This window comes from Cupressus sempervirens, chromosome 10, assembly GCF_028749045.1.
Source record: "Cupressus sempervirens isolate cs-2001-9-10 chromosome 10, ASM2874904v1, whole genome shotgun sequence".
Lineage (NCBI taxonomy): Eukaryota > Viridiplantae > Streptophyta > Pinopsida > Cupressales > Cupressaceae > Cupressus > Cupressus sempervirens.
The window spans coordinates 15,332,649-15,404,737 of NC_143127.1; the positions used below are offsets into that span (position 1 = coordinate 15,332,649).

At 36.3% G+C, this 72,089-nt stretch overlaps 1 protein-coding gene across 2 annotated transcripts; it reads left to right on the forward strand.

The window, feature by feature from the left end:
* Nucleotides 1-9,041: 9,041 nt before the first annotated feature.
* On the forward strand, nucleotides 9,042-29,501 carry AOR (Oxidoreductase, zinc-binding dehydrogenase family protein). 2 transcript variants are annotated; one of them, XM_089804848.1, is made up of 4 exons: nucleotides 9,042-9,492; nucleotides 10,584-10,907; nucleotides 11,138-11,297; nucleotides 29,004-29,501. In XM_089804848.1, exons 1-4 carry the CDS (start codon nucleotides 9,166-9,168, stop codon nucleotides 29,267-29,269), a joined length of 1,077 nt encoding a protein of 358 aa, XP_089660974.1. In that variant the 5' UTR covers nucleotides 9,042-9,165; the 3' UTR covers nucleotides 29,270-29,501. The 2 variants fall into 2 exon arrangements, with proteins under 2 accessions (XP_089660974.1, XP_089660973.1); XM_089804847.1 differs by having other exon boundaries at nucleotides 9,048-9,492; nucleotides 10,584-10,911; nucleotides 11,142-11,297.
* Nucleotides 29,502-72,089: the final 42,588 nt, after the last annotated feature.

Sequence of the window (72,089 nt, forward strand, 5' to 3'; positions counted from 1 at the left end):
TATAACACTTGCTTCCAAATACCTTAAAATATTTTACATTAGGTGATTATCCATACCATAGTTCAAAAGGTGTTGAATGAGTACCTTTCTTGACTAGTACATGGTTCAAAGTATAGATATATATACTTATAGCTTCTCTCCAATATTTTAAAGCAACATTCTTCTCCATCATGGGTGTCTTAGCATAGTCCATTATAGATATGTTTCTCCTTTTAGCAATTCCATTTTGTGGAGGGGTTTTAAGAGCATATGTTTGTCTTTTGATTCCTTTGCCATTACAAAACATCTCAAACTCATTTGATGTAAATTCTCTTCCTTTGTCAAATTTCAAACATTTCAAACTTTTACCTATTTCTTTCTCAACTCTTGCTAAGTATCACTTAAACATTTGGAAAGCATCAGATTTCTATTTTAGAAACATAATTATCATCATTCTAAAAAAATCATCAACAAGTAGCATAATGTACTTATCTCCTTTATAGCTTTGCACTTGAATTGGTCCGCACAAGTTAGTATGAAAAATCTCTAATATTCCTTTAGAGGTATGAATCTTACTTTTAAAACTTGACTTTGTCATTTTGCCTAACTAACATTGTTTGCAAATTATATTGTCAAGCTTTTTCAACTTAGGCAAACCTTTAACTCTTCTTATGTTACTGACACTAACCAAGTTATCAAAATTAACATAACATGACCTCTTATTCCATAACCACACATCATCAAATTCTACAACTAAACAAGTAGCATCCTCTATATCAAGGTAGAATAGATTACCCCTAGCTTGATCACCTTTTCTAATCAGTTTTCCATCTGTATCATATATCTTAGCAGTTTTATTTTCAAACTCAACCTTACAAACCCAAATTATTTAGTTGTGACACACTCAACAAGTTATAGTTAAGTCCTTCAACATAGTAAGCATTGTCACATAAAATCTTTACTATGAGCTTGATAGAACCTTTTCCTTTTATCAAACATGGTGCATCATTACCAAACCTTACACTGTTTCCATCATAATAATTCAAGGTAATGAACTTACTTTTATCTTCAATCATGTGATGTGAACACCCACTATTAATGATCCATCTGTCATTCTTGTTCACACAAGATGCTAGTGCAATTACCTCATCTTCATCATATTCATCTGTCATCGCAACATAAACCACTTCATCATCATGATCTTCAAATCCATCTTTCATTTTCTCTTTAGAAATGTACCAAGACTTTTTGCCTTTGTCTTTGCATTTTTATTGTCTTTATCTCTTCTACTTTTGTACTTGTCACCACCTTTGTAATTCTTCTTCTTAGGACATCTAGCAGCAATATGACCAACCTCATTGCAATCGAAACACATGATAAGTAGCTTACCTTTAAACTTGTCTTTACCTCTATGAAATCTCCTTACTAGTAATGCTTCAAGTTGATCTACATCTTCCTCATCTATATCACTATTACTAGACACATTATAACAAACGGATTTTCATAACAAAATAAAGGCAAACTAGAAAGAGTTTTCCTCAACCAATTATTGAACAAATATATACTAAATTCCTTTTCATGGGATATTAACTACTTTTAACTACCAACAACTAACTAAAATAACAAAGCTCAACTAAAATAACTATCTCAATGATCAACTAAAACAATGTTCAACTATAATAACTATAATAACAATTAACTAAAATAACTATAACAATGATCAACTGTAATAACTAAAATAATGATTAACTGAAACAACTATAACAATATTCAACTGTAATTATTTAAATAAAAATTTACTATATTTTCATACATATAAATAAAGTAAATGCTTGACATAAAAAAGTACATTCAAGAAATATCCAGTGAGTCTTTAGTTGGTTGTACAAGCCTCACCTTTCGTTAAAAGGAGAAGCATTGACTTAGGCTTAACCTTCCAACCTCAGACCATATTTATCCCCACACAATCTATTGAATAGAAAGGCCCTCCTTAACCTAGGAGGCTTGGGATACTTTTAGTCTAGCCACCTAAGCATTCTGATGTTTAGAATGTTTGCACAGTTATGGACAGACATGTTTGAATAACTAGGTCTACTAATATCAAGTGATCATAGATGGAAAACATGCCTTTAAATGACCTTGGCTAAGGTTTTCTGATGGGTTCAATGACCTAATCACTACTACTCGACTTGACGATAGGGAAACAATAATATGGATGAGCATGAGCTATTAAACGAGATTAATTTAGATTTATTTTATCATGTCTGAATTTTATTTCTATGTTATTGCAAATTTCATCTTACCTCTTCACATTTTCAATGGCTATATAGCTGATGAGTCCTAGGTGCTCGAATCTTAGAGCAATCAGCTTTGTCTATTGATTCTCAACTTATTCATGAATATTAAATGTTTTCAGTTTATCACAATCTATTATTTGAAGAATGTGTAAATAAATCATGATTTCATAAATTGGCTATTTGGCTTTTATTTGCCATAAATAACTCTAATCTTAGAGAAGGTCTAACCTATGATATTAAGTAATATGATTTGCATCATGATGCAAATTTTATCTTACTGCTATATACATCGAAATGATGTAACAACTGATAAAAAAATCATATTGCAATGTTTGGATTTTGGATAACCACATAACTTGGTATAATTTGGAAAAAGAATGGAGTCTTGTTGGATGCTCAACAACCCACCTCACTCTTTATAGAGAAGATCTTGAATGCTAATTCCCAATATGAATATTGCTCACAATTTCAGCAGAACATTAGTATAACAAGGAAATCATGGAAGGGAAACAATGTAATGGTTACTAAATGGTAACTGTAAAGATATCAGGTGCTATGAAAAATATGGTCAAGTAATATGAAAGAAGTCAAGTGATGGAAAAATCATGTCTTCCGTCTCTCTCAACTTCATAATATAAAGAGATTATATGTCTCTTTGGCTTTCAAGAAGCCATAACATAAAAGAAGAGACTTGGCTCTTGGATGCCAAATAAATATGCCAAGTGTTCAATCGGTTTCTAGTAAGAAAAATGAATTAAAATGGAAAAAAGGTTGAAGGTTATAAATCAAGAATAATTATAGATTATATCTATCTACTTGCATGTAGATATACTTATGAGGTGGCATCATATTATTATAAAAAAAAAATATTATGGTGTCACTTTATTCTTATATCTATGTGTATGTACATGGGTATATATAATGATGTGGTGGAAAGATCAATCAAAAACCTTTTGAGGTACGTATTATTTTTAATTAAATTAATTTATATTTTAAAAATGTTTATTTAGTAGCTCATGCGGGTCCATCAATTATATCTTGAAGTTTAAGTTGTTAAGTCCTTACCAAGGCAATTTAAGGTCATACCTATCAACCTGATAATTGGACTAAGCTAGTATCACATTCTATTCATCTCGTTTAGCAATGCTTCCCCCCTTCACCTTTTCCTACAATATTTCCACTATAATAACAAGTTCCATAATAATTTTATAATTACATTTAATATAGATAAATAATTTAATTATTAATCATAATTCCAAAATCAAGCAACTGCTAAACATCACATGACAAATAATGGATAACGACTATTTTTATTAAACAACTAACATAATGAATACAACAAATATATTTAACTACCTTCTTCACATGATTATGAAAGAAAATCCATTTAATCTAACAGCTAGAAATAAATTTAAAATTAGGTCAAAATTTGGGATGTAATACACATATTTTAACTTTTTCTTCTTCTCATTGAGTTTATTCAATGACAACTTAGCTTTGAAAGTTGATTCAATATTTTTAGGTTTGTAATTATCAAAATTAGACAGCTCAAAAGGAGTGAGCCTACCAACCAAACCTTCAAGATTTAAATCATTCCCCGGTATACTAATGTAGAGGAATTTTCGATGGTCCTTCAAAACTCATATTCTTCCTATCATGTTCTATTGGCATTTCACTAGAGGCTCACATTTTATCATCTATACCCTTTTGATATACTTTCCCATCCACTAAATCCATTAAACAAAACTCTTAAACAAATAGCCAAGAATATACCTCCTTGTTGTCTCTTGGATAGACCCATACTCAGAGGGGTATAACTTTTGAACGAGATTAGAACACCTCGATCACTTCAATGAAGAATGGTGCAATTAGCCTATCACCAACATAATTGAATCTTATAAAGATTCAATGGTTAGTTTGGAAGAAAGAGCCCCCGCACTGAGACTAAATTCTATCACAGTTTTAAAATAAGTGAAACGTAAATCTATCTACTTTAATGTCCATTATCATCAAGATCTAATTCATCCTCATTCACAAATAACAACTCATAAATATTGACTAATTGATTTCCTCCTCTTTGCATTATTGGATTCTCCATTTGTTACTTGTAGCAACATACTTCTCTCATCGAGATGATTTACAAAGCCACCACCTTTGCTTCTCCATAGTATTAAATACAACCATCTCCCAAATTTGGGATTGTTATGGCAATCAATACATAATTGAACTAGAGTTTCGAAGGTTTTCATTTACAATAACAAAGAAACTTGATAACACTAGCACATTTAATATTCTTTAGATGATAGAGTAAAATCCAATTCGATGCATTATAATGGACTGTAAAAATCAATTAGCAAAAGAGAGAATCATAACCATTAATAGTATAACTAAAAACAATAATAAAGGAGAGAAACTTGAGAACTTAAACACAATCTTATTTAACTTCAAAAGACCATAATTACAAATGCATAACACATGCTAGAGAGTTGATTCTCTTCTATATTCTTTTTGTGCTCTCTCTGTGTGTTCTCCCTCATAATCTCTCTACTCTCCCTCTCTATCCACTCAGTTACATTTTTCTCTTTATTTCAAGAGATGCGAAGGTAGTTATAAAACTAACCTAGTTGCCTGCAAACACTTAATGCTCTTTGATGTTTTTAACATTACAATACAATTTTGGGGATTTTAACCCTTTCTTGACATATGTTTTTAACACATTACAATACAATTTTATGAAAATTCCTCATCATGCTAATGGGTCAAGATGCTCCCGCATCATACTCCCAAGCTTAAAAATTTTCCATGTCCCATGGAAATGTTGATTGGTGCATGCTTCGGCTACTCACTCTGATGTTACAACTGACTTCGCCACTATCCACCTTGCTTCATGTTGCATCACTCCATCACCGTATTGCCATCTTACCCACCCAAGATCTTGGAAGATGCTGACCACCCTTCACTTAGTGGTTTCTCTCTTGCACCTTCTACCTAGCCCTATCTTGGTGGAGATAATACCAAGACCTCTACTCATGAGATCTTCACACAAACATCTTTGTTCTACTGTAGCTTCAGTGGATCACTTGTGCAACCAGTTATCAATCCTACCCACCCAATCACTTGACTTTTCACTGGCTCTGATACCACTTTAATGCGGAGGAATTTGTGATGGGCCTTCAAAACTCACATTCTTCCTATCATGCTCTATTGGCATTCACTAGAGGCTCACATTTTATCATCTATACCCTTTTGATATACTTTCCCATCCACTAAATCCATTAAACAAAACTCTTAAACAAATAGCCAAGAATATTCCTCCTCCTTGTCTTTTGGATAGACCCGTACTTAAAGGGGTATACTTTTGAACAAGATCAAAACACTTGGATCACTCTGGTGAAGATGGGCGCAAGTAGCTTATCACCAACATACTTGAATCTTAGAAAGATCCAACAGTTAGTTCAGAAGATAGAGCCCCCACACTGAGACTGAATTCTATCATAGTTTTTAAACAAATGAAATGTAAATTTGTCTACTTTAATGTCTGTTATCATCAAGATCTAATTCATCCTCATTCATAAATATTGACTCATTCTTTTACATAACTAATTTCCTCCTCTTTGCATTATTGGATTCTCTATTTGTTACTTGCAGTGGCATACTTCTCTCATTGATATGATTTACAAAGCCACCACCTTTGCTTCTCCATAGTATTAAATACGACCATCTCCCAAATTTGAGACTATTATGGCAATCAATACATAATTGAACCAAAGTGTTGAAGGTTTTCATTTACAATAACAAGAAACCCGATAACACTAGCACATTTAATATTCCTTAGATGATAGAGCACAGTCTGATTCGATGTATTATAATGGATTGTAAAAAACAATTAGCAAAAGAGAGAATCGTAACCATTAATAATATAACCGAAAACAATAATGAGGGAGAGAAACCTGAGAACTTAAACACAATCTTATTTAACTTCAAAAGACCTTAATTACAAATGCATGACACATGCATGGCTCTCTGGCTGAAGGCCACAGAGCCGATTCTCTTCTCTATTATTTTTGTGTTCTCTCTGTGCATTCTCCCTCGTAATCTCTCTACTCTCCCTCTCTATCCATTCAATTACATTTTTCTCTTTATTTCAAGAGATGGTAAGGTAGTTATAAAACTAACCTAGTTGCCCGCAAACACTTAATGCTCTTTGATGTTTTTAACAAATTACAATACAATTATGCAAATTTTGACCCTTTCTCGACATATGTTTTTAACACATTACAATACAATTTTATAAAAACTCCTCATCATGCTAATGGGTCAAGATGCTCCTGCATCATATACATCTTAATTCTTGTATTGCAAAAACTCTAATAGTATAGATGGGCAACAATGAACTCTCAAAACTTTGTTTAGTATAGTATTATCATCTATTTTACTAGTAGCTCCTCTTATTGCATTACCATCTTTTATTTTAGAACAATATTGAGCAATATTCTCATTTTCTTGCATTCTCATATCATCAAACTTCCTCTAAGACTTTCAGGTTTGGCTCCAAGAACATTTTTGTCACCTCCATAGATAGTGTGTAGAGCATCCCACATTTTTTTTGCACTATCACAACCCTTGATATCATCAAACTCAGCATAGCTTAGGGTAGAGGCAATCTCCAACACTGTTTGATTGTGTTCTTTCTTCTTTTTTAGATCTTCAGTAGTTAGGGCTCCAGTAGAATTAGTATGCTCAACAAAAATGGTAGATTGTGCATGATTTTCAAGTCCTCCTAGGTGTAGCTTCATCAAACTTTGCCATGCAAGAAAGTTATCTCTATTAAGCTTGGGTACTTCTCTTTTCGACATCTTGATCTTTGTGTTTTTAGTACCCTCTAGTCCTCTTAAGTAGATGGCTCTGATACCAATTGTTGGAACTCTTTAGAATAACTGAGGAGACGGGGTGGGGCAGTGAATCAGTTATCCAAGGTCTAGATGTACAATTAAAACTTTTCACAACCCATATCCATAAAATATTTTTATCATGCATGCATCCAATAGATTATGCAATCACTTAAACTTGTAGGTTACTGTCAAATCAATTTGCAAAAATATAAACATGAAACATAACAGATTCAATAACACATTTGACACAATGATTTAACATGGAAACCCAATTTGGAAAAAACCACCAGTAATATGCTACCCATTCTCACTCTTTTGAAGTGATGCCCTATGAAAGGCCAACCCTATTAAATGTTACAATACACACTGTTAAATGTGACTCGGTTAAAAGATTTCAATCAACCTATTAGGAGTGAGTCTTGTTAGAGGACTTTAGATCATTCACTCAGAATGTCACCCAATTAAAGGATTTACGAATGACTATTAAATCAACCTTAATGCAAAGGATTTACTCTAGATCGATACAATGATTAGAGAGTAACAATAAGGCTTGATTTGATAACAATTTACAACTTCATTTGCAGATTACAAATTTTTGTTTCAGTCCTCCATTCTGCTTGGCTTTCACACTCTTCAGCTCCGATAGTTTGTTCAGCCTTCAAGCATGCACACCCTTAAGCCTTCTTGCTTTGTTTTTCAATGCAATCTCTTCTCTTAGGTTGTTGAATGAAGCAAATACCCTAGACTCCTTGCCTTCCTTAGGTTCTTGCACATCAACTCTTGCTTCTGACCAACGATCTCTATAAATAGAGAATTAAGATATTTTGTCATTCCAACCTCTATCATCCATTTTAGGGTTAGATTGGATTAGATAGGATTCAATGAATCTACCCCTCATTTCATTTCATTCCCTTCTAGAAACTTCTCCTTCAATCCTCTTTGAATTCACCTCAAAACGGTTCATCTTGAATTATGTGCCACTAGCTCATCAATCTTATCTTCCTCATACTTCACACAATCCAAAAAAATTAACTTGTCAGCTCAAATTCATCGAATTCTTGATCTTTCTCATAATGTTGACACTCAGTATTAATTAGCTTCTAATGCTCAACATATACTACATTGCTTGGCATCCACTGTCAAAACACTCGGTACAAACTAAATTTTACTGGTGCTCAGCATCAACCAAATTTCACTCGGCTTACACTAAAATTGACTTTGCTCAACTCCAACTCATTTTCTGTTTGGCTTGCACTAACTTTGCTCGGTACCTACTATCCACTTGGTCAAACTTGGTAGTCAAACTTCGCTTAACTTGTTCTTCTGAACTTAGTCAATGTGACCAACCTTTGCAACCTTATGTAGATTATCAATGCACTATAACATCACTGTCTTAATTGATCCTTGTACTATTTTTCATATCATAACTCAACTTTTCATCTAAGTGCTATTGTTAACTCTTTTGATAAAATATTCTTCATTAATCAAATAAATGATAGTACTTAAATCATTTAAGCAATTGTCTTACTAGCATGTAGCAGATTTGACATCAATGACAAAACAACGAGTGAAATACATTTATCATTTATCATACTTGTATCAATATGTTTTCAACATTTGATAATTTATTTTTTAAATCAAACTTTATGACTTTGGAAAATATCGTACGTTTGTTTGGCATAAATTATCGAGGCAAATGGGAACATTTAAGGCAGGACTAATAAAAGACTCTGAAAAAAACTATATTATAGATATTAAATAGTCGCAGTGTTATCGGTTGGGAAATAGAGTCTAACCTTTTTTAGTAAATTCGAGAAGTGTCCTCTGATTTTTTTCTGTTTTGGCCCTTTTGATTTTGTGTGGATGAAAGCCTAAAGTTGTGGAGACTAAGGTAAATACAACGTTGACACGTGGTAAGTATACAACATAGAACTGCCTCATCTGGTGCATTAAATGGATAGGGAGGCAGAGAGATCACATATGAATGTTATCAGAGTATGGAGGCAGCTGCCATTGCCATTGCAGGTATTCCTCCCCTTCTCCCAACCAGGCTCTCAAAAGGAAGATTAGCATTCGGAAATGTAAAGAGCAAGGGTAAACAAAAGAGTAGAATTTTAGTGTATGCAACTGCCAGTGGAGGAATGCAGAAGGCGTGGCTATACAAGGAATATGGAGGCGTAGATGTGTTGAAGTTTGAAGAAGAGGTGAGTGTGCCTGAGCCCACCTCAGATCAAATTCTCATCAAAGTTGGCGCTGCAGCACTCAATCCTGTTGATTTCAAGCGAAGGCAGGGCAAATTCAAGGCCACTGACTCTCCTCTTCCTGTATGTATGCGCATTCCCAATTCTTACCATCATCTAACAATTTCAGCATTCTGCCAGACTAATACATGCTCACTTTACTATGAAGCTCTTACAAACTTCTGTAAGAGGTTTTGCTTTGTGATGTCTTTCTAAATCGGAAATCCAGAAAGAAATAAAAGAAAGTGAACCCAATTGTAGCTAATTAAGTTGTATGCATATTTTTCAGCTCGATTAAGGAGGAGTTTACAATGAGTCGGTCAGAGAAAGCTGCCCAACAGTAAAAAACAAACAATATTTAAGTTGTTCATCTTTTAGTGCCTTGCATTTTTGGAAGAAGCTTCCCCAAAAAACCATCATCGGTTAACTAAAGAAGTGGAGATTTTTGTTTCAAAATTAGTGACCCATCTTGTTTTCTCCCCTGTTTCAAGTCTTAAAACTGATTTTTCACTATGCAGGGAACTGTTAACACAAATATGCATTTTTGGAAACTAGTAGTATTGCTCATTGACTTACGGGGTATCTTACAGAATAAACGTGAGTCAATGAAACCCACATTGCAGCCAAACAAATCTAAGCATATTATGAAGAAGGGTCCTGTATATTTAAGAAAATCTCACTCTGGGTTTTTCACCCTGAAAGTTGTACAATGTAGGATATTTTGAAGTCATTATTGTAGCAACCAGTTTCTATGATTAATCATTTCATCTTGAGTCTTGACCTTTTAATTTACATGTTGTAGATAACAGTATAATCATTAATCACTAAGACCCACATAGACCAGAGCAAATATAAAAAATGTGAAGTGTGAAGAAAAAGAACAAGTGGTGTTACAAAGTCCATCTCTTTGATCTTATGACCCTATTGTTATCTATAACCAGTTTGAATCATGATGGCAATTCCTGGTAATGAAAGTACTTAGAGTTGTTTGCAATAGAAAATTTGGAGACGTGTGCATGGTGTAGCTAATTTTTTGCCTCCCACATCTAAGTATACACAAGTCTTTTAGTTATATCTCTCAAGCAGGTTACTGGTTATTGGAAACATTGTTGGATCTTGTTTGTTGTTCTTCTATTGCAAGAGTTGTCTGAATGTGCCCTTTTGCATATATGCAGACAGTGCCAGGGTACGATGTTGCTGGGACTGTGGTAAAGGTAGGAAGTAGCGTGCAAGGGTTTAAGGAAGGTGACCAAGTATATGGAAACATTAATGAAAAGGCATTGGAATTCCCAAAGCAATATGGTTCACTTGCGGAGTACACAGCTGTTGAAGAGAAGCTTGTTGCTTTAAAACCAAAAAATTTAGATTTTGCTCAGGCAGCTAGTCTTCCTCTGGCCATTGAGACTGCTCATGAAGGCCTTGAAAGAGCAGGTTTTGGTCCTGGAAAGTCCATTCTTGTGTTGGGAGGTGCAGGTGGTGTGGGTAGCCTTGCCATACAGGCAAGTAATTGTTCTTGTGTTTAGATGATAACATTGTTGAGGCAAAAAGCGAAAAATAGATCAGAATATGTAAATAAGATTTCAGAAGCAAAAGAAATCACATTATTCAAAGTGATATCTTCTGAACTGAAATACATGAAACAGAGTTTTGAGAAATAGCATGTCATGTCACACTTGAGATAAACATCATTTCTAAAACTAGTAGATGCATATCTGTTCTTGTGAAGCAGTTAGCAAGGCAAGTCTTTGGAGCATCATTCATTGCAGCAACTTCAAGCACTGGGAAACTGGAATTTTTGAAGAGTTTGGGAGTTGATGCCGCAATCGACTACACTAAACAAAACTTTGAAGAATTGCCTGAGAAGTATGATGTTGTCTACGATGCAGTTGGTAAGTAAAATTAGAAGAAACAAACCAGAAACTCCTTATATTTCAAATGAACTTACTTAAAGAAGTTACAGTGGCTTCATTAAAAGATATATAGTCTAACAATAGCTTATATATTTGATTGTTTTTTCTTTTGGCAATTATATTCTATTAAGATCAATTTGCTTATGCTTTCCTAAAATGAAATATAACTGTCCTATATTGTCTGGATAAACTTTAATTTGCGATGATGGTAGGATTCAATATGTAGCTAAGAAACATCTATAAGCTTCTATAGCTGATCGTGTTTGCTATGCCATTGAGGACCATTTCAGCCTCCTTGCAAAGGGACATTAAACCATGATAAGGACTTCTGCTTGAGCCATTCCTAGAGACTCAACCTGTAAACACTAATAAGTTTCTATCCCTGAGAAAGCTGAATTTTGTTTATTGAGTTATGGAACTGTAGCAAAGTGGGTTAAACGGCTTGTTAAATTTCATTAGGTCGCATATCACAGAACAATTGCTGAGACTGAAGATTAACTGGTATTATTCTCTTGTTTGGATCCATTGGCATCTACTGTACTAAGGAGGGTAATCTGTATTAGAGCTCTAATCCACAATGTATCACACACTCATCCTGATAATTAATCACATCGTGTGATTCTGAATGCCAATGGTTTGAAAAATTCATGCACAGGTCTTATTCATAAGCTTTATTATATTTACAGTCATTAAGTTGAAATAAAGTCTATTTCAACTGAAGACTGGAAGTATAGTTTATTTCAACTGAAGAACTGGAAATAAAGTTTATTTGAACTTATGGACTGTGTAAAACTTAATATCTTCTGTCAAAACAGTCTTTTCTACAAGGTAGCCTAGCAACAACAAGAAAGAGTACAATTTTTTATGGCAACATACTCAATTGTTCCAGAAGCACACCATCACGAAAAATAAGTTCTCTTAAGGTACTTCTATGGAATTGCCAAATTATTGAAACTTTGAATTGTCAAATATTATTTGATTTTAACCATATTATGCATGAAATGAATGGTTAGTAAGATATAAAAAAAGATAAGATTATTGACAGTTAAAAAAGAACTCTAGTTTAACTGCTATTTGTTTTTTAAGATAGAATAATTAGGGTTTTCTATAAGGGACCTTACCCAAGATAGAAATAGGACAATACACATGAAACATAACAGCTCACCTAATAGCTATTATTGCGCTATGGATCATACAAGATTTGAAATTTTAAATATGATAAAGCCCAAAAATGAAAGCCACTATCACCCTATGAATAGTGCCACCATCAAAAGCTAATATGCCCCTCTTGTCAATGGGCCCTTGGTCTACTGGTGAAGTTGAATGGCTCACAAAGAGCTCACCAAGGATCAAGTCTTGCTGAGTGCAAAGCTCCGACATCATAAGGGATGAGGCTGGGATGGTGCCCCGGGTGATTTTGATGGCGTGGATTCCCCTCAGTCCTTGGCTCTAAGTCGAAGAGGTTTTAGGCACAAGTGGGACCGTATCGGGTTCCTAAAAAGTCTATGTGGTGGCCTTCGCTAGTTGGTAGCTCGTAGGCTTCGTGCCTCGTTAGGCTGCCTCACAGATTTGAACCCTCCATCAAAAAAAAAAATGCCCCTCATAATGAACAAATTCATTCACTTCAAGAAGCATGTAGAGCCAGTTACAAGCCCAAAATAAGGATTTACCAACATTAGAGGAACCTGAAATACTGAATCGCCATAAGCCAGAGATCACTTGAATACTGCCATAAGCCTATATTTCCATATGACATCCCATATCAAAACCCTAACTCTAGGAGCCAAGACACAAAATAGGAGAAATAGACAACACTATTCCAAGACCTCAAAATTAGGACATCAATGCCACTCAAAACAACAAGATTAAAGAAAGCAGGGCCTATTAAAACCTTTAGTTCACTACACAACAACTTATGCTAGATGAAGAAGTGTCTACCCTATCGACAAATTCCAAAATTGTAGATTCTCTAGGGCACTCAAATGTATCCTAAGGAGAATGTTCATCCACCTCTACAATTCACCTAAGTTGCCGATTCGGGTTCGAGGATAGATTTGGGTTCATGGATTTGGGCAAAAAAAAAAAATTTCCCATTTGGGTTCGTGGGTGGGTTCATGAGTGTGTATATATAAAAAAAAATTCGCATAACTGTAAAACTAACTTACTAAGTCAATTCATAGTATGAATATATCAATATTACTTGATTATTGATCAATGCCAAATGTCATAGATAAACATTAAATACTCACTCAGTAATCTTAATTTATGTTAATGTTGTAAATAAAATCATACATTGAATTACTAAAATGCAAAATGGAATTTCAAAGCATAGACTACTTCATCAGATTGATAGATAATAATTTAGTTTAATAAAGTTTGAAACATGGTGATAAATTAGTCAATGACAAATGTTTAATAGTTTATCGATAATCATAGACTCATAGTATCAAATATGCAAATGCCCTTCAAGGGCCAAATGGGTCATCAAAATATGAGGGATCAATGGCTTCATCCTCATCTATATCATTTTCCTCATCATTGAAACCGAAACCGGTTCCACTAGCCCCAAATGCAACCATATCCTCCTCGTCCTCCTCAATATCTAGCAAGGCAATTCTAGATATATCCTGGACGGTCATATCCAAGTCAAAAGTCTTGGGTGGTACATCCCACAACTCCTCTGGCCCCTTCTTATTTCCTGGATCCTTGCATGACAGGAGGTGCCAATTGTTGTGAATAAATACCAAGTCCTCTACTTTCTTCGAACCCAACCGATTATGCTTCACTGAGTGGATAAAGGAGTATGTACTCCAATTCCACTCAATTGCAAAAGAGCTCGCAACCTAGAGAGACAACCAACGCAATTTTAAAAAATGATAAATTGTAATCTTACAATGCAATAGGAATTTAAGAGTGCTAATTCGACAAGCTAAGTGGCCATAAGAAAAGGAAAAAAAACTTAAACGTACTTGTGACAAATCTTAATGGCAAGAGGTTGGAGGTACATGTAACTTTTCCCGTGTAAGTACCACCATCCAATGGCATCCATTTTGCTTTGGTCATTGATTGCGTCAAGGTCTACATTTTTACTTGAGACAAAATCTACAAACTCTCTCCTAACATTCGATGCCACATCAGGATCACTAAAGAGCCTGCTAAATGCCCTCTTATACCCAGTAGCAACCTCAGGATCTTTGTATGGTGCCACTCTACCAGGAATAAAAATATTTCACCGCTATAATACCTGAGAGAAAGTGCATATGCTAGGAGGTGTAAAGGTGTAGTCATCTTGTTCCAGTGATGTAGAACAATTTTCTTCACCTTATTGTACAAGGTATCCTTTGGATCCTGCTCTCTCCTTTGAATGACCTAAGATGTCACATGATGTACATGTAAGTTCTATTGATGTAGTGCTATTAACTTAATTAAAATAAAAAAGAAATATCTCTCAATAAACAAGGATAAAGTATTGTATACAAATTTAAACTTACTGATTTCATTCTTTGTAGCATGGAGCCCATGGCATCATATATGTCCCCCAAACAAGGCTTATCAGTGTTGGCATAATGAAGCATAGATATGATGGGCTCAGTGAGTTCTAATACATAGTCCACCCTATTCCAAAAATCATCACTCAAGATCATATCCTTTACAATTTTTGCCCTTTCTGTATCGGCTTGCTTCCATCCACCCCATTTGGTGCTAATAACCATTTGACACAATGCTTCTTTCACCCTCACAAGTCATCTAAGGACGATTGTGTGTGAAGCAAACCTTGTTTCAGCAACCTATTACCATGTTAATTCAAATTGTAAGTTAATATAACAACACATTTCAAATACCAAATATGTAAAGTATGACACAAAATGATAAATGAAGCTAAATAAAGTTTAAAATTTACCTTCAATAATTCCAAGTGGGAGAAAGTTCTGAAAATTGCTTGTGACATATGGTGGTTTGTCACAAACATTTGGATCTCCTCACCCTCCTCATACACTTTTTTCACCCATTCAATTTGGGTGCCAATTGCTTTCATCACCAAGTTCAAGGAGTGGGTGGTACATGGTGTCCAAAGTATATGCTCATATCGCACTTCTACCAAAGCACCTATAGCCTTACAAACTTTAGCATTGTCTGTTATTACTTGAACAACATTGTCAACTCCCACGGACTCTATGGATTCAATGAGAAGTTGGGCAATAAAATTTGCATCCTTTACTTGCCTTTCACAATCAACTGCCCTAAAAAACATTGCCCCCTTGGAGCAAACAACAATCACATTTATTAATAGACGGTTTTTGCAATCTTTTCATCCATTAGAGACAATGCTCAACCCTATTTGGATCCAAGAATCTCTTATTGGTTTGAGGAGGTTTTCTACATTCTTTCTCTCATTATGCAATATGGTGGTTTTCAATTTTTCATATCCAGGGGCTCGGTAACCACGAGGTGCTTCATTTATTGCTTGCACCATCTCTCTATAATAAAGTGATCTCACTAAATTGAATGAAACACCATTCGTAATGAGGCAACGCCCCACCTTTACGTTAGCAATTTCTCTCTTTTCATTTTGAAATGCCTTATCTAATGGACCTCTCTTGTGGGATGGGGGTGTTTCTATTTCATCTTCCTCCGTAGATGGGGTAGGTAGGAAGGGATGTGGTCTAGTGGTTGTTTGAGAGGGTGGTGTTGGTGGTTTTTGCTTTGATGTATCTTTTTTCCCCTTTGACACCAACCTATCAGCCTCTTGTTGTTCTTTTAACATGCCTGCTATTTGAGAAGCCGACAACCCCTTTTTACCTCCCTTTGGGGGCCTTTCATACATGCTAATCCCTTGATCTATTGGGCCTATCAAATGATGTTTAACCTAGTAATATGAGCTTCTATATTCGCTCCAACAAAAATTGCATCTCCATGTATCGCAAAAACAATCTCTACAACCTTTCTTCAAACTTGCAAAATGGCCATACCAAAATGAGAGAGAAAAATAAGAAAGAAAATGAGAGATTAGATGAATGAAAAGTACCTAATATGCCTTCCTTTAGGGTTTGAAGAAAAAAAATATTATAAACTCATTTTTAAATTTTTTTGGACCACTTTATGGCCCCACATGCGGCGGGTCTGGGTAGGTTCCCTGTTTGGGACTGTGGGTTTGCCTACGCGGACTCAGGTGAACCCATAGTCCCAAACAAGACCCTGCGCAGACCCGGGCAGACCCATAGTCCCAAATAGGGACCTTGCCCAGACCCGTAGTGGATCCGAGCTCGAATCCGAACCCGGACCCGAGCTCTAGGGTCCAAACCCGATAACTCAACAATTCACCAATCACTACAAACTATAAGGACGGTGTTGTTACTGGATGCTTTTAGCTTGCCATTACATTAGGTAACACAAAGGCCAATTAGGACCTTTGTCAAGTCACTGAAATAGGCGTGCACGATACATACCTTCTTCAGTCACTGACCTTATCAGGCACAAGCTCTATATTTTCTCCTCCTTTCGATCTTGATGTAGGCTTTAATTTAACATTCTCTTTGCCATGCACCAAACTTGTTGTTACCATTAGCATTCCTTCCAACTAGGCAAGGAGACCCATATGAAATAGCCTTGCTCGCATTGCTATATTAGGAACCCCAAGAGCCAATTTTTCCAAGAAATATTAATGTACCGTCTCCTTGGAATATGGAGGACCATTGCTAGCATTAGCATTCCTTCAAACTAGGCAAGGAGACCCATTTGAAACAACCATATTCACATTGCTGTATTAGGAACCCCAATAGTCAATTTTCCCAAGAAAGTTTTGTTGGAAGCATGAATGCTGATGATATTCCTATGGGGGAGTATTGTAGAAACATGATTAGATCATTATCATGATGATATGTTACATTCATGATTGTGTTTATCATTGATGTCAACATAATGGTTTTCTGTTGTATCTGACAGAAGAACATCAGAAAGATCAAGTTGGTACGGATAGATCGTTGAGTACTTTCAGTAGCGAGGTTAAAGGGAGATTATTCTATGTGTCTAGTATACATAGCTAACCTTAGAAGCATATGGCATTAAGTCTGGAAGAAGTTATGCAAGTTTTGATGAAGACTATTCTGAGATAAAGTTTACAGAGGCATGTCCTGGTAAACTTGTTATATCTTTTAGCAAAGTTATTATTTTGAGAAGTTGAAGTTACAAATGTGAAGAAGACATGTTGGTGATAACATGGACAAGCTCACTTGTCATAATGTTACGTGTACGGAAAGTTATTCAAGTTGCAAGGCGAAAGATTAATGTTATTGCTAAGTGTAACATGTTCTTAATGTGGTTCTACAATGATTAATTGAGGTGGTGTAATAGTGGACTCCGGGAATTGTTTTATGGATTCGATATAAAGGAAGGACATTTTCCTTTATCATGTAAGAAGTATGTATGAAGTGTGAATGAATGAATCTGAATGATTAAAGAGCAAAATGCGAAGATAAGCAGAGTTGAGCGAAAGTGAAGGAAACTTCATTGCCGAGGTTTTATTGTCTGATCTGAAGTTTGATACTTGGATTCGAGGTTCGTGACCTGGTTTACAAGCTCTTATAGTGATTGGTCAAATTGACAGGACAAAGGAAAGAAGTTACAGTGCAATACACACAATTATTCTACAAGGAATAATCGAGAGATTAGTTGGACAGTGAGTTTAGTGATCTTGCCCTAGAAGTTGTTTGAATAGTGGGTCCTTCTATCTTCTACAACTCCTAACAAGGTTGGAAAAACTCCTAATAGGGTTGGAATCTCCTAACAGGGATTCAAAGTCTCCTAACTAGGACTCATATGTACTAAATGTTGTAATAGAGTCCTAACAGGGTACATCCTCTAACAAGGAACATTTATATTAGTACATCATCTTGTGGGCATCATTCCCACCGGGGTTTTTTCTCTAATCAAGGGTTTCCCTAGTTAACATATCTGATGTAATTGTCTATGTGCATCTTGTTATGGTTACTGTTTACTTTGGTTGAATGGATAAGATTGTTTAAGGTTGATAAATGTTTTAATTATTGGATAAATATTTAAAGTTGATAATGTTTTAATAATTGTTTAAGCATGAATGTCGATGATGTTCCTATGGGGGAGTATTGTAGAAACATGATTAGATCATTATCATGATGATATGTTACATTTATGACTGTGTTTGTCATTGATGTCAGCATAGCAGTTTTATGTGGTATCTGACAAAAGAACAACGGAAAGATCAAGTTGGTATGGACAGATTGTTGAATACTTTCAGTAGCGAGGTTAAAGGGAGATTATACTATGTGTCTAGTATATGTAGCTAACCTCGGAAGCATATGACATTAAGTCTGGAAGAAGTTATGCAAGTTTTGGTGAAGACTGTTCTGAGATAAAGTTTATAGAGGCATGTTCTAGTAAACTTGTTATATTTCTTAAAAGAGTTATTATTCTGAGAAGCTGAAGATATAGATGTGAAGAGGACATGTTGGTGATGACGTAGACAAGCTCGCTCATCATAATGTTACATGTACGAAAAGTTATTCAAGTTGCAGGGCGAAAGATTAATGTTATCACTAAGTGTAACATATTCTTAATGTGGTCCTATAATAATTAATTGAGAAGGTGTAACAGCCGACTCAGGGAATTGTTTTATGGATTCAATATAAAGGAAAGGCATTTTCCTTTATCATGTAAGAAGTGTGTATGAAGTGTGAATGAATGAATGCGAATCATTGAAGAGCAGAATGAGAAGATAAGCAGAGCTAAGCAAAAGTGAAGGAAACTTCATTGCTGAGGTTTTATTGTGTGATCCGAAGTTTGATACTTGGATCCAAGGTTCGTGGCCTGGTCTACAAGGTCTGACAGTGATTGGTCCGATTGACAGGACAGAGGAAAGAAGTTATAGTACAGTACACAATTATTCTACAAGGAATAGTTGAGAGATCAATTAGACAATGAGCTCAGTGGTCTTGCCCTAGAAACTATTTGGATAGTGGGTCCTTCTATCTTCTACAACTCCTAACAGGGTTGGAATCTTCTAACAGGGATTCAAAGTCTCCTAACAGGGACTCATATGTACTAAATGTTGTAATTGGCTCCTAACAGGGTCCATCCTCTAACAAGAAATATTTATATTAGTACATCATCTTGTGGGCATCATTCCCATCGAAGTTTTCCCTCTGATCAAGGGTTTCCCTAGTTAACATATCTAGTGTAATTGTCTATGTGCATCTTGTTATGGTCACTATTTATTTTGGTTGAATGGATAAAATTTTTTAAGGTTGATAAATGTTTTAATTATTGGATAATTGATTCACCTCTCCCCCTCTCTCAATTATCTTGGTGGACTATTGTTTCTAACAAGTTTAACATATCATCTCCTTGGAATTGGAGGACCTTCACCACAAGACCATTCATCCCCAAGTATAGGCTTTACAAACTCTAATACCACATTTAACTTGCAAGGAAAATTAGAGCACTCATGCCCAGAGATATGCCCAAAGACACAACAAGGGATCTCACAAAACAACTCGCAAACAAATTACATTAATTATTTGAAGCTTACAACATATAGAAACTTGAATCACAGTCTATGAAACATGAAGACTTGTTTTGCCTCTGAAAAGAATTGTGCTTCAATTGAAATCGCGCACACACACACACACACACACATATGAGGAGAAAAGTGAATGTGTGTGTGCGTGTTGTTAGAATGTTTAGAATAACTGGGGGGGGGTGAATCAGTTATTCAAGGTCCATTGGTACCAATTGAACAATCAAACACCTAAACACTTTTTTGTTCTGCTTATTTATCTTGTTGCTCGGTCCCTATTGTAATCTCAATAACAATATTAACTAGTAGTTTACTATCCTAATATAACAAACTTGCTAAACATAAACATTTGAAATATAAAACACCGTAAAAACATTCAACACAAGTTTGACACTAGGATTTAACATGGAAACCCAAATTGGGAAAAACCACAAGCAACATGTCACCACTTTTTCACTCTTCTAAAGTGAGCCTTATTAGGAGTCAACCCTGTTAAAGGTTATAATACACATTGTTACATGTGGCATGGTTAGAGGATTTAATCATCTTGTTAAGAGTGACCTTGTCGGAGGACTTTAGAACATTCCATTAGAATGTCACCCTGTTAAAGGATTTACATAGACTGTTAATTCCTTAATGATTGTTAGGTTAACCTTTGATTAAAAGGATTTCAATACAAACCATTTACAATGATTAGAAAGAAAATAGTAGGGTTTGATATGCATGATTACAACTCACTTTTCGATTTCAGCTCTCTGTTCAGTTCATGTGATGATTCCCTAATAAGCCTTCCTTGTCACCTATGTCCTTGATTTGCTTGGCAACCCTTCAAGAAATCACTCTTCTCTTCACAACAAACTTAAGCCTTCTACTTAGATTTTCTTATCAACCTCAGTAGCTTTTTCCATCTCATTGGAAATCTTTCAAACACACACATCTTCTTTGCTTTCTTCTCTTCTTCGCATCTCTTTCTCACATTGAAAATTTGCCTTTGTGCTTCCTTAAATAGATAATTCTAGTCCTTTGTCATTTCTCCCAATCACTGTAGATCTTAGGGTTTGCAATCTGATACAACAAATTCATTGTATATGTTCATCTCTTCTTCTTTTCTAGAAACTTCTCATAGAATCTGTTCATTAGGTATCTTACCTAATCCTCTCCTTGAATTAAACGATCCAACATGTCAACCCTTATCTTCAACACACTTTCCATATCTCAAGAAATCAAATGAGTCAGCTGGAATTCATGATTTCTCATTCGCATTCAAAATACTAACACTCGATCATCACTTGATCACTCGCTTGACACTTACATTGTTTACTCAGTCGATATTGATCCTTGGCCAACACCAAGTTTCACTCGGCTTGTATTGGTGCTCGGCTTGCTCTATTCTGTCGCTCGGTCGACACTAGCATCCCTCGGCATAAACTTCAAGTTCCTTAATCTTCTGCTGCATTCCTTGGTCAAGCTTATGCAATCTGCCAGTCTCTTCTCATGTCTTCATAATGTAAACAATCAAATTATCTTGTCAAAGTCTAGCTAATTAAATGTCCATTGTAGCTTTCTTGTCATAACTCAACCTTTCCTCTAGGTGCTTTTGTTCTGAGAAACTTCTCAAATCCTCTTGATCAATCAAATAGATATAACATTTAGATCAGATAGCAACATGTCTCATTAGTAGATTTGATATCAATGACAACACAACAATTGTTTCAATTGTAGTTTCCAACAATATGTATATGAGTGTGTACACACACACATATGCATGAGGAGAAAAGTGATTAGTCACAAGGAGGAAAGTGAATAGTCATTTCAAATTTGAATTGAAAAGTTGGAAGGAAATTCAACACCCACAAACAATTCAAATTTAATTTAAAAATTTATTTTTTATTTTAATGTATTTTCTATGCTGGACAGCTCCTGACAGCTCCAAAAAACATCCTAGTTGCTCCAGATTGCTCCTAACAACTCCAAATCTAGCTCTAGAAACTTTGTAGATTGCATCTAGATCACTAATTTTGACTTTTGACAACTCCTAACAGCTCCCAAAACCTCTTGAATACTCTTGATGGCTCTTGATTGCTCATGATGACTAAATCCAAATGAAACCAAAACTGTAACTAGCCTAATGACTTTTTATAGCTCCTAATTACTCCTGATGGCTCTTTATTGTTCCTGATGATTGAATCCAATCAAAACCAAAATTGTAATCAACTCAAATTCATTTTTTATGATGGGGTTGCACACACACCCAAATGCTCCTACATCAAACACCCCAAGTAGAGAATGATTCATGAGAATGAACTCATGATCATTTGGGAAAAATGGAATTGGAATTCTATACTCAGCTAGCTCATTTGCCTTCAACCATGATGCCTCCTTATGTGTTCTATCCTTCCATTGAACTAAACACTCCATCGATTCCTTTCCTTGTGTTTCCTTCGCAACTCTAGAATCAACAATAGCATCCATGTTCTCATCTTTATTTTCAGGCAATTGATCATTCTGTTTTGGTTAATGATCTCCTTTTGTTGGTAGATGTGTTGTTGTACCAGTCTTTCCCTCATAATGGTTATACAAATCATTGACATTGAATATAGGTGAGATATTATCAATATCCTCCCAAAGGTTAACATCATAGACATTAGCTGAAAACATCCTCAAGATCCAACATGGACCTATCTTCTTCCATTTTAGTTTATTATAGGCTCCCCATTGAAACCTTTCTTTTCTCAGATGAACCCAAACTAGCTCACCAATGTGAGATTCTTGCTTTCTTCTATGAATATCAGCATAGTTTTTGTACTTGACAACACTCTTCTCCAATTTCTCCTTCACTTTTTTTCTGCAAATCTCTGATATATTTTGATATATGGCTATTTGCAGCAGCGACACTCCTCTACAAGTTCCCAGAGACAAAACAGAGCTTCTACCCATCTGCAGGCATATCCTTTTGTGACTGATTTCTTTCTGCCTAGAAAGGACTCCTAGTCTTTTTATTGGCCTTCTCTCTGTTGCTATGTTTTTCTTGTTTTATTGTATGCTTTAGTTTTCGGACACCGTTGGGTGCTACTGCTGTTGCCAGCCTCGTTGTTGTAATCCTCCAGTCCCATAGACCTTTTGGTGGTCTTTTGTTGGACATTAATATCATTATCTTATCAGCTAAAACACTATTCCTCACTATATCTGCACTATCACTGAGTTCATTTGTGCCCTTTGGGCTATCCATAGACAATATTGAATAGACTCTTTCTTGCTCTTTTATTGATTGAATAATTATAGGCAAATTCAGCCTGTGGCAATGTTAAATCTCACTGATTTGGTTTGCCATGAACCAAATACCACAACAAATCACTCAAACCTTTGTTTACAACTTTAGTTTGGCCATCCATTTGTGGATGGTATGTTTAACTGAAACCCAATTGTGTGCCTAACTTCTTCCACAATGTCTGTCAGAAATGACCTACAAACTTCATATCCCGACCTAGAAACAATTCTTTTAGGCAAACCATGCAGCCGAACTACCTCTATGAAAAACAAATTTGCAATATGGGAAGCATCACTAGTCTTCTGACATGGAATAAAATGAGCCATTATAGAAACTTTGTTGACTACAAAGTTGAATCATTACCTCTTTGTGTTCGAGGCAACTCCAAAACAAAATCCATAATAATTTTTTCACATGGCTTCTAAAGTATAGGAAGTGGCTGATACAACTTAATGTCTCTACTTCTTGAGTGCTTGTACAATTGCATAAAATTCTTAATCATCTACAAAATATTTTAGTTTTGCTTCATTCAACTTCTTGCTGAAATATGCTATTGGTCTGTCCTCTTGACTGAGAACTCCTATTGCTATTCTACTCACATCATAGTCAACTTGGAATACTTTTTCAAAGTCTAGTAGTGTGAACACTGGTTATTCTGTCACTTTATTCTTCAACTACTGTCCACTTGAATTCTTACCTTACTTCCTTCACTGTTTCCATTATGTGAGCACATATCCCACTGAAATTTCTTATGAATTTTCTATAGAAGCTTTCCAACCCTTGAAAACTCCAGGCTTCAAACATACTTTTTGCTGATAACCAATAAACAATGGCCTTCACTTTTTTGGGGTCCATTTTCAGCCCTTCTTCTGAAACTACAAATCCCAAATAAACTAATTCCTTTCTCACCAAAGTAGAGTTTTTTAGAATCACAATTAGTTTTTCCTCTTCCAATTTTTGCAATACCATCCTAATATGCTCCGACTATTCTTCCTTAGTTTGATGAAATTTAAAATATTATCAAGATATAGAATAACAAACTTACTAAGATAAGGCTTTAAGAAATGATTCATCAATCGTACGAATGTGCTAGGTCCATTTGTCAATCCAAATGTTATGACCAACCATTCATACACTCTATCTTTTGTCTTGAATGATGTTTTCCATTCATCTCCTTGTGAAATACCTTGCCCTACTCAAATAATGCATTAAATCATCCATTCTGGGTATTAGAGATTTGTATTTAATGGTGATCTTATCAATTGCTCTGCAATCGGTGCATATCCTCCATTCACCTCCTTTCTTTAGTGCCAATACTGCTTGTACAACACATGGATTGACATTTTCACTAATCATCCCTTTGTCCTGTAACCCTTTGACTTGTCTATTATCTCTTCATTTTTCTGAGGTGTCATTCTATGTGGTGTCTTATTTGGCAAACTCGAGTCTGTAATTAAATGCATAAAATGATTGATTTCTCTTTCTGGTGGAACTTCATCTGGTAACTCTTTCATCATTATCATCTAGCAATTCTTTTAATCTTTATCTTTGCATATTCATCAATCAACTCTTGGATTTCTATGGACAAGTTTTCCTCTTTGCTTGCTGCCCGTTGTGCGCAGGTGGAAAACAAAAGCAAAACAAGTTCCCTCTTTCTTCAAGTCTTTCAAGAATCTTTTTGCAACAACTAAATAAACTCTTGAACTTCTTCAACATCATCTTCTTTACCCTTCATGGGACTAAATATAGATTGTTGTCCATCCTTCTTGATGGTATATATATTATGTTTTCTAGCATGAACAACCTGCCTGTAAGATGTGTCATGCATCTATTAAAATTTAATCACATACTATTTCATCCTTATAGTTACCAACTTTGGAAATTGACAACATTTTTCTCTTACCAGCAATTGACACTCGTTTTGAACTCATTGAACTTTGTATGGGTTCGGGTGTTTTAAGCGTTTTGGCTTTGATTTTCCTTACCATCTTTTCAGTCACAATGTTGTTTATCCTACCACTATCTACAATCACTTTAGAACATTTTCCACCGGACTTACATCTGGTTCAAAACAAATTTCTCCTTTGAACTGCTTCAACTTCTACCATTTTTAGTTTTACCAAAATCTGTACCATCATTAAAATTCTCCATCCTATGGATTGTTTCCTTTTTTTGAAGTTTCTTCAACTTCCTCTTCCACTTAAGCCACATGAACTCTGGCCTCTTTTCTTTCTCTTCCAGTAGCATGTAGCAGTGAAGTCTCGTTCTCTTCCACTTCCAAAATTTCCACATTCTCTGAAGGACTCTCCTCTTCTTGAAATTTCCTCCACCTCCCATTTCTTGAGTGTATGAACTCACTTGAGAGGTAACCACTTCATCTTGTTTGGCATTATTTCCTCTTCCTTCACTATTCCAACTCTACAATGTGTATTTTTGCCTCTTCCTCTATTATTCTTCTCTTGTTTTCTTTTCAACTTCTCTTCAACTTTGAAAGCATATTGATAGCCTCTTCAATATTATATAACCTTAATAAACTATTTTTATCTTGTATTGACATACATAGACCATTCAAATACCTTCAAACTTGCTCTACATCATCTTCAGTGTTGTTTGCTTGTATGCTTAATCGATAGAATTGTTCTTTGTACTCTTGACATTGTCTCTTTGTCTCAAATTCTGCAACTTTCGCAACAAACTTATATGGTAGTCTTCTGGAAGAAATTTTGCCTTCAACTTTGTTACTATTCTATCCACTGATTTTATTTTATCTTTGTCTCTTCATTGTCTATTAGTTTGCAAATAATCCCACCAAAGGGATGCATGACCCTTTCAATCTCATATGTGCATACTTCAACATTTTACCTTCTCCTATACATTCAAATTCAAAATATTTCTCCATTTCAGGGACCCAATCCAATAATTCATCTAGATTCAGATTACCATTATATTTTGGAGGCTTAAACTAGGATCTAGTGTTTACTCTGGTTATGGATTGAATAAACCTTTTCTCTTCTTGGTCACATCCACGTTGAGTTTCTTATTCCAGCACCTCAACCTATTGATCTTCCTCATCACTTAGAACCTATTGATCTTCCTCATCACTTACATCTTTAACATGAATACCTCTATACTGTGATGTTTCAAGGCTTCCAACTTGGCTGTTATTCCTCTCAACATCTCCATCATGACAGTGTATGCACCTATTCCTACCACATCCTCCTTGTGTCATTTCATGAAGTTCTCTGCAGTTGCAAGTCTTCTCTTTTTCTCTTCCTACCCACAGTAGAATCTCCTTCAGAACTTCTTTGTTTCTGACACCTTCAATTCTCTTCAAACCTGCTCTGATACCACTTGGAGTAGTCGTGCTTGAGGATATGCCCAAACACACAGAAATAAATCTCACATAACAACTGACAAATAAATTGCAAAAATTATTTGAATTTTACTGCACACAGAAACTTGAATTACAACCTATGATACATGAGGAAATATTTTCCCTCCAAAAAGAACTCTCTCTCTCTCTCTCTCTCTCTCTCTCTCTCTCTCTCTATATATATATATATATATATGGACCCACACACACATGAGATTAGCTGTGCTGGATAGCTCCAAATAACCTTCTGATTGCTCCAGATTGCTCTTGAAAAATCAAAAAAATCTTGTTCTAAAAATCTTCCAGATTGCATCTGGATTGCTGCTCCTGATATCTCCTAACAACTGTTGAAACCTCATGGTTGCTCCTGATAACTGAGTCCATACAAAACCAAAACTGTAACTAGCCCGATGACTCCTGACAGCTTGTGATACTTTCTAATTATTCCTAATGGCTCTTAATTGTTATTGCTGATTGAATCCAAACAAAACCAGAACTGTTATTAACTATAAAATTAATTTTTTTATGATGAGGATTGCAGATACACCTAGATACTTTTGCCTAAAAAATGAAGTGCAAGCATTGATAAATAAACTACTCCTTTTGAGTGAGAATCTGCCATTTTTCACTTTTGACCTACATGCTGTGCTGAAGGACCTTGAGAAAATTCATGATATAAAGCATCCCAAACAAGCAATGAAGAAAAATCTGCAAAGCAAATCAAAACCAAAAATTTCTAACTAGCAAAATTATAATCCCTTTGCATGGCACCTCACAGATCTTAATAAATGTAATCCGTACTTTACATTCAAAGCTGTCACAACAATTCACTCTTATTTCTCACACATTCACAGAAGTCACTTGTTGAACCCCACCACCTTAGAAAAAATCCAGTATATCATTTGAGATAACCTAAGGTGGCATATATTTTAAATGGTCCTTCAATTCCACCCTTGCTTTTCACAAATGACTAAAATTCCTATAATTGAAGCTTGATCCACATCATAGTTGGCCAAAAGATCTGTACATGGTTCATTTTCACTTGCAAAGCTGACAACAGAGCTCCTGGAACTTGGCTTCAAACACCTTACCTCTCTTACATAATGATTCAATTTCCAATTTCAATTCTCTTTCTTTCTAATGCATTTATCATCACCCTTGAAATACCCTCCATAATCAATTTTTTCATTTTATGGGGCAGCTGACAAACCTGCCACTAAAGCTTCCCATTCATTTTCATTATCCATCTTGATCCGTGAAATCAGATCCTCCATGCATGAGCTTTCCTTCATCTCTTAGAGTGAAGCCTCCTTCGGCATGGATTGAAGGATTATCAGTCATCATCAAAATTCAAATTAGTATGTTGTTTAGGGAGAAATCCACTTTTTGCATTCCTCTTGATTATTCAGTTGTCTTCTTCACCCTCTTATTCCTGTTTGATTTTCTGACCCTTGAATGGTAAGTTCAAGGGCTACTTGATAAGAATGTAGCCATCTTTATATTTTCTGAGAATGCAGTTGATCGACTGATAATACACACAATATTTTCCTATATTACTTAAAATTCGTTTTTGATAAATACTTTTGTTTCTTTGAGTATTTTTTTTTCTTCATAAACGATTAAAAATACATCTTTATTTGAGTGTTGCTTCTAGATCCCAAGAAAATAATACTTCCAGATATATCTGTGCGTATAATATGCATTTGCATAATTTATTGTTGTGGACATTCTTTTCCTGCGATCTTCACTTACTCTACTTACTATTTCTTGTGACCTATGTTTTGCAGTTGTGGATTAAAATAATTTTCATTTGGCTCTCATTTTGAATTTTAATTTATGCTGGAAAACCAAAGTTGAAGATGTAGATCCAAAGAGCAATTTATGATCAATCTCATGGTTTGAGAAAAAAACATTTTGACCGAACTATTGGAAGTTAAGTTGGAAAGCATTTAATACTTTCCCTCAGCTATATAGTATGTTGCCTCATGCTGAAACTGTCACATGGCTTTCTGAGTCACTAATTACTGCTGGACTCAATGATATAGATTGTTCTTGACATCCTACAACTTGGAAGTATCAAATGTTCCCATAGCTGCTTCTCTTCTCAACACAAGTATTAGTTATTTGTAATGATCAATTGCTATTAGTAAGTTGTCTGATGCCCACCTGATATTGTTCTTCATTCTTTCAATGTTTAAAACTTAATTTTTGCCTTCCTATCATTATATATATTATTGAATTTTTTATCCAAAAGACATTTTAAGGCCCATAGCCCATACCAATCCGAACACTTTTGGAACCTTCTTTATAAAACAGTCAGATATCATTTTGTTTTCCAGGCAGAAATTACCCATTTGTAAATAGGTGGAGTAGTCACTAGAATAAATATTTCTATTTGCCAAATTTCCTTAAATTTCTTAGATAAATTTGATAAAGAAAATTATTTCCCTCTTAATGGAAGTACTTATATATACTGTTTGGAAATAAATGCAGGACAATGTGACAAGGCAGTTAAGGTTGTAAAGGAAGGAGGCAGCGTTGTTGTTTTGACTGGCGCCGTAGTACCACCAGGTTTCAGATTCGTAGTGACTTCCAATGGTTCAGTACTTTCCAAAATGAATCCATATCTAGAAAGTGGAAAGGTGAAGCCTGTTATTGACCCAAAAGGCCCCTTTCCCTTCTCTCAAGTTGTGGAAGCTTTCTCCCACCTTGAAACATGTAGAGCAACTGGAAAAGTAGTAGTTTCTCCCATTCCTTGAGACAATGGGAACACTGGGTTTCCTTTCTAAATTTTGGTTTCTCATTGGACATTTTTCATTTATTGAAGTAGAAATTCTTCTGCAATTATGTAAAGAATTAATCTAATCATTCATAGCTGGATGAAAGCTGAATAATATAGGTATGCTTGAATTATAGTACTGCCATATTCATCTAAAATCTGAATTCTCCTAGTGTATCTATGGAAGGGAATATGATTGTCAGTTTTTCCCAGCATTTGTACACCAATTTGTTCATCTAAAATTAAAAAATAAGTTTTTTTTTTAAGAAAGGTGTATATCACTATGTATAAAGTAGCTTTACACATATTCACACAATGTGTGAAAAAAGTCATGCCCCTAAAGTTCATATTGGAGTGGGACAATAGCATAGAATATTAAAGCATATAACAAACAAACATCATTAAAACATAAAACATATAAACATCAATTGCTAGGCTAGAAGAGAAAGGCGGTAGGAGTAGGTTTCCAATCATTCGCTTTGCCCATACAATAGTGGGGTTTGAGGTGACAACAGGAAGTTCCTAACCATTAATATCATTATTTAATATTAACATTTTTATCGATTTTCTTCAGTAGCAACATGTACAAGAATAGCAAGAGTTAGTTGATGAAACTTGTTGGCATTAGGCCAGCTTGCATTTCCAATGCCAAGAGGTGAGGAAGAAGAAGAGGCAGTGTCTAGCACACTGCAATCAGCTTTACTAAACCCAATATCATCTTGTAGGAGGGGAATCCCGAGAGTGAGACAATGTCCTCAAAGATGCCATTGATACAAATACTGGAGCTAGGATTTGGAGGAACCTCGCAACAGCACAAAGGGTATTGACCTAGTGATCCACTAACATATTTAGGTGAGAAACCTTAGTTGTAATTTTATTTGTTTGTACTTGAATTTGTAATAATAAATTAGAACAAAATCATAGCTTAGTGTAGAGGAAAAGCTTGCAACCAACAGTACAAATAGAGAAAATAGCAGTATTTGTCTTCCTAGATGTTAAAAAAATCTCCAACCTAAAAGTACGTCAAATCGTACCATACTTGAAAGAAATGCAAGGCCAATCCCTCAATAACATCATATTCCAAGTAAAAGGCTCTGGTTTAAAAGCTTCAAAAAAAATCAGTAGTCAGGTCCAAACATGTTGAGCCTTAGGACAATACTAGAACAGATGTTTCAAAGACTCTCAATTGCCACATAACTAAAATTGAGTGATTGGAATAACTCGGAATTTGGAACCAATGGGAAACATTGAATAACATTGCAAGAGAAACATAGGGGCCTACTTTGGCTTAGGTACAACAAGCTAGATTACGTGAAACTTGCGTTGCCAGACTAATACCAAATATTACAAATCCTATTGTTGACCAAGAGGTGAGGAAGAAAAAGAGGCATTGTCTAGCATGCTTCAATCAGCTTTACCAAACCCAATATTGTCTTGTAGGAGGGGAATCCCGAGAGTGAGACAATGTCCTCAAAGATGCCATTGATACAAATACTGGAGCTAGGATTTGGAGGGACCTGGCAATAGCACAAAAGGTATTGACCTAGTGATCCACTAACATATTTAGGTGAGAAACCTTAGTTGTAATTTTATTTGTTTGCACTTGAATTTGTAATAACAAATTAGAACAAAATCATAGCTTAGTGTAGAGGAAAAGCTTGCAACCAACCGTACAACTAGAGAAAATAGCAGTATTTGTCTTCCTAGATGCTAAAAAAATCTCCAACCTAAAAGTACGTCAAATCTTACCATACTTGAAAGAAATGCAAGGCCAATCCCTCAATAATATCATATTCCAAGAAAAAGGCTCTAGTTTAAAAGCCTAAAAAAAAATCAGTAGTCAGGTCCAAACATGTTGAGCTTTAGGACAATACTAGAACAGATGTTCAAAGACTCTCAATTGCCACATAACTAAAATTGAGTGATTGGATTAACTTGGAAGTTGGAACCAATGGGAAACATTGAATAACATTGCAAGAGAAACACAAGGGCCTACTTTGGCTTAGGTACAACAAGCTAGATTATGTGAAACTTGCGTTGCCAGACTAATACCAAATATTACAAATCCTATTGTTGACTTAAGGTAGGGACCATGGATAAATTTGGAGGAAGCCATGAATATGCTTTGCAAGGCTTATAACTCAGTACTTCCATCAAGATTTGCAAGATCTAACACCAATTTTGTGAACCAAATTAGTTGAGCTGACTGTCATTATTATATCGAAAGTTTAGTGATCTTGGTTGGAGAGGCAAAATTCAGTTTTAGAATAAAAGATAGTTGGTAATTTTCTTTTGATGAATAATTGATGAAGGGTGCTCCCTTTAATACCATAAACCATAACAGAAACAAAGAAACAACAGCAAATGCGAGAACAAAATATGGACTTCTTAAATGCGGAATTACAGAATTCACAAGCACAATATGCTAACCCACATGGGCGTCTTCATTACAATAATCTAAAGACTAAGTTGTGAACTACCACCCAGAGTTGTTCTAGACAATGTTCGGGCCTTTCTTAAAGAGGCAATTTTGTGCCACCCAGGAAGGTTCTAGACATTGAAACTTAATACCTAGAGCCAATGGACCTTAACAATACATATAGAATTAGCTAAATACATCTTTGAAAATTATTTTAGATATTTTGGGTAGCCTAATTTTGAAAGGCCATAACTCATGAACCGTTGCTCCAATTGGCTATTATAACCACTTTTCGAAAATGTCAGCTCTTAATTTACAAGCTTAAAATTGCACAAGCGCCCTTCCATTAAGTTTTTGGACCTCATCTAAACACTCTAAGGGCTCCAGCGGTGAGCTTGAAGATTTTTCTGTAAAAATTTTTCCCGAAAATTTGCAATAACTTCTTCAATACTTAAGCTAGAGCAATGAGATTTGTATGGTAGGCTTATAACTCTAAAATGAACCTTCTTGTAAAAAATGAGAACATTCTGAGCTCATATGACCAACTTACTAAAAATAGCAAGTTCTCATAAAGAGTAACCACCCTATCTACTAGTCCTAGAAAATATAAAAGACTAAAAATAAAATATTTTTGGGTGATGTAAGATTGCTCTTACACCCAGGATGCTCCTACATCAATAGTCTTTTCTCTATTAATTAAATATTAAAGCTATATATTCACAAAAAAGGGTCTGGGGATACAAAATCACTCCACGAGAGTTCAAACGACAGAGCTAGAAACATTAACAACTATTCATCAAAAAACATTAAAACAACCCTCAAGTAGCTAAAGCAATGCCAATTGAGGGAGGTTGAAACTGTCGATCATGAAATCCCCATGCTTCAGCAGGGCTGGAGGGTGGTTCAAGAGGAGTCCACCTGTCATCAGCAGCAACAACATCTTGTTCTTTTTCTTCTACCTCCACCTTGGGAGGCGAAATTGCAAGGTCCAGGCGAGGGAATAACCATTTGGGGTCAGTAACAGGCATAGACCAACCAAGAACAATAGGAGCAGTAGGTGGAGCATCTGGGGACCACCTCAAGCTATGTCGTGGAGAGGTAGAGCAACGATGATGAAAATTCCAATCACTGGGAGAGTGGTGAGGGGCCTAGGAATGTGGTGTTTAAGAGTGGCAAGCTGAGGAGCTACAACCCTCAATGACAACCATGGGGTGGAGTTTGATCTGCCAAAGTGAAATCTAACGATACCCGACAATCATACACGAAGCAATGTCCCAATGATTGAGAAGTTCATATAGGTGGGCCACCTCCGGAGCCAATTTGTTGACTTGTACTTGAATCTGTAGCATTACAGTATTACATATGCAAACCTTAGTATACATAGCAACATTTATATCCAAAAAATTGCATGTAAAAAGCACAACATTTCTATCTTTCCCAAGAGTGAAAATAATCTCCAACTTGAAAGCATGCCAAATCTGGGAGAATTTAAAAGGGATTTTGGTAGTCCCCAAGTAAAACCATATGCCAAGAAATCAGTTTTAGCCTAAAAGGCCTGAAAAATCATGTATCTAGCGCCAGTACTATTGAGCTCTGTGACAAAACAAAAAGATATGCAAGAAAGCCTCAAGTTGCCCACAAAACAGACACTGTGGGTCAAGAATACCCAAATGCTTGAGCCAAGGACCTAGAGACAAACCCTAGAAGAGGACACACCATGCAAAGTGTGCAATCTTTGGCTTAGTAATGCCTTTCCAGATAGTGTTAAACTTGTATCTAGTATTCTGTTGATGGGACTAGAGGTGCCAGCACTGGTAGAGAGACTCATCCATAGGCAAATGCGGCAACAACCACAAATATCCCATTTTCAGCTTGTAATTGACAAGAGGAGTACACGGATACCACTTGTAGTCCTTCCGCCAAGGTTTGACTGGTTGAATGCCTAGCGTGTGAAGCAAGTGAGGAGGTAGAGCAAAGACTAGAAGATCAAAATTTTGTCGATCTGAGCAAGTTAAGCAATAACAAGTTTGCATAGCTTCCCATGATCTTATATTCATGGAGATGCTAGAAAATAGATCTTAGGGTGTCCTAATGCCATGTTTGAAAAAATGCAATGCACTAGCATGTTGAATCTTGGCAAGTGGCACACCCTAAATAGAAAATTGTGTTGATTCATGGAAAGCCCATCTTTCAAACCATTACCAACCCATCAAAGCCATGGCTTGACAGCCTTCCATGCTCTCCAAATGCTTGTAACAACAAAAAGCCTTGGATTTGCACTGGTTTTGAGGTGATGAGAAGGGTTTGAAACCCGATCCCCTTCCATGTTGGCATGTTAACTAGAAAACCAGAGGAGATACAATACTTGCTGAGAATCTTATAGGCCTAATCCCTAAAAAGAGCTCTAATAACCCACTTAGCACACAAGGCAATACTTTGCTTTTGAGTGGAAACAAGGCCAAGGCCACTAGATTCCTTAGGTAAGCAACAATGTTCCCAAGCGACTCTGTAGAAGCCATGATGCTCGAAATCCAAAGTGCAGAGGAAATCTCTAAGAAGCTTCTCCAATTTGGAATAAGAAGCTTTGGATGGAACCTAGTAGGAGGGATAATACGCATGGGTAGCAACCAAAACCTTGGAGCAAATTTGAAATTTACCAGCCAAAGAGAAAGGCTTGGTAATCTATTAATCCAACTTTTTGGAGATTTTGTCAAGCATGACATTCCAAAGGCCCACTACAAAAGCTTGAAAAGAAAAAGGGATACCCAAAAATCAAAAGATTTCACCATGTTGGCTCCATTTCCACTAGATTGAGCAAGCCAAGGTGGGGTAGGAAGGAAGGATTTTATATAGCAAAGCATCTTGTGTCATTGGGTGGCTGACTCAGAAGTCAAACAAAAAATATCCATACATTGGAACACACTGGAGACATTATCCTCGTCCTCAATGAGAGTGAGGAAGGAATCATCAGCAAAGTGGCCATTGACAAGTTGAGTGGAGGACTTAGGAAGAAAAATGCCTCGAACACAACCAAAGGAGATGGCATGGGCCAGAAGGTATCCAAATCCTTTAGTAGCTAGGATGTACAAAGGAGCTAGAGGACAGCCCTAGCGAATGGATTTGAAAAGGCCAAAGGCCTCAGATTGTTTGCCATTAATGACGATGCAAGAAGAAGCATTACCAAAAAGCATCTCCATAGACTAAAGAAAGACAAGTCCAAATGCTAAAGCTTTTAGCATAGCAAGAATGAAGGGTCATTCAATGTGATCATAAGCTTTGGCAAAATCAATTTTCAAAAAAAGAGCTTGTTGCTTAGAGCTACGGGCCCATTCCATGCCTTCCTAGATAACAATGATGTTTTCCAGGATGTAGTGAGATTTGATAAAGCCTATCTGCTCCAGATGAACAACCAAGGGTAAGAGATGTCAGATTTTAAGTGCCAGGGCTTTAGCTATGATCTTATAGGAGACATTCAACAGAGTGATAGACCTCCAATTGCAAATATCATCAGGACCGCCAACTTTAGGTATGAATTTGATATTGCCTTTGTTGATAATGTTACCTAAAGATTTAGATTGAAATGCTTCTAGGTATACCTTGTGAAGATTAGGCCAAATGGAATCCCAAAAGGTCATGTAAAATTCATAGAGGAAACCATCACACCCAAAAGCTTTGTCATTCGCCATGGAAAAGACAACATCCTCGAGGTCACTAAGAGTTAGCAATTGCCACATAAATCATGTTGCTCAACCACAAGGTGGTTAGAACAATACATTCCTTCAAAGCTTGTTCCCGCTCCAGCGAGTGATCCTGAGTAGTAAAAACCTTTCTTAATGACAAATAAAGGCTTAATGAATGTCAAGAAGGTTAGAAAGAATTTGTTGCCCTTCCTTAATTTTTTTAATCCCAACCGAAGTACACCAAGCTTTGAGAGCTTGAAAGAATTCCTACAAGGCTTGGTTGTCGATCTCAAGCCAGTGGAGATGGGCTTTGGTCTGGGGCCCTGGTGGCATAATTGTCAACAACCTGTTTCTGATGACGGAGATTGGCAAGCCAAAGTTGCAGGTCTGAATCAAATGGATTCAAAGCTAGAGCCTCCGAAGGTACACAAAAAGCTTTGGTGGTGGTGTCATGGGACCACTTGCAGTACAGGGCAAGTTGCCTACCATAGATCCAAAGAAATATTGTCGTACAGGTGATAGCATGATTCCACCATAGAATCCACACAAAATGGTGTGGGACTGAGGCACTAAATTCCAAACATGCAATATGTGAGCCATAGTGGGTTCATGAATTAGCAATGACCTATTGAGAAAAGAATGAGTTTTAGGACTCCTCTGAGTTGTTTGCTAGGTGATAGCAAAGAGAATGGGGAAATGATCTAACAAAGTCACATCCAATAGAGGAATGACAAGTAGTTCCCTTTCTTCAAAAAAAGAGATGAAAGATTGTGCAAATATCATCGTCGATCAAGCCATTTAAAAATCTTGTCAGATCCATCTCTAAAAGTAGATCAAGTATGCAAATTCCCACCAGAATGATGATGATGGGCAATGGGATAAAAAAGGCCTAATTTATTGCACATATAGTACCAAGCTTCTCTCTCTCCAATTGTCCATTGACACTACATAATACCTTCTTTATCAGAAGCCAGCTCAACCATATTGAAGTCCCCACAAAAAACCCAAGTGGCAGGTGGCAAAAAATCCACCATCCAATGCTACAACTAGGATTGCTCAATAGCATAATTGGGAGAATAAACATTATCTATTCAAAAAGAATGATTATAGAAGGACAAAAAAATCCACACAATCCTATGCATGGGGTCAGAATCATGAGTAATAATAGAAGATGATAAATAGGGTGAAAGGAGAGCAACTACACCACCTCGACCAACTTCATGTTGGGAAGAAAAACACTATGTTGTTTGGCCAAATTACAAGGCAAGCAACGTTGAGAAAAAATCCTAAAAGCTTAACTTCATATAGACAAAGGATGTCCAAGATACCAAGTTGTCATCTAGTATCTCTTGCATAATATTTGCGAGGGAGGTTTGTGAGACCCCACACATTCCATGAGATAAAATTCATGGAAACAGTTCTTGCATATCATCCTCATCCCCAGGAGAGGAGAAATTGTTATGAAAAAATGAAATGGAGGTGAATGTAGGAGAAGAATCACCACCTAAGATGATTCTCCTCTTCTCCAAACCACCATCTAGGTGTTCTCCAAGGCCATCTAGGCTACAAGAGCATTGCAAGGGCTAAGACTCAAGTGGAACAACCATGGAGGTTGCCTGATGACTACAGACCCACACGGGCCAAGAAGCACTCATAGACGAAGCCATCACCTAGTGAACAAGGTTTGAAACAAGTGTTAAGACCACCAATGTGATTGGTGCAGCGACAAAAGAAACAAGTTCAATCTCTAGCAAAGGCTGGGTAGAGGAGGACACTTGTTGCTTAGACGACAAGGAAGTCTTACCCTTGCACACTACGATTGTCCACTCATCGTTGTTGACATTTTCAAAAGGCTTGGCCTGGGTCTCTTTGACAAGAGCTAACTTGCGAGGCACAACCAAAGGGCAGTACTTGATCTCATGCTCAATTGATTGACATCGATAACAGGTGTTCAACAGGCTCAAATAAAGCACATTGTGAGTGAAGATATGTGCTCTAACCTGAATGTTGATGAGAATTATTTTAAGTCCTAAATTACACCATTATGTTAACCTTCATATAAGCTTTCACAATCGCTTCCCTTTTCCATTTCCATTCTATTATATCCCATTTTCCCATTTTAAACTTGCATATATTTCAATATGCATAAGTAATATTTATTTAAGTTTTTAGATAAAATATATGAATGATTAATATTAGATTGTATTTTACTAATATTTACTATGTCATGGAATTTAATATTTCATGTGGAGAAGAAGAACACAAATAAATGAGGCCATTGATAACTACATGAAATATAATTGCATATTATTTGTTTATGATTATAATTGAAATTGTGGGGAATATTATTTGTTAAAAATGATGGGGTGAGGTTTGAACACGTAACCTCCCCCATCCCATTTACTATCCTCATCATTCAACCATCCATATTCTTCAGTAACAATCGCATGCACCCTTTATTTAATGCTATGTGGCACACCCATTAAAAGAAAATAGGAGGGCTGACAATTTAAACCATCAACATCCCAATACAATTGCTATTATTTCACCATTCCACCACACACATTTGGCGGAAACAGTTATAATGACACAGTCTCATAGATGGCAATGGCAGGGAATAGAGAAGTTGAGTTTTCTTATATATTGTATTATGGAGTCTATGTATGATATATTTTTCTCTCTGCGTAGATTTTCATTGAAAACATAAACTCTGTGCACATTTGTAACATTTTTAGTGGAGATAATAACATTGTTCATTAGAAAAATGTAGAAGATGTCTTTGCACCATCACCAGATATGTTGAGGAGGCAAGGCCCACTCTTAAATTGCCTGGTGATCTTTTATTTTTAGTTGTGTGGTATGCATTTGCTTATTTTTATTAATATTGGTGTGCATTAGTCTATTTATGTTTAATTAACATTAGTATTGAATTAAATTAGAAGTACGAGATTAAAAGTATGAGATTTGAATTAAATTAATATTTTATCACTAATTAATAATTCTTGTAGTGATTTTTGTGTAGTTATTTTCATCATATTGTTGTTGTTAATTTTATTACAAGAAGATGTATTTATTTTTGTCGCTAGGAGGTGACAGGTCCTGTCGCCAGAATTGTGCTGGTTTGATGTAGATTTATTTTCATGTGTCATAAGTGCATTCATAACTACTAAGTTTACAACTAGCATCCCTTGATGGCATATTGCTCATACACCTTTCACAAGCTTATGTCCCAGATTGACACGTTTAGACCAAACTGAAACTCCTTTTAAAGTATTAATTATTTCTTAATTATTTGCCCCAATGTCGGCCTATCAAATGTCAACAGTTTCTTTGAGATAAGGGAGAGGTCCACTTCAATGTGAAAACTCCTTTGAGGACGTGCATTAAAGAACTTCTTGGACTCCATGTAAACCACTTTGCCAAGGGTTTGAGCAATAGCATGGATAAACTTCTAGCAAGGTACAAGGACACCTGAAAACTCAACCCAGATAAGGATTTTTAGTTTATTGTCATATGAGATAGAGAAATCATGAGACTCTCATTGGAAAACTAGCAGTGAAGACCTAACTGAGCAAGGCACATGATTAAAAAAAGTGTTGGCCTGGGAAGGGTTAGCAAACCGAAACAAAACAAAAAAGCAAGTGGTAAGGCTTTGAATCCTCGAGCCAGACTCCGTGAGGAGTTCAAGTCTTGGAAACCCATTCTTTGAGCATGCTTTCAAGATGAGTTTGGCCCACCAAGTATCCTATCAAGGTATGCTTCTCTAACAAACTACATGCATCATCAAACTCCTAAATGTTAGGAACAATATCATGGGAGGGTTACCTTGTGAAACATTTTCTAACAAACTTTTGCAATTGTTTGTTCAAAGGAGGTGTCATGAGCATCCATCGTAGCAACTCTAGCACTAGTATCACCTAGTGAGCTAAAGTTAGTCGAAGCCATAATAAAAACCCACAATGCTCCTACAAATAATGTGGTAGGACAAGTGCAAAACCATAGATGAATTTAGAAAAGAAAAGAAAAAAGTCGTATTGCATGCAAAACCCTAGCAAAGCGATTTTGCATTCTTGTTCCACACCATCCATATAGTTGGTAATCTTATAAAGATATAAAGAGGAAAACCTCACAACATGGATTTAATGATTCTCTGCAAGAAGGTGATTTTGACACTAGAGGATAGGAGACATTATGCATTGCATATACATGCCATCATTTTTCTATGAAAATATGGGGCGCCTTATCGTCCTCTCTCTCTCTCTCTCTCTCTCTCTCTCTCTCTCTCTCACACACACACACACACACACACACACACACACACACACACACACACACATAGAAGATTTGAACTCATTACCATTTAGGTGCCTACAACATGAACTTTGCCATTACACAAAATGTTTTGTGACATCATTTTCTATCTTGTGTCATTCACTTGTTAGCTTATGTCCACTATGCCATTTGAACCTTTTTATGTGTTGTTTCTTTTTGTCAATGTTTGAGACTTCCTATGTCCTCAAATTTGTATTTGTAAATATTTACTCTGGGTGATAGGCCCTAACATAAACTTGGAACCAATGGTTTTGGTCCCTTGTCTAGCTCGTGACTTGTGACTCAACATTTTATCACTTTCAACCCTACTCATTAATGGCTCACACTTTTTTTCTCTCCAACAATTGCTTCACATTATTTCGTGTATTTTTTCATTTGCATTTTCCCTCTAGAAATGAAGCAAGCCAATTTTTTAGCCTCCTTGCCTTTGTGGTAATACTAGGTGTATTGGCTTGGCATTTGAAGTTCTTGGTTTTGATTAATTATGAATTTTCTCATATAGGAATGGGGTTCTCTCTTTACTAGTGTAGTGTTTCCATTTTCGTCCTCTCTCACCTTTTGTCATGTCCATCATGCTCCAAGTTTGTTCTTGTGATTGTTTCCTTCGTTTTTGTTTTTCTATGATTCCTTATTTTCATGTCTAATGTCCTTGGTTTTGTAGCATGTTCATCTTTAATGGACTTTAAGCTTTGTGTAATCTTGTCTCATAGGTGGGTTCTTCTTTCTTTTTCTTTTGATTTTTATATTTATTTTGTGCTTTTAGTGTGTAATTAGTATTGATAGATATAGTTTTTGCTAGATTAAATGATGGTCTACAACCAGTGATGTGAGGATTCAAATCAACAATTTTTAGTTTTCCCATCTTGTTTAAGTTCCCACTTTCTCATTAATGTGGTTTTATGTGCATTAGGCTCATAGGAGAACCTCTGATCTTGGGTCATGCTTCTTGGTTTGGATCTCTACATGGTCTTAGTACATGTGTCTTTGTTCAAATCATTTTTTCTTAGGACAACTTCTATCTTCTCTCTCATAAATTTTCCTCTCTAAACATTTGGTCCTAACTAGGACTTGGAAATAAGTTCCTAGTGTTACTTTTCCTTGTCATTTAGTTTCCTCAATTCTTTTTTTTTGGAGATTTTTTGATTATGTGTTTCTATCCTTAACTTACAACCTATTCTCTCACAAAAACTATGCAAAGATTCTCCTAAGATTGTAGGACTTAATGAGAACTTGAAACTTTGTCCCTAAGCTTGTTGGAGTACAGACACTAGGGGAGGAGTGAGGGGAATTAGTGTTCTAAATTTCAATTCCAAAATTTCTTTTCAAACAATGGTGTTATAATAATAGACTGAACTATAAACAACACATATATCATCAAGTGAAATAATACAAATAAAGAAACTTAGAAAGATAAACAAAGCTCAAGTAAGAGTTGTAACACAATGTATTTCATGAGTAGAAATAGGGATGAAAAACCACTCGAATAGTGATTCATTGACATGTTTAAACAACTCAATATTTACAATGCCTCACTGGCTATTATTTCCCCACTGAAAAATGGATAAATACTTCATTGGAAAAATCATGATATAGTTTAGATTATACAAGAATAGAGTGTCATCTTTGTTTCAATTTGAAACATTTCTTGAAAAGCTCATTAAGTTTGAGATTCAGGAGTAGTGGGATGTATATGTTGCATGTTGTAGTGCTCCATTGTAAACAATGTGACCAGAATTCGTATGTAAATCAGAGTAGAAAATCAATACAACATAATCCCCAAATGTTATTATTAGAATTTTAGGTGACTCTACAACACCCCCAAAAGATCAAATGAAGGACCGAGATAACTTCCACAAGAGAATGACAAGACAATTGCATTACGATGCAAGAATGATATTTTTGATGCTTGATATAATGAAAATGTACATAATATGCCTACTTATATATGCAAGACAATAAAATACTGTAATAAGGAGTAGATAAGTTATCATCTACAGAAGGGGAATCACATCTCCACAAAAGGTGGATCATCTTCTATTATGCAATCAAATGTCTACTACATGTGGAGGATGATAACGTGATATGTGCACTAAAGGTGACTCTCATACATAAAGTGGAATGTGAAAATAATTATCACCACCTAAAGTGATTTTTTTTACACCATGTGCTAATATAGGTGCAAACTCTGAGTTGTCTCATATACAAAATATTATGCAATGCATTATCCTAAGTTAGCTTAAGTAAAGTGTAATAGAAGGATGAAAGAAGTCGCGCGTGCATCTCTAAAGACTGAATAGGTTTCTCCAATCTCAACATATCTATCACACCATCAAATTGAACCATGAAATACAACAACCTAAGTGAAGTAGAAGAATCAAGAACATTAATCTCCAAAGAAGATGAAGAAGTATCTCTGACTTCAAGTATGATGGAGTTGTAATCAAAGAGAAGAGAAACCCCTTGAAGTATGACTCCCAAATCCGCAATATGAGACTCACCAAACAATTTTGAAACACAATCCAAGTAGTCATCCCACACTATAAGTTCTAAAGCTCTATGATCATCCTATTGAATAGTAGAACTCAATTCCAAATAAGCGAGAGAAGGAGGAGTGGGCAGCTCAGCACTTGTATCAAAAACAAAATGATTCAAGTGTCCAAAGTTCTCCTCATATACATAATTCACTCTTGGTAAAAGTGTCCAAAGTTCTCCTAACATGCATCATGAATATCATCATCATGAAACAAATGTGAAAAAGAATAAAAGTGTGATGCATGATCAACAACTCCCATAACTATGACATCTCTAGTTTCCATGTCCCTAATGTAAATATGATCGAGAGTGATCTCAACAAATTTACCTTGTGCCCCATAAGTAATTTAGTAATAGAAAGGGGACTAGTGGTTAAGGACAATACACAAAGAACATCATTAAATGCCCCATCTCCCATAGGAGGAGAGCCTTTCCCACAAACCTTCATTTATGTTTTGTTGTACACCAATATATTAGGAGAATTACATTGCTCAATAGAAGAAAATATATCTATAGAAGATTACATATGATATGAATCAATTGAATCAAGAAACCATTTTACCTTGTTTAGGATGTGTAGAATCTATGAACGCTTGACCTTTACCTTTATAATTGAATGATAATTTGGATGGAAAAAATGGAAAGTTTGTAGGAGTAGACATTGATGGGAACATCTTAATATTACTTTTTTGAAGAATGTGATTGAACTCATCAATTTTCTTATGAAAACATTTATGATCATCATGTCCTTGCTAATTACAATATGCACATTTTCTCTCTTTCTTCTAGATGAATTCTCTCTTGAAGAGATATTGGATTCAAATGCATGTTGTAAATGAGAATCATAACCTTTCTCATGACACTTAGGATCATTTTGTTGCTTCTTTCTTGTTCCTTTGAAAGCTTTTGAAGTGAAGTCATTTGCAAGAAATGTATGATGCTTTGAAGGCTTGAAGTGACCCACGTGTGCCAACTTACTTGTTCCCTTGTGAGTTGAGCTGCAAATTCATTAAGAGAAAACATTTGCAGTGCATTACAAAGAGCATCCATAGTAGCATAGAACGTAGAAATACATATTAAATGTCCAAGACCTAGCTTGGAAAGAATAGATAAGATCAATTATTCATCATCTTTAGTAATGTCATGACTTGAAAGCTCCAATCTAATAGAATTGAACTTAAAGAGCAATTCTTGAATATTGTTGAAATCTCTAGGATCTAGATGTATGATTCTCCAATTAAAAAATTCTCATTTTATCATGTTTACCAAAGAGCCTCTCCATGGTTGTCCAAGCATTATGAGGATGTGTGCAAGATGCAATATGATATAACAAATCAGAAGAGATGGACAATCTAAGAGAGCCAATAGTTTTATTCCTTCAATCAAATCATTTTCTCCTTTTTACAACACCATGGTTCATTTTGGAACTTGCCCAAAACTAATTCTATGTAACCCCACTTGTAACAACTTAATAGACATAGATTCTTTTTAATCATGATAATTATATGGAGTGATAATTTTAACTCTCTTTTTTAATATTGAAATAATTTATCAATTTAAAGAGAAGTATACTATATCAAAGGAAAATCAGCAATCTACATACAATAATGTTGACAGATCATGGAACATATTATAGACTACATTTTTTAAAGCCAAAATTTCCAACAACATATTGAAGTAATACAACTTGATTTGGCACTATTCCCATTGATTGTCATCATAAAGTATGGTATCAGCAGTGTTCCATCCACTTCTGATATGCCAACCTTTAGCATAGTCCCATCTATCTAAATTGTCCTAGCCATCAAAAAGACTTCTCTAAGTGTTGGCAGATTTGATTATGTTTTCCTCTTATTTGTTGCTAGTATTGACCTATGTAATTGGTTTATTGGTGTTTGAATTTTCTTTGTTCTCTTTAGTTGCAGTGCCAGTGGTAGAACATTTGATTTGATTTCCCTTTATCATGGTGAAGTTTTGAATATCAGTTTTGAAAATTATCATAGCTCCATCTCTAAGCCAAGATACAAATATATCTTCAAGGATTTCAATGGTGGTTGTGACCCGTGAGCCAATGTAGAAATAAGTGTGTTTAAAGTTAAACTTGGTAAGGTCCCATTTGTTGCTTTGGAAAATCTCCTCATTCCCCTTCTTCCATACAAGCCACATTATTTTAGATATTAGCACAAACCAAAATCTATTCATGTTTAAATTAAAATTGCATACAAAGCCAACAAGGATTTCATGCCAAGAAAGACCATTGTTGTTATTCCAAGTAATGTATGACCAAAAAACATAGACCACATCCTTTTAGCAAATATGTAATTAATGTAAAGGTGCTCAACTGTTTCAAGACAATTACAAAGAGAAAGAGATAGGTTGTACATCACAAGAAGAGAGAATAAACCTGATAGAAGGTTTTTTCAGGAGTAAAATCCATCTAAAGTATACTATGTTTTTTCAACAAAAGAGTGCCAAAATAAATCAAAGATATAGTTTCACATAGTTAGCCCAATTAAAACCCCATACTTGATTGATTATAATAATAATATTTTTATTATGTTTGAGCATATTATAGATTTTCTTATAGGAGCATCTACTCAAACCATTGCCATCTAACCATTTTACTTGATCAAGCCACTATTGGGAATTCATAGACTCGCTTGGGAGGAATGTCCCCACTACCTTTGAGATAAGTGTGTATGTTTTTATTTTGTGAATTAGGAATATTTGTATTTGGAATGGATTTCTTCCCATGGCCCCAAATGCTTGACAATCACCATATCTGGAATAATGGAAAAGCCCAAACTATACCATCTTTTAGCTAAATAACATTGAATTAATGTCAAGGGTTTTTCATTGAGATAAACACCCCACCAAATAGATCTATCTAGCACAACCATAAGAGGGATTTTTCCCAACAAAAAATTTGGTGCAAGTCAATAGTCTAACTTGATATCAAGCCTTCCAAATAGTAGAGAACACATTGGACTCAAAACTTTTAATTTCAAAGTCTCCAAACACAATGTCTAATAATGGGGTGCTTTTCCAAAGTTTTCCTTTCTTAATGTATGACATGTTAATATTGTTTCTTATCAATATCTTTCAGGGCTCATTTCTATTTAATATTTTGAATATCCATTTAGAAGCAAGTATTATTCCTTGCATTTTGAGACATTTAAGATCTATCCCCATAATATTTTTTGGAGAACAAGACTAGTCCCACTTAACACAATGTCTTTTCTTGTTGCATGTTAACATGCTTTTCGCACTCAAATTTTTAAAATTTGTAAATTGGTCCTCTGGGGAAATCATTTTAGTTTCTTCTTGGTTTTTGTTGCTGACAATGCCTTGTATGGTTTTTTTTGCGTAAAGGCAACGCCCCAATATCATGTCAAACTCAAACTTGAACCACAAGTTTCAAGCTCAAGTTTAAGTTCAAAGGTTCACATATTTCAGGGATTAGATTTCAGCTCCATGGTTCAAAGTTTGGAGTTTAAGATGTAGATTCCCTACTTCAAAAGCCCATAGTTTAGAGGTTCAATGTTCAATCTAGCATGAAATGCAGAAATAATAGTCTAGAATGTTAGAGATCAAAGCATTGGTTCAACTTCATTATCTCAAGATTGCATATTCATATTCGAAGGTTGAGGTATATATCCATTGTCATCAAAGTTGGGATGTTCAAAAAAAGCCTCTATTCAAACTACATGAGATGTTAGAGAGGTGATTTGATCGGCTTGAATATTTTATGATAATCTGATGTAATGAAAGTTGACATTCAATATGCCTTATCATACGGAGAATTTGGCACATAAACCTGATAGTCACCTTAGAAGAGCCAATCTCCATGGTTCAATTGTCTGAAAGATCTCTACTTTGCCTTCAATGTATAAGACCAAGGATTAAAGTCCATGTGTAATCTTTATGAAGTGACATCATGTGAGATGCTATTTGAAGACATAGCCTCATAATGTTTAATTAAGCTTTTTGCCATCTTCAAGTGAAAGATCTAAAATATAAAATTCTGATTTTATCAATTCAGATTTTATGGATACATTTGGATACATACAGTCTAATTGATACTAAATTATTTCACATTGATATGCGAACGACTTTATATAACTTTATTTTCCCTTAAAAAAACTACTTATAGGAATAACTTCCGAGCAACTATATATCAAAGTCATTTATTTATTTAAACTAAACTTAGAAACTAACCTAATTAATATAATAAATCTAACATTCCCCCCTTATTACGTTAATCCAATAGATCTAACATTGCTCTCATTAGAAACTAACCAAATTAATGTAATAAGTCCAACATTCCCCCCTTGTTACATTAATCCAATAAAAGTGAAAGCCTTTGCCAATATTATTCCTCTAGAAACTTTGATGAAACTTCTTCACCAATCTTTGAAAGTAGATTTTCTCTCTGCAACTGCAAATTGCAAATCCTAATCCTAAAGTTGCCCTCATATCCAAACTTCAAACTGTAAATCCTGAAGTTGTCCTCATAATAAGATTGTTTCCACCTCCCTTACACAATGAGACATAATTCCTCCAAAATTTCACATCTCCATGGAGTTTGTCTAATGCCTCCTTTGGCACCGCACAAGAGCTGCCTTTCATCCAAAAGTCCACATCTCCTCTGAGTGTGTCTAACGCCTCCTCAAGTGTCATAGAAACAATCACCACTAATATGCCTGCACATGGACGTCTTTCCTTTGAAAGTCGACATCTCCTCTGAGTGTCTCTAACGTCATTCTACAAATATTACCCCCCTCACTCCATAAAAGGACAATCACATAGCCAAGTCCCCTCTTTTCTTCAGGGACACAAATCTATCAAGTCCCCTCTTATCTTTAGGGATGAGTTTGCCAAGCCCTAGCTTTATAAGGACACAAATAGTTGCTTCCATTGCAATAATCATCTCTAAGCAAGAAGTTAGCTTGAGATGATAAAAATCCTCCAACCTCCACTGCCTCCAACCTCCTATTTACTTATTTGTTATTCTTCAACTACAACAAAGGCTGTATTTTTCTTCAACTTCCCATTGATAAGATCTTTGGCCCGCTGAAAATAATTCATTTGTACATGTCCAATTTGCTGATAATAAAAATATTTTAGTTTTCCTCTGTCAAGAACACTAGATTTCTTTCTAGCAAATAAAGCACAATCCTCAGTAAAATTATGAATATTATGAGCTCTACTTCCTTCATCAATTAAATAAAAAATTATAGTTTCTAGGTTAGGATTCATTTTGTTCAAAGTGAAAACAATATGATCAAAGCTTGAAGGCATGTTACTAAGTAGGATTGCTTTGGCATCATCATCATCAACTTTAGATTTCACACCTATAAGTTGATTAAGAAGTGAACAAAAAGTACTTATATGTTGAACAATTTCATCTTCAACCTAAACAGCTTTTGTTTTATGGACATTTTTGCACTAGAACCTTGTGAACCAAACAAGATGTTAAGCCCGTCCCATATTTATTTTGAAGTCTTTGAAAGATCAATATGGTGCAAATATGCATCTGATAGACCAAGTCCAATCAATGCAGAGGCCTATGATCTTTAGCCGTCCACTTTGTTATTTCATCTACATCTTGGGGTTTCTGAATAGTTCCATTAACAATGTCCCATAGATCTTTTTCAATCAAAAGCAATTGTATCTTAATTTTCCATGTGTGAAACTCAAGCCCTTCAAATTTGGGAATTGTTAATTTATCCATTGTTCAAAAAATAATAGTTAATGTAATTGAAAAACTGAGTGATGCATGTCATCTACAACTGATCCCTATTGTATTTCTGATAAAAAAACAATCACAACATATTCATGGACAATATAACATTATAATATCTGCACAATAAATCTCAAACCTCTTTTCAATAATTTCACAAAAGTTAGGGTTCTGATTATCCAAAATCCATTAACTACACTCTCTCTTCTTCCCATTGATCAACCCACCAACCCGTTATGATACCAAATGAAATAGCTAAAATATAAAAGTCTGATTTTATTGATTAAGATTTTCTGGATACATTCGGATACATACAAAAGTGATACTGAATTATTTCACTTTGATATGTGAATAACTTTATATAACCTCATTTTCCTTTACAAAAACTACTTACAAGAATAACTTCCAAACAACTATATATCAAACTTATTTATTTATTTAAACTAAACTTACAAACTAACCTAATTAATGTAATAAATCTAACATCAACGATAGAGTCATAGCATATAATTTATAATTTGAGATTTCAAAAAAAGACCATCAATATTGAAAGAAGTGGTTCGAGGGCAATTCCTTTTGAAATTCGAAATGAGCATCATATCAATTATGACGAGAGCTAGCTGTGATGTCGGTGTATGTTGATAGCAGGAGACTAGGGTGTGTTGTTTTGACAGATTGGCACCAATGTGTAGTCCAGTAGAAATCATTGGAATCGGAGGCCTTAAGGAAAATTGTGAGATAAGTATTAGAAGATTTTGAAAGGCATGAATCCATGATAATTGGGTATTGTGTTAATCCATCAGCTGTCGATATAACCCACATGTGGAAAGCTAGACATTGAGGCAAAATATCTCAAATTGATCAAAATCACTCGTATGTAAGCTCAACCTACACCATGCACGCATTCTCTTTGAATTGAGATGTAGCTCTGTTTAAACATACGAGAAGATACATGCACCATATGTTTGATAAATGGCAATGACAATTTCAAAGTGGATACACTTCGATGGCAGTAACCGACAGATGGCCACCTTTAGAATGTGGAGGGCTCGTGAATTCCAAACCTCATGCTGCGCCAAACAACATTAAAGTTGTATTTCAAACACTCGATAGACTAATAAATGGTGGAAATAGAGGGTTCCATCGATGAATTTTAATTCTTGCATCTTCCGTCTTATCCCAAACCTTTGGAGAGATTTTGCTTGCTGATTATGAGTTGGGTGAGATGTTACTAGGCACCAATCATGTGATGGGCACAATGCTTAAAGATTAGTAGTGATCGACACTTAAAAGACATGCCTCAAGCATCAAAGAAGATGAGTGACACTATGAGGAAGCAAATATGGTGGCAATTGGCAATGATAGTGACCTTAGACAGATGATGGCCAGATTGTTCTTCAATGTTGAATCACATTTAGACTCGATGCACAATCGAAGAGATGGCATTCACCAGATGACATGAATCACCAAAACCGATCACCAAGTGTTCGACAAAATGTCCAGGCTCAGAAGCTGAGGGAAGGGCGACTCATGAAGAATCCTGAATCTAATTGGTCAAGCCATCCAAATAAATAGAGGGAATTTAGAGGATGCAGAGGAGAAATAGTATAGCATCAATGGCCACCGGATGGTACTCATGTCTTGGAGAGCCTTTAAAATACAGTACACGTAGGGGATAATGTAAAATAATGAAGACACCCGATAAGTGAATAGTCAACGTTTCTCTTATATGCTGTTGCAGCTTTCAGTGGTATGTACAAAAGAGTTGACCCGTACGAAGGAGCGCTGCCACACTTTTAATGCTCCATTGTATCTCAAAATTTAGGGGAATGTTGATTGTGTAAAACAAGAATTTTGAAATGATGAAGGTTGCAATCGACTCAATGTGATTCATTTGTCTCGATGAGTTTGAAGATGAATGTGGATCTACTGGACAAAGTAATTGCCACATTATTATGTTACCACGAGAGAGCACAAAATCGAAGGGGTGTGCGAATGAACCAATGAGAATACACATCAACATCAGAGGAATCATGGAAATGGCCAGTAAAACCCGCAGTTATAGACATATAAAGTTTGTGCAGAAGTCTAACATCCATAACAAAGTAGTTATTTGTCTGTGTAGAAGGTGAAACAGATTGGCGATGTATTGTGATGTTTGATACTTATATTTTAATGAGATCGGTTTAAATAAGACCCACATGTCTAAGCCACTTCACCTCAAGCTCAACTCTTTTTAAATACAAGAGGAAGTCACTTAAAAACAAGTCAGGAGACAAATTAGAGAGGAGAAGAAAATACAAGAAAATGTTGTAAACATCATTATTAAAGGCTTAAAAGACTATGGAGAATGTGAGAAAATGGAGATTTTGACACATGACTTCATTAGGGGCAAACTACAATGGACGGGTAAAATCCAGCAAGGAAACAGAATCGGGAGAAGTATGAGAATGGGGAAAAGTAGACATGTGAGAGTTACTTTCAACAACATAGAAGATAAAAGTGCAATCTTGAAAAACAAGGGGCTACTCAAAGACACCCAAATATACCTAGATGAGGATTTAACCATCAACTAACAAGAAGAAAGGAGGAAGGAGTGGGAGAAAGTAAAATTAGCAAGGGCTGCCGGCAAATGGGTTTGGATGAAAAATGGTAAAGCACAGATTGCCGACAAATCAACGAATCAAAAATAGGAACTTAGGGTCCCACTAGAGTATCTAAGCATGGTGAGTTGGGATTGTAGAGGTTATCCATGGAGAAGAGGACCGGGGTTGGGGCCCATAGTCGAGGGGCAAGACATTATTTGTCTCATAGAAACACATGAACATGAGAGATGTAGAATTTTAGATTTTGAAGAGTACAATAAAGTCTCCGTGTGGAATGAAGAAACAAAGACAAGTAAGAGTCATGGAGGGATTACTATCTTGATAAAAGATACGTGGAACAAAAACATAAAATTGGAGAAAGAGGACCCAAATAAATAATTTATATAACTAAAAATTGAGGATGATGAGGAGATCACATGGCTTGCAGCATGCTATTTCACACCAAAAAGCTCCAAATTCTACAAAAAGAGACATCTAAACAATGAAGGTCCATTTACAACTTTAAAGAAAGATGTGCTTTCCTTTACTCAAATTGGTAACACAATCCTTCTAGGAGATTTTAATGCTAGGATAACGAATAACTAGGCTATTCAGCTAGGCAACGATCTAACAGAGGATAGTAATCCCTTGTGGTTAAAAGAAGATGATGACAATATCAGCAAACAGACTTCTCAAGATGAAAAAGGTGGTGTATCTCACTTCAGGGTTGAACTCTTAGGGCTATGTAGCCTCCACAGGTTAGTCGTGTGTAGTGGTATGAAGATGTGGCCTAAATCAAACAAATTTACTTGCAAAACGTATAATAGACAAAGTGTGGTAGACTATATAATATGTTCACAATCAATCATCTCCAAGGTAGTTGATTTCAAAATTACACAATGTCTTATAGAGCTAAATTTAGACCATATGCCTCTCTGTATTAAATACAATATGAAGGTCACAAGACTGAAAAGGGATAAGTTCTAGATAAAAGTACAAAAGGAGACAAAGAGGGCAAGATTCTTATAAACAATGAAAATAAAAAGACATTTTACACCGCTCTTGAATAACAGATTCAAATACATCATGACATCATGAATATCAAGGAAAATAGTGATAAGAAAAGTCACATCAGCAATAGTTCACTAATCCCACTAATTCAAGAAGCACTAAAGAGTTGCAAGAGAACAAAGATAAAGAAGAGCACCTCAAACACCTTTCCGGCTAACCCATGGTATGACAAAGAATGCAAGCCCACAAAAAGAAAATTTAAAGGGAGAAAAGAAAACAAAATGCTCATAAGAGAATACAAACAGCTGATCATATCCAAAAAAGAAGAAAATGTGACTAATCAAAGGAAGGAGCTCATCATGCTAGGAAAGCACAATCCTAAAGATTTTTGGGTCAGTGCAAGAAGTTGGGTCTCACTTTTGGCCAAAAAGTGTAAGTGTTTTTCCTGTTTTTGAAATATAATCTCAATTGATGCCAAAATTTGAGTCATTTAAAGATTAAATATATAAAAAAAACTTCAGAAATAAAAATTGTAGTGCCTATGATCTTCTTTTTGAATATCTAATTTATTTGTATACCCATATGATAGATTATTTTTTGGTATGGATCTTTAAAAACTACTTTTTCAAAATGTCTTTTTTAGCACCATACCACGCTCGTGTATGGACACCATAATTTGACATAACTAAATAAATTTCGTGAATCCTTTTAAACAAAGTTACTTGACACACCAAAGATTGATGAGAATAATTTTTTTGAATTTTTTAATGATTTTTTAATTAATTTTTAATTGATGATTAAGCTCATTTCTAAAACCTTTCGTGTACAAATGCCATAATTTAATCAAAATTTAATTTTTATTTTATTTTATTTTAACTTTAAAAGAATTGTGTGAGGATTAATGACATGTAAATTAATTTACAAAATACAAAAAAATAAAAAAGTTATTAAAGTTTAAGTGAATGTCACTATTTAACGTTTAAGAGATGCTTTTGATTAATAAATAATAATAAAATAGAAAATGAACTCATAACACTATAAAATTTACATTTTTGAAATCATAACAGAAGACTTATAATGGAGTTTTGTTTTGTCAAAAAATTCAATGGGGACAGCCATATAAAAATTATGACAATCCTTGAAATTGTCAATTAAATGCCTTAGTAAAAAATTGGTTAATAAAGGCATAGGCTTGGTCAGACCAAGCCTATGCCATGCCTTTCCACAAGGCAAAACCCTATGCAAATTCGTGCCCATGTCTCTAAAATCAGGCACCCAATTTGCAATTCAAAAATTGGTTGCCCGATTTGGATTTACATGTAAACCAAATCAGGCACCCGATATCTAAAAATCAAGCACTTGATTGTTTTAGAATTAGGTTCACAATTTATAATTAGGTACCTAATTATTGAAATATCGAGGACCTAATTTTTAAATAATCGAGTACCTAATTCTAATCTACCTGTTGGGGCCCAAACGATGCCCCACAAACCATTTTTCAGTGATTGCAATAATTGAATGACAGTTTTTGTTTTCTATATACAAGGGTTACCATACTAATAACCTCATGGAAGCCCTGGCTATCTTGGTTGCAATGGAACAGTGTTGTCTACGTGGCTCGAAAAGAATCGTCTGTGAGACTGACCCGCAGGTGGTTGTGAATTTATTGCATAATAGGAATCTTGTGCATGTGGATTGGCATTTGGCTCTGGTTATTTAGCAAATCATTCAATTATGCAATTCTCTAGATTTTGTGTCCTTTATGCATATCCCTCATGAGTGGAACGTTGTGGCTGATTGTCTAGTTAAATCGGCCTCTAAACAAGGGCCGGCTTCGAACATTCTTGATCCTAGGATGCTTCCCCTTGGTTTATCTCAGATGCTGGATCAACTTGTGGACTAGGATAAAGCTATGTAGTTCTCTCTTTTTCTTGTGTTGTTCAGCGCTCTTTGATATTCAATAAAAATTGTACCCCTCTTTTAGTGATTGAATGACAGTTTCAAACTGCAACAACAAATTTCTATCATAATTATTCTATTTTCTTGTCTTTTTCTATAATTTGCAAATTGTTGATTCGAATTCAAAACTGGTGCAAACATGAGATCAAAATAATGAAAAAAGAAAAAAATAAAAGTTCTGACAAATGAGGAGATTGTAGCAAATAAAGAGAATGAAACACAACGTCAATGAGAGAGAAAACAAAGAATTAGAGAGTTGAGCAATGTTTCAAAAGAGAAAGACATTGAGGATACCATAATGGGTAAAGAGGCTAAAGAAGGAAACTCAATACAAGGAGATTCAGGTGCACATTCTGATCAAACATTCAATACAAGTGTGTTTCCAAACCCTCAAAAATTTTCTCATGATGAAATTGGTGATTTTTTAGAAGTAGGTTATGATTTAATTGATTTAGATTTTCTTCATAAGAATAGATTGTTAAACAATCATGCACAACAAACTCCAATGGAATGCATGCCCTGAAAAAAAACCAAGAAAAAATGAAAATGAGATTCAAATTTCAAATAACATTGAAATTGAAATGCCAATTGAAAATAACAATTGTATGAATGTAGACATGGAAACACCAATTACTAAACAAACATTTCAGAATGATACTAAAGTGCCTGAACATAATTTTTATTTTCCTAATGATGTGCTAGATAATCTTGAGGGATTGGTTTCATGGAGACAAATTAGGTTACATGCTAATAGATTATATAGACTTTTTTTTATAATAAGAAATTTGGATTTCAATGTCAGTTGATGTTGCAACTAATTAAAATGTCTAAAATGTGAAAAGTAATGAAAAGGTTAGGAATGTATGCAAAACTCAAGAATAAAAATGAATCTTTAAAACAAGTTGTATCCACTGTTGCTAGTGCCTTTGATGTTATTGGAAAAAGAAGTTGCTCTAAAGATAAGAATGCAGCACGATGAGCAATAACAACAGCATTAGTTAACAAATCAAAAATTGACAAAAGATTAATTAGTAACATAAGTGGACATCTTAATGTGAATCGTAAAACTTTAAAAAGAGTTGTAAAGAGAAGGGTTAACATTGAATGTGATACAACAAATATTTTGTAGACTTGTAGTGGTAGACTCACAAGATGTGATATGAAACTTACTAGTAAAGTCAAAAGTTTGGTTGAAAATTTTTGGCATGATAATACAAGAGTATCACCTAATTCAAGAGATGTTCTTAAATTGAGAGTTGGCTCAAAAATATGTGATCCACATCCTAAACACCTTTTGGACATGACTCAAACTGAATTGTATAGAAAATTTGTAGATGGTAAGGTGTTAAATATTATCATTAGTCAAATACATTTTGAAAAGTGTAAACCATGGTATGTAAGGATTAATAAAGAAATAATCACACATTGTTGTAGAACTCATGTTCAATTTTATTACCATTATGATGTATTTCGATCTATACGTGGTACCATGCATAGTAAAGAAATGTTGCAGGAATGTGGTATTAAAATACGACCTCAAACTATAAAGAATTTCATATCAAGTTTGTTTTGTAAGCTACCTCATGATCAATAATTTCTTTTCAATGCATGTCTTTCTAGTACATGTGATATATGTGGCAATCTTTCTTTGTTAGATCAATGTTTGCATGAAAATGCTTTGACTAATTTTAAACAACAATTAGTTGTTGTAAAAAGATTCAAAACTATTGAATATCTATTGAAGGATGGGAAGATTGAAAGAAGGTGTGATCTAGATATAGATAAAGTTAGTTGTCATGCATTTATGGATGAGTTTAAGAGTGTGATCATACCAAAATATGTTAAACACGCTCAATATGCTAGATGGCTTGATAGACAATTTTGCATATTTAAGAATACATTTCCAATTGGTACTATACTTTTAGTTGTTGACTTTACAGAGAATACACACGGGTATGTGCAGGATCATGTTGTGCCAAAAAGTGGCGATGTGAAAAAAAAAGAGTTTGAAGACACCTAAAAGCGCTTCAAAATTCGCTCTGACTTTTTTTCACCTATCCAGGAACCAAACCTGGAAGGTTAAGCCGAGCCTTATCGGATATCCGATAATATCAGATATCCAATTTTATATCCAATATCCGACTAATAATTAAAATCATATAATAGTAAGATATATTATTTAATATTATTATTATTGATACAAAATAATAATAATAATATTAAATAATATATCATACTATTATATTATAATAATATTATTATTATTTAATATTATTATTATAATAATTATTATACTATAATATAATAATATTATTATAATTATTATTATACTATAATATGATAATATTATTATAATTATTATTATACTATAATATAATAATATTATTATAATTATTATTATTATACTATAATATAATAATATTATTATTATATTATAATCGTATAATATTATACTATAATAATAATATTATAATTGTATAATATTATACTATAATAATAATATTATAATAACATATTATATTATAATAATATAATATAATATTTCATATATTATAATATATAGTAATGTAATATAATATATATATATATAATATAATATAATAATAAAAAGTAATATCTTATAATATAATATATAATAAAAAAATATAATATATTATAAATTATAATAATATAGTATAATAATAATATTTTATATTATAATATATAGTAATTTAATATAATAAATATAAAATATAATATAAAAATATATAAAATGTAATATATATGTTATATTATATATATTGTCATATCAGATATCTGATACCTGTTGCATGGATTAAACACAAAATCACAGACCCGCGGCCCTTATTTTCACGCGAATTTGGGCCAGTCGGATCGGATATCAGATATTAGGTATGTTCCCCCCCCCCCCCTGACTCGTTTTTAACCTAAATTTAATAGATTTTAACATGATTTTGTTTGTTTTAGTTGAATCTAGGGTTTTTTTTTGACAAAAATGGTTTAAAAATTTATATATATATATATATATATATATATATATATATATATATATTACGTTTTGCAATTCAATAGGAATGGATGATCAAAATGATAACACAGAGGCAGGGAATATTGTTCCTCGCAATCCACCACCAAACGATCCAGTATCCCCACAAAATCGTCCACCAAATGATCCTCTACCTCCTCAAAACCCTCCTCGAATCGAGGATTTGATAAATGAAAATCTCACTGAGTTGAGACGTTTGCATAGAACATACAATAATGTACCTACACTGGCTCCTATGTTATCCACGTTAAACACCATAGTGGATAACATTGAAACCCTTACAAACCAACAAAATGCCGCTCTTCATTGGCATGATGAAATGCACCAGATGTTTGATGATGGTTTGGATTATGATGAGGTCACGGCCCTCAACATAACCAAAGACGATTTGGCAAGCCTTTTTGCTAACCCAAAAATGGGTATACCAGTTGACCCAAAAAAAATCAAACTATCGATTAAATGGTGCACAAATGACGCCATACGTGCAAATTTTTGGGACCGTTGGTGGATGGTCTTTGATATCCCTCCACATGGCAATTTAGACATACCATTTTATTTCCTTAGAAAATTATATGTAGAATTTGTGTTGAAACTTAAAGTGAACTATTGGAGCATGAAGCCCAACATGGGCTTAGGACTAGGAGCTCCTCAGGATAGACCCTCTTCCCAGCGAAAGAAACTTGGCACTTTTGTCCCCCCCCCTTATATCTCCCCCCCTCCTCGAGTGCAGCATCCAGATATTATGGCAGAGGCTAGCTCTCAGACCATCAAAGCCATTCATAGGCTGAGTAGCCTAATGATATCTCAGGCTAGGTCAGTCTTGCCTCCTCGTGTTGATGATGTTGGTGCTAGTTCATCATCGGCTAGCTCATCACATGTTTGTGTGCCTCACACTTGCATTACATGCAAGAATATTTGCCTGGGTCCCATAGGTGATCTTCCTGAGTATCATTTTGTATTAGACGAGGATACACCAGACGCACGTGCAGAGGCTACAGACCCTGATGCGAGAGAGGAGGGGAATGCAGAGGCATGGACTCCTTCGGTTTCGGTACGTGTATACATTTTTTTGTTATGACATATGTGATTTAAAGTTAATTTTTATAATAGAGTAATTTTAATTTTTAAGCCATACTGACTTTTACATGTATGTGATCTTCATTCATGTTTAGTTGATGACCGAGGAGGAGCTCAGACAAATAGATGATGCTACACTCTCGGCCATTTCATTTGGCCTTGAGACATCTACGGTACATTATGTTGTGTTTGCATTTCTTTTTTCTATTTGATATTGTAGCATATATGGTTGCTAATCTTTCTTTTATCTTGCAGATACCACCTGCCCCGGGGAGACAAAGTGCGGGGGGTGAGCCAGCATGCATTGACAAAGGAAAGCTAATTAGATGTTTTCTAATTGATTAAATATTAATGCATTCTTGTAAAATTTTTGTGGTAATCTCATTTAGTTACATTATTTATTGTATATAGGGTGTGGCTATTGGCAATGAGCTTGTACAGATTCGGCGTCCTAGATCATCAGGGATTTTCATTCGCACAGAGAGCCCCATTGTATGTATAAGTATCATTTATTTTTTATTTTTTTAATTGATGCAGAGGAAAGTATTATTGTTTTTCTATACAATTTCTATGATTTTTTCTGTACCAATAATGATTCATGTCTTGCATATGTTCATTACAACTTAAATAGGCTTATATGCACCTGTCCAACTGACCAAGTTGGTTACAAAGGTTTATTTAATCAAACAAATACCAAATTACTACTTTCCCTCCAAAACTAATATGACCGTTTGAATTTGAAATTCAAATTTCAAACTATAGTTTTTATGCATTCCCTAACTCTCTAAACTATTCCATTGACTCAAAATTAGTCATATGGATTTATTAAATGCAACTAAGTAAATTTCTAGAAAATTGAAGAAAAAAAGGTCTACATGACTGTTGGAACAACCATATAGGCGTTCCCAACCATAAAACAAACAAACAACCACTTTTTGCTAATACTGTTGAGACTCTAAATACCCTATTCTAAGGCCTTTTGGTCCCATGGAGTCACTTGGTTTATAACCACACCAAAATGCTTGTGGGCCTTACATGTGCCTTTATTACAAAACATAGACCAACTTGTAAAATATGGACCAAACCTTTATTCCAACTTCCTAATCTACTTGAACCCTCGATTTCATGGAGTGGCAAGGTGTCCAGCAACAGAGATACTTGTTCCCCCCTGCCACATAGGTTAGGTGCCCTGCACCACCTTTCCTCTCTCTCATTCTGAACACTAGTCCACCAAGTGAGTGATGTTCCTCTTAGTCTTGCTGTTGCTACTTTTACCTTCTTATCTGCCTCTATGTCTTCAAGATCGAAGTAGTTCTCAAGGGCCTCTATCCACCCTAGCACTTCTTCACTATCCATTTTACCCTGGTATATTGGAAAATCAATATGGTTCTTCCCACCATTACCTTGTACTGCCTTAATGATTCTCATAAATCTCCTTTCTTCAGGATCATCTGTTGTCTCATGCTCTTGCCTTGCATTACCAACCTCTTCTTCTTCATGGTTCTCTCCATGATGTCTTCCTCTAACCTCTTCTCCTCTAGGTTCTTGCCTTTCCTTTTCTAAGGATTCTATCCTTGCAATAAGCTTCAACCTCTCTCTTCTCATCTTTCTTTCTTCCCTCACTCTAGATGCTTCAAGTTCTCTCCTCTCTCTTTTCTCTTTTTCCAACTCTTCTCTCAATTCTTCAAGTTCTCTAGCCATTTGATTTTTAGGAGGCATTTTGACAACAAGTTTTCTTCCTTCCCAAGGGCCAACTCACTGATTCTCTTTCTTTCCTCACCAAGAAATCTCTGGACACCACTTATGTACCTTTCAACTCTAGGACACACAAGGAGGAATTAGACACACCAAGGCTTCAACAAAGGGACCAGCACACTAAGGATTTTCAAAATTATAGGTCTTGGTCACACTCCTAAACACCCAAACTTCAAAGCCCTCCTTAAAATGGCTTAAAAACCAGGGCCTGCTTGTTCAAACCCCAAAACTCAATTCTAGAACGTTTTGACTTGTCTAATGACAAGATATGATCATGACAACCTACATGAACCTATCAAATGACTCATCTACCATATGAAATCCTAAAATCCTATCTCATGCCCAATTACAACTTTCTTCCACATATGAGTCCAACATTATAACTTTGTATGCTTGCATGAGCCATAATTGGTGCAAGGATTGCCCAATTGACTTCAAGATATGTTCCATGACCTCTGTAATGCCTTGGATCTTCAATGTTCCCCTAATGAGCATGGGATGCTCTTGCATCACTTATCTTCATAAATAAATTCAAAACTAATTTCTGTGATATTAACAACTACTATTTTGTATCTCATAGGAGACTCCTAGTGCACATGAGATTCAACAGGACACTTATGTAGATTTGATGATGTGGCCACTCACTCCTGAGGAGGAGCCTACAATAGTAAGTTGTAGTTTGAATTCATGATTAAATATGTTATAAATTTAGCATGCTATGAATTATAAGGTTATAGTTTAAATTGTAGATTCATTTGACAAAGGTATTTGAACATATACAGTCGACAATCACAGATGTACCAGCATTGCCGAGGGCATACGAGAGGACTCCTGACCGGCACAGGAGATCGACGAGAGAGGTATTTATTATGAAATTTTGATAGTATTAATCTCCAATACGAAAAAGATCATTATGCATTTGAGTAATTCAATGTTAGATATGTAGAATCATATAAATTTAGTAGTCTAACTTTGGGTTTTCCTTTTTTGTTTATGTAGGAGGCATCCGATCCACCTAGTGCAGCAAAGAGGCTGCATTTTGATCATCCACCAGCACCCTAGGATAGTATAGTTTTTGTAGGATGCATCATGAGACATTTTGAGATGGCATATGCCACATTGTATATAGAAACATTGATATTATACACATTCTAATGGCAGGATCAGCCACATTTTGTATATGGATCTATGTATTTTGATATATATATATATATATATATATATATATATATATATATATATATATATATTTATTTATTTATTTATTTATTTGAGTACTTTGTCTATGGATACATGATCTTTGATATATATTTGTGTAAAATTTTGTCCATGGATACATGTATTTTGATATATATTTTTGTCATTTACGTGCACAATGATATACATATTAATTTAGTATCTAGTATTGTTCACTTTATCGTGGATCATGTGTCATGCCCTAAATTTTACTAGTAAAAACACAACAATTGTTTATTTTTTTTGTAGCTTATGAAGTCGCATAAGAAATTACATATTGTAAAACATGGTTATCATTGAATAGGAGTTCAAGACTCATGTGAATAGTGTGAAGGTGTTAACATTTTAGTCACAGGTGGTTTTCAAATAGATTGGATGACAGTCTAGTTCAAGTTAGCGTCACAAGTCAAATGAGAAATTTCAAGATACAACACTCATAAATTAGTGAGGTGATTCATATCCTAACAAGCCTCTGATACTAATATTCTATTAGGGTCTGTCGGTTGTATCATATGGACTAGGTCGTGATTCTAGCACGTAAGGAAAGGGGATCAGAATTACTTATTATCCTCATTACCAATGTACACACATTCATTAATCATTACAATATACATTAATGTGACAATTACTATATTACTATATCCTCATTATCTATCAACATTGCTTCCTCACCAAACTAGCACTCACTACAGTTTTCTAAACACAAAAATTACTATTTCAATACATAAATTAAACTCACTCTAACAAAAGACAATTACTAACTATCTAGCTCATCAACTACTAACTAATCTAGCTACATTGCCATGCTTTTACATTTACTATTTTAATTACTATAATCACTATACTATTACATTTACTTTTTAAATTAAATTACATCTAACTATTCACCATAAGCTCACTTTCTCACTATCCATATTATTATTATCAAAGCATGTTAAGATTCAAAGTAGTTTCATAATACGAATTAGTAAGCACATAAAATGAGGAACTCTTAGTAAGTCTAAGGGCCGATTCAAAGTACTTAACTCAATAATAATTCACGATCTGTATTTAAACACATCCTACTACACCATCGTATTGAGTGTGTCAATTTAAATTTGTTAGATGAATTGTTTATGCAAGGATTAGGTGCATTCGTATAAATAAGGTTTGTATATAACATACCTTGTCGTTCTGACATATATGTATCAATGTATCAATGTGCTTTATTGACTAGATAAAACTAGATTTGAGTTATTATTTTAATCCACCATACATCCTTATCCTTGATTCTCCAATCCCATCATCCTGACAACTTACTTCATATTAAAACCCTATTATATGTACATCCAATCAATCTTGGCTTTTATTCTATTTTTGAGTTAAATATTTAAATTTTTCATATTCTCTAACATGCACACTAATATGCCTTTATTTATTTAATTACTAATTTATTATTTGAGTGTTGGATGTGACTTAGAGGTCACAAGATTGTAATGTGTACCATTCTGTCACTTAAAAAATATATTAGTCTAGGACACTCATTAGTCTCTATATGTTATTATTATTTTTATTTTTATTAGATAGCAGTCTAGAATCTGAGAATATTCTTTAATATTTTATTGCTCTGTATTAAGGAAGGGATTTATTTGCCTTTACCATACATTTTCTAGAGAGGAAAATGCATGCCTACAACAATGTATCTCATAGACTTTATTATGTCTTATCTTACAACAAACTTCATTTTTTTATATCATAAAATTAATTTGATGACCCATATGAACGATTTGAATATGTCCCTAGGGGTCCTAGATCGTTTAATGGGTCAAAGAGGGTCATAGGTCACCCTATGACCCCCTTTGACTCATATTAATGATTCAAATATGTCCCTAGGGGTCCTAGGACCCCTAGGGACATATGTCGCCGTTTAATGGGTCAAAAGGGGTCATAAGTCACCCTATGACCCCCTTTGACCCATATGAACGATTCAAATATGTCCCTACGGGTCCTAGGACCACTAGGGACATATGTCGTTGTTTAATGGGTCAAAGAGGGTCATAGGTCACCCTATCACCCCCATTGACCCATATTACCCATACGAATATGTCCCTTGGGGTCCGAGAACCCCTAGGGACATATTTCATCATTTAATAGGTCAAAGGGGGTCATAGGTCACCCTATGACCCCCTTTGACCCATACGTACGATTCAACTATGTCCCTAGGGATCCTAGGACCCCTAGGGACATATGTCATCGTTTAATGGGTCAAAGGGGGTCATAGGTCACCCTATGACCTCCTTTGACCCATATGAACGATTCGACTATGTCCCTAGAGGTCCTAGGACCCCTAAGGACATATGTCATCATTTAATGGGTCAGAGAGGGTCATAGGTCACCCTATGACCCCCTTTGACCCATAATACCCATTCGAAAATGTCCCTAGGGGTCCTAGGACCCCTAGAGACATATATCATCATTTAATGGGTCAAAGAGGGTCATAGGTCACCCTATGAAACCCCTTTGACCCATATGAATGATTTGAATATGTCCCTAGGGGTCCAAGGACTCTTAGGGACATATGTCATCGTTTAATAAGTCAAAGAGGGTCATAGGTCACCCTATGACCCCCTTTCACCCATATTACCCATTCGAATATGTCCCTAGGGGTCCGAGGACTCCTAGGGACATATGTCATCGTTTAATGGGTCAAAGAGGGTCATAGGTCACCCTATGACCCCCTTTGACCCATATTACCCATTCGAATATGTCCCTAGGGGTCCTAGGACCCCTAGATACATATATCATAGTTTAATGGGTCAAAGAGTGACCTATGACCCCCTTTGACCCATATTACCCATTCAAATATGTCCCTAGGGGTCTTAGGACCCCTAGAGACATATATCATCGTTTAATGGGTCAAAAAGGGTCATAAGTCACCCTATGACACCCTTTAACCCATATGAACGATTCGACTATGTCCCTAGGGGTCGTAGGACCCGTAGGAACATATGTTGTCGTTTAATGGGTCAAAGGGGGTCATAGGTCACCTTATGACCCCCTTTGACCCATATGAACGATTGAAATATGTCCCTAGCGGTCCTAGGACCCCTCGGGACATATGTCATCGTTTAATGGGTCAAAGAGGGTCATAGGTCACCCTATGACCCCCTTTGACCCATAGTACCCATTCGAATATGTCCCTTGGGGTCCGAAGACAACTAGGAAAATATGTCGTCATTTAATGGGTCAAAGGGGGTCATAGGTCACCCTATGACCTCCTTTGACCCATATAAACGACTCGACTATGTCCCTAAGGGTCCCAGGACCCCTAGGGACATATGTCATCGTTTAATGGGTCAAAGAGGGTCATAGGTCACCCTATGACCCCCTTTGACTCATATGAATGATTCAAATATGTCCCTAGGGGTGCTAGGACCCCTAGGGACATATGTCGTCATTTAATGGATCAAAGGGGGTCATAGGTCACCCTATGACCCCCTTTGACCCATATGAACAATTCAAATATGTCCGTACGGGTCCTACGACACTTAGGGACATCTGTCGTCATTTAATAAGTCAAAGAGGGTCATAGGTCACCCTATGACCCCCTTTGACCCATATTACCCATTCAAATATGTCCCTTAGGGTCCAAGGACCCCTAGGGACATATGTCGTCATTTAATGGGTCAAAGGGGGTCATAGGTCACCCTATGACACCCTTTGACTCACATGAATGATTTGACTATGTCCCTAGGGGTCCTACGACCTCCAGGGAAATATGTCATCGTTTAATGGGTCAAAGGGGGTCATAGGTCACCCTATGACCTCCTTTGACCCATATGAACAATTCAACTATGTCCCTAGGGGTCACAGTACCCCTAGGGACATATGTCATCGTTTAATAGGTCAGAGAGGGTCATAGGTCACCCTATGACCCCCTTTGACCCATAATACCCATTTGAATATGTCCCTAGGGGTCCTAGGACCCCTAGAGACATATATTATCATTTAATGGGTGAAAGAGGGTCATAGGTCACCTTATGACCACCTTTGACACATATGAACGATTCGAATATGTCCCTAGGGGTCTGAGGACCCCTAGGGACATATGTCATCGTTTAATGGGTCAAAGAGGGTCATAGCTCACCCTATGACCCCTTTTGACCCATATTACCCATTCGAATATGTCCCTAGGGGTCTGAGGACCCCTAAGGACATATGTCGTCGTTTAATGGATCAAAGAGGGTCATAGGTCACCCTATGACCCCCTTTGACCCATATTACCTATTCGAATATGTCCCTAGGGGTCCTAGGACCCCTAGAGACATATATCGTCGTTTAATGGGTCAGAGAGGGTCATAGGTCACCCTATGACCCCCTTTGACCCATATTACCAATTCAAATATGTCCCTAGGGGTCCTAGGACCCCTAGAGACATATATCGTCGTTTATTGGGTCACCTATGACCCCCTTTGATCCATATGAACGATTCGACTATGTCCCTAGGGGTCGTAGGACTCGTAGGGACATATGTCGTCATTTAATGGGTCAAAGGGGGTCATAGGTCACCCTATGACCCCCTTTGACCCATATGAACGATCGGAATATGTCCCTAGGGGTCCTAGGACCCCTAGGGACATATGTCATCATTTAATAGGTCAAAGAGGGTCATAGGTCACCCTATGACCCCCTTTGACTCATATTACCCATTCTGATATGTCCCTAGGGGTCCTAGGACCCCTAGGGACATATGTCATCGTTTAATGGGTTAAAGGGGGTCATAGGTCACCCTATGACCCCCTTTGACCCATATGAACGATTCGACTATGTCCCTAGGGGTCCTAGGACACCTAGCGACATATGTCATTATTTAATAGGTCAAAGGGTGTCATAGGTCACCCTATGACCCCCTTTGACCCACATGAACAATTCGAATATGTCCCTAGGGGTCCTAGGACCCCTAGGGACATATGTCGTCGTTTAATGCGTCAAAGAGGGTCATAGGTCACCCTATGACCCCTTTTGACCCATATTACCCATTCAAATATGTCCCTAGGGGTCCGAGGACCTCTAGGGACATATGTCATTATTTAATGGGTCAAAGAGGGTCATAGGTCACCCTATGACGCCTTTTGACCCATATTACCCATTCGAATATGTCCCTAGGGGTCCTAGGACCCCTAGAGACATATATCGTAGTTTAATGAGTCAGAGAGGGTCATAGGTCACCCTTTGACCCATATTACCCATTCGAATATGTCCCTAGGAGTCCTAGGACCCCTAGAAACATATATTATTGTTTAATGGGTCAAAGAGGGTCATAGGGCGACCTATGACCCCCTTTGACCAATATGAACGATTCGAATATGTCCCTAGGGGTCCTAGGACTCCTAGGGACATATGTCGTCGTTTAATGGGTCAAAGGGGGTCAAAGGTCACCCTATGACCTCCTTTGACCCATATGAACGATTCAACTATGTCCCTAGGGGTCTTAGGACCCCTAGGGACATATGTCATCATTTAATGGGTCAAAGAGGGTCATAGGTCACCCTATGACCCCCTTTGACTCATATAAACGATTCAAATATGTCCCTAGGGGTCCTAGGACCCCTAAGGACATATGTCGTTGTTTAATGGGTCAAAGGGGGTCATAGGTCACCCTATGACCCCCTTTGACTCATATGAACGATTCGAATATGTCCCTACGGGTCCTGGGACCCTTAGGGACATATGTCGTCATTTAATGGGTCAAAGAGGGTCATAGGTCACCCTATGACACCCTTTGACCCATATTACCCATTCGAATATGTCCCTTGTGGTCTGAGGACCCTTAGGGACATATGTCATCATTTAATGGGTCAAAGGGGGTCATAGGTCACCCTATGACCCCCTTTGACCCATATGAACAATTTGACCATGTCCCTAGGGGTCCTAGGACGCCTAGGAACATATGTCATCGTTTAATGGGTCAAAGGGAGTCATAGGTCACCCTATGACCTCCTTTGACCCATATGAACAATTCGACTATGTCCCTAGGGGTCCTAGGACCTCTAGAGACATGTTTCATCGTTTAATGGGTCAGAGAGGTTCATAGGTCACCCTATGACCCCCTTTGACCCATAATACCCATTCGAATATATCCCTAGGGGTCCTAGGACCCCTAGAGACATATCATCATTTAATGGGTCAAAGAGGGTCATAGGTCACCTTATGAAACCCCTTTGACCCATATGAACGATTTTGAATATGTCCCTAGGGGTCCAAGGACTCCTAGGGACATATGTCATCGTTTAATAAGTCAAAGAGGGTCATAGGTCACCCTATGACCCCCTTTCACCCATATTACCCATTCGAATATGTCCCTAGGGGTCCGAGGACTCCTAGGGACATATGTCATCGTTTAATGGGTCAAAGAGGGTCATAGGTCACCCTATGACCCCCTTTGACCCATATTACCCATTCAAATATGTCCTTAGGGGTCCTAGGACCCCTAGAGACATATATCATAGTTTAATGGGTCAAAGAGTGACCTATGACCCCCTTTGACCCATATTACCCATTCAAATATGTCCCTAGGGGTCCTAGAACCCCTAGAGACATATATCATCGTTTAATGGGTCAAAAAGGGTCATAAGTCACCCTATGACCCCCTTTAACCCATATGAACGATTCGACTATGTCCCTAGGGGTCGTAGGACCCGTAGGGACATATGTCGTCGTTTAATGGGTCAAAGGGGTTCATAGGTCACCCTATGACCCCCTTTGACCCATATGAACGATTGGATTATGTCCCTAGCGGTCCTAGGACCCCTCGGGACATATGTCATCGTTTAATGGGTCAAAGAGGGTCATAGGTCACCCTATGACCCCCTTTGACCCATATTACCCATTCGAATATGTCCCTTGGGGTTCGAGGACAACTAGGAACATATGTCGTCATTTAATGGGTCAAAGGGGGTCATAGGTCACCCTATGACCTCCTTTGACCCATATAAACGATTTGACTATGTCCCTAAGGGTCCTAGGACCCCTAGGGACATATGTCATTGTTTAATGGGTCAAAGAGGGTCATAGGTCACCCTATGACCCCCTTTGACTCATATGAACAATTCAAATATGTCCCTAGCGGTGCTGGGACCCCTAGGGACATATGTCGTCATTTAATGGATCAAAGGGGGTCATAGGGTGACCTATGACCCCCTTTGACCAATATGAACGATTCAAATGTGTCCCTAATGGTCCTACGACACCTAGGAACATCTGTCGTCATTTAATGGGTCAAAGAGGGTCATAGGTCACCCTATGACCCCCTTTGACCCATATTACCCATAAAAATATGTCCCTTAGGGTCCAAGGACCCCTAGGGACATATGTCGTCATTTAATGGGTCAAAGGGGTCATAGGTCACCCTATGACCCCATTTGACCCACATGAACGATTTGACTATGTCCCTAGGGGTCCTACGACCCCCCGGGACATATGTCATCGTTTAATGGGTCAAAGGGGGTCATAGGTCACCCTATGACCTCCTTTGACCCATATGAACAATTCAACTATGTCCCTAGGGGTCACAGTACCCCTAGGGACATATGTCATCGTTTAATAGGTCAGACAGGGTCATAGGTCACCCTATGACCCCCTTTGACCCATAATACCCATTTGAATATGTCCCTAGGGGTCCTAGGACCCCTAGAGACATATATCATCATTTAATGGGTGAAAGAGGGTCATAGGTCACCTTATGACCACCTTTGACACATATGAACGATTCGAATATGTCCCTAGGGGTCCGAGGACCCCTAGGGACATAAGTCATCGTTTAATGGGTCAAAGAGGGTCGTAGGTCACCCTATCACCCCTTTTGACCCATATTACCCATTTGAATATGTCCCTAGGGGTCTGAGGACCCCTAAGGACATATGTCATCGTTTAATGGGTCAAAGAGGGTTATAGGTCACCCTATGACCCCCTTTGACCCATATTACCTATTCGAATATGTCCTTAGGGTTCCTAGGACACCTAGAGACATATATCATCGTTTAATGAGTCAGAGAGGGTCATAGGGTCCCTTTGACCCATATTACCAATTTGAATATGTCCCTAGGGGTCCTAGGACCCCTAGAGACATATATTGTCGTTTAATGAGTCACCTATGACCCCCTTTGATCCATATGAATGATTCGACTATGTCCTTAGGGGTCGTAGGACCCGTAGGGACATATGTCGTCATTTAATGGGTCAAAGGGGGTCATAGGTCACCCTATGACCGCCTTTGACCCATATGAACGATTGGAATATGTCCCTAGGGGTCCTAGGACCCCTAGGGACATATGTCATCATTTAATGGGTCAAAGAGGGTCATAGGTCACCCTATGACCCCCTTTGACTCATATTACCCATTCCGATATGTCCCTAGCGGACCTAAGACCCTTAGGGACATATGTCGTCGTTTAATGGGTTAAAGGGGGTCATAGTTCACCCTATGACCCCCTTTGACCCATATGAATGATTCGACTATGTCCCTGGGGGTCCTAGGACCCCTAGGGACATATGTCATCATTTAATGGGTCAAAGGGTGTCATAGGTCACCCTATGACCCCCTTTGACCCACATGAACAATTCGACTATGTCCCTAGGAGTCATAGGACCCCTAGGGACATATGTCGTCATTTAATGGGTCAAAGAGGGTCATAGGTCACCCTATGACCCCTTTTGACCTATATTACCCATTCGAATATGTCCCTAGGGGTCCGAGGACCCGTAGGGACATATGTCATCATTTAATGAGTCAAAGAGGGTCATAGGTCACCCTATGACCCCTTTTGACCCATATTACCCATTCGAATATGTCCCTAGAGGTCCTAGGACCCCTAGAGACATATATCGTAGTTTAATGAGTCAGAGAGGTTCATAGGTCACCCTATGACACCCTTTGACACATATTACCCATTCGAATATGTCCCTAGGAGTCCTAGGACCCCTAGAGACATATATCGTCGTTTAATGGGTCAAAGAGGGTCATAGGGTGACCTATGACCCCCTTTGACCCATATGAACGATTCAAATATGTCCCTAGGGGTCCTAGGACTCCTAGGGACATATGTCGTTGTTTAATGGGTCAAAAGGGGTCAAAGGTCACCCTATGACCTTCTTTGACCCATATGAACGATTCAACTATGTGCCTAGGGGTCCTGGGACCCCTAGGGACATATGTCATCATTTAATGAGTCAAAGAGGGTCATAGGCCACCCTATGACCCCGTTTGACTCATATAAACGATTCAAATATGTCCCTAGGGGTCCTAGGGCCCCTAAGGACATATGTCATCGTTTAATGGGTCAAAGGGGGTCATAGGTCACCCTATGACCCCCTTTGACCCATATGAACGATTTGAATATGTCCCTACAGGTCCTGGGACCCCTAGGGACATATGTCGTCATTTAATGGGTCAAAGAGGGTCATAGGTCACCCTTTGACCCATATTACCCATTCGAATATGTCCCTTATGGTCTGAGGACCCTTAGGGACATATGTCATCATTTAATGGGTCAAAGGGGGTCATAGGTCACCCTATGAGCTCCTTTGACCCATATGAACAATTTGACTATGTCCCTAGGGGTCCTAGGACCCCTAGGGACATATGTCGTCGTTTAATGGGTCTAAGGGGGTCATAGGTCACCCTATGACCTCCTTTGACCCATATGAACAATTCGACTATGTCCCTAGGGGTCGTAGGACCCCTAGAGACATGTGTCATCGTTTAATGGGTCAGAGAGGTTCATAGGTCACCCTATGACCCCCTTTGACCCATAATACCCATTCAAATATGTCCCTAGGGATCCTAGGACCCCTAGAGACATATATTGTCATTTAATGGGTCAAAGAGGGTCATAGGTCACCCTATGACCCCCTTTGACCCATATAAACGATTCAAATATGTCCCTAGGGGTCCGAGGACTCCTAGGGACATATGTCATCATTTAATGGGTCAAAGAGGGTCATAGGAAACCCTATGACCCCCTTTGACCCATATTACCCATTCAAATATGTCCCTAGGGGTCCGAGGACCCCTAGGGACATATGTCGTCGTTTAATGGGTCAAAGAGGGTCATAGGTCACCCTATGACCCCCTTTGACCCATATTACTCATTTGAATATGTCCCTAGGGGTCCTAGGACCCCTAAAGACATATATCGTCGTTTAATGGGTCAGAGAGGGTCATAAGTCACCCTATGACCCCCTTTGACCCATATTACCCATTCGAATATGTCCTTAGGGGTCTTAGGACCCCTAGAGACATATATCGTCATTTAATGGGTCAAAGAGGGTCATAGGTCACCCTATGACCCCCTTTGACCCATATGAACAATTCGACTATGTCTTTAGGGGTCGTAGGACTCATAGGGACATATGTCGTCATTTAATGGGTCAAAGGGGGTCACCGGTCACCCTATGACCCCCTTTGACCCATATGAACGATTGGAATATGTCCCTAGGGGTCCTAGGACCGCTAGGGACATATGTCATCGTTTAATGGGTCAAAGAGGGTCATAGGGTGACCTATGACCCCCTTTGACCCATATTACCCATTCGAATATGTCACTAGGGGTCCTAGGACCCCTAGGGACATATGTCGTTGTTTAATGGGTCAAAGGGGGTCATAGGTCACCCTATGACCCCCTTTGACCCTTATGAACGATTCGACTATGTCCCTAGGGGTCCTAGGACCCCTAGGGACATATGTCATCATTTAATGGGTCAAAGGGTGTCATAGGTCACTCTATGACCCCCTTTGACCCATATGAACGATTTGACTATGTCCCTAGGGGTCCTAGGACCCCTAGGGACATATGTCGTCGTTTAATGGGTCAAAGAGGGTCATAGGTCACCCTATGACCCCCTTTGACCCATATTACCCATTCGAATATGTCCTTAGGGGTCTGAGGACCCCTAGGGACATATGTCGTCGTTTAATGGGTCAAAGAGGGTTATAGGGTGACTCTTATATATTAATAATATACATATATATTAATAATATACATATTAATATAATAATATATATATACATATACATATTATATTATTATATTTAATGAAAATATTGCGTTATTATATAGATATATTAATAACGTACATATTAATATAATAATATTTATAATATATATATATTATATTTAATAAAAATATTACGTTGTTATATATATATTATAATATTATACATATTAATATAATAATATATAATACATATTACATTTAATGATAATATTACGTTATTGTATATATTAATAACATACATATTAATATAATAATATATAATACGTATTTTATATATATATATTTATAAAAATTACGTTATTATATTTAGTAAAAATAATAATAATATATATTATATTTATAGATTGTAATAAGATTAACATAATATATTATTATATATTACTAGATTATA

Bases quoted from the DNA above. Each gene is read 5' to 3' on its own strand.
- AOR (XM_089804848.1), top strand. From the start codon at position 9,166: ATGGAGGCAGCTGCCATTGCCATTGCAGGTATTCCTCCCCTTCTCCCA. The intron at 9,493-10,583 runs GTATGTATGCGC...GCATATATGCAG, and splicing joins CCACTGACTCTCCTCTTCCT to ACAGTGCCAGGGTACGATGT. The intron at 10,908-11,137 runs GCAAGTAATTGT...CTTGTGAAGCAG, and splicing joins TGGGTAGCCTTGCCATACAG to TTAGCAAGGCAAGTCTTTGG.